The 72089-nt window shown below is 40.3% G+C and overlaps 1 protein-coding gene across 1 annotated transcript; it reads left to right on the top strand.

Moving 5' to 3' along the window:
- The first annotated feature begins 38673 nt into the window (after positions 1 to 38673).
- Positions 38674 to 41860, top strand: LOC138644787 (homeobox protein six1). Its single transcript, XM_069733600.1, has 2 exons — positions 38674 to 39358; positions 40994 to 41860. Exons 1-2 carry the CDS (start codon positions 38799 to 38801, stop codon positions 41286 to 41288), a joined length of 855 nt encoding a protein of 284 aa, XP_069589701.1. The 5' UTR covers positions 38674 to 38798; the 3' UTR covers positions 41289 to 41860.
- The last annotated feature ends 30229 nt before the right edge of the window (positions 41861 to 72089 follow it).

Here is a 72089-nt window from a genome sequence, read left to right as displayed (position 1 = left end):
CAAAGCCAGGTTAAATAGGAAACTCCCATATGCTGATGGAACAGGTGGAACCCAGAAACCCAGGAAAGACAAGTCACCCAGTACCATCAGTAACCACCAGAGGGAGCCCAAAAACAGAACTCACAACAAACGTCCATCTATCTTTCTATCCATCCATCTATTTTCAATCTATCCATTCATGCAATTATCCATCGGTCTATTTTATATAAATCCAACAATCCATTCAGGGCCAGCTCCAGGTTTTCGTGGCCCCATTGAGCCTCTTTATCACATACCACAAGCAGAGTGACTTCAGACTTTTCATTTTAGATTGGACAGTATAGTCCTACATACAGTGTTATGGACACCACATGTTCCTCCATACAGTATTAATGGCCCCATATATTGCTCCATACAGAATTATGGGTACCACATAGTCCTCCATCTATATATATAATTGCCTAAGGGGTACATCCGTCTGTCTGTCTGTCTGTAACTTCCGTAATGGAAATCCTGGGTCGCTGATTGGGGCGGGAGTTAAACACCGCTTCACTTTTTACTATTGATGCTGCCTATGCAGCATCAATAGTAAAAACATAGAATATTAAAAATAATTTAAAAAAACAACATTATATTCTCATCTTCCGAAGTCCGCCGCAGCCTTTCCCGCTCCTCGCGCTCCAGTTCCAAGAATGCATTGCGGCAATGACTCAAGATCACGTAGCGGTCTCGCGAGATGATAATGTGGCGGTCTCGCGAGACCGCTACATGATCACGGGTTATTGCCGAAAGGCATTACGGGGAACGGAGCGTTGGAAGGAGCATCGGTAAAGGCCTCGGTTGGATCCGAGGGCCGACGGAAGGTAAATATATAAGTATTTTTTTATTTTAATTGTTTTTTTAACACGGATATGGTGCCCACATTGCTATATACTATGTGGGCTGTGTTATGTACTACGTGGCCTGTGATATATACTACATGGGCTGTGTTATATACTACGTGGCTGTGCTCTATTGTTGTGAATTCTGTGGCCAAGCTCCCTCCTGTGGTCGAGAGTGGTACTTCGGCTGGTTTTGTCTATGAGCTTCCTTTGGTGGATGAGAGTGGTACTGCGGCTTCTGAGGTTCCTTCCTCAGGTGATGAGGTTAAGTCGTTAGGTGCTGCTCTATTTAACTCCACCTGGTGCTTTTCTGGCCTCCAGTCAATGTTCTAGTATTGGTCTTGCTTCCTCCTGGATCGTTCCTGTGGCCTGTCTATCCTGCATAAGCTAAGTTTTGCTTGTGTTATTTTTGCTTGCTATTTTTTCTGTCCAGCTTGCTTTATTGGTTTTTCTTGCTTGCTGGAAGCTCTGAGATGCAGAGGGAGCACCTCCATACCGTTAGTCGGTGCGGAGGGTCTTTTTGCCCCTCTGCGTGGTTGTTTGTAGGTTTTTGTGTTGACCGCAAAGCTATCTTTCCTATCCTCGGTCTATTCAGTAAGTCGGGCCTCACTTTGCTAAATCTATTTCATCTCTGTGTTTGTATTTTCATCTTACTCACAGTCATTATATGTGGGGGGCTGCCTTTTCCTTTGGGGAATTTCTCTGAGGCAAGGTAGGCTTATTTTTCTATCTTCAGGGCTAGTTAGTTTCTCAGGCTGTGCCGAGTTGCATAGGGAGCGTTAGGCGCAATCCACGGCTACCTCTAGTGTGGTGTGATAGGATTAGGGATTGCGGTCAGCAGAGTTTCCACGTCTCAGAGCTCGTCCTTTGTTTTTGGTAATTGTCAGGTCACTTTGTGTGCTCTGAACTTCAATGTCCATTGTGGTTCTGAATTACCTGTTCATAACACTCTATACTACGTGGCTGTGCTATATAGTACGTTGCTGTGTTATATACTGTGTGGGTTGTGCAATATACTACGTGGGCTGTGCTATATACTGCGTGGGCTGTGTTATATACTGCATGGGCTGTGCAATATACTACGTGGCTATGCTATATACTACATGGGCTGTGTTATATACTACATGGCTGTGCATTCTAGAATACCCGATGCGTTAGAATCGGGCCACCATCTAGTACAGTATAATGGCCAAATATATTGTTATAGTACAGTTGTGGCCAAAAGTATTGACACCCCTGCCATTCTGTCAGATAATACTCAGTTTCTTCCTGAAAATGGTTCTTTGGTATTATTATCTTCATTTAATTTGTCTTAAATGAAAAAAAAAACACAAAAAGAATTGTCCTAAAGCCAAATTGGATATAATTCCACACCAAACATAAAAAGGGGGTGGACAAAAGTATTGGCACTGTTGGAAATATCATGTGATGCTTCTCTAATTTGTGTAATTAACAGGACCTGTAACTTACCTGTGGCACCTAACATGTGTTGGCAATAACTAAATCACACTTGCAGCCAGTTGACATAGATTAAAGTTGACTCAACCTCTGTCCTGTGTCCTTGTGTGTACCACATTGAGCATGGAGAAAAGAAAGAATACCAAAGAACTGTCTGAGGACTTGAGAAACCAAATTGTGAGGAAGCATGAGTAATCTCAAGGCTTCAAGTCCATCTCCAAAGACCTCAATGTTCCTGTGTCTACCATGCGCAGTGTCGTCAATATGTTTAAAGCCCATGGCACTGTGGCTAACCTCCCTAGATGCGGACGGAAAAGAAAAATTGACAAGAGATTTCAACGCAAGATTGTGCGGATGTTGGATAAAGAACCTCGACTAACATCTAAACAAGTTCAAGCTGCCCTGCACTCCGAGGGTACAACAGTGTCAACCCCAGGGCCGGCTCCAGGTTTCTGAGGGCCCCGGGCGAAAGAGTCTCAGTGGGCCCCCCCCCCACCCTTCTAACACATACCATGATTCATAATGCACAGATACAGGAGAGAAATATAGCACAGCCACGTAGCATATTATAGCACAGCCCACGTAGTATATAGCACAGCCCACGTGGTATATAGCACAGCCACGTAGTGTATAACAGCCCACATAGTATATAGCACAGCCTTGTAGTGTATAACCGACCACATAGCATATAACACAACCCACGTAGTGTATAGCACAGCCCACGTAGTGTATAGCACAGCCCACGTAGTGTATAGCACAGCCCACGTAGTGTATAGCACAGCCCACGTAGTGTATAGCACAGCCCACGTAGTGTATAGCACAGCCCACGTAGTGTATAGCACAGCCCACGTAGTGTATAGCACAGCCACGTAGTGTATAGCACAGCCCACGGAGTATATAACACATCCATATAGTATATAGCACAGCCCAGGGCCGGCTCCAGGTTTCTGAGGGCCCCGGGCGAAAGAGTCTCAGTGGGCCCCCCCCCCACCCCTCTAACACATACCATGATTCATAATGCACAGATACAGGAGAGAAATATAGCACAGCCACGTAGCATATTATAGCACAGCCCACGTAGTATATAGCACAGCCCACGTGGTATATAGCACAGCCACGTAGTGTATAACAGCCCACATAGTATATAGCACAGCCTTGTAGTGTATAACCGACCACATAGCATATAACACAACCCACGTAGTGTATAGCACAGCCCACGTAGTGTATAGCACAGCCCACGTAGTGTATAGCACAGCCCACGTAGTGTATAGCACAGCCCACGTAGTGTATAGCACAGCCCACGTAGTGTATAGCACAGCCCACGTAGTGTATAGCACAGCCCACGTAGTGTATAGCACAGCCCACGTAGTGTATAGCACAGCCACGTAGTGTATAGCACAGCCCACGGAGTATATAACACATCCATATAGTATATAGCACAGCCAGTCATGTAGTATATAGTCTATAAGTCCCACCCACACCTAGCATCACTCAGATGCCATACTGTAGGTCTGTGGTGGCCCCGTACAGTCGCACCTTGTCCTCCCAGGCTGCATCCCCCGCAATGCTTTGGGACCAGCCTGGAACTTGGAAGGATTGCTTTCACCGTCACTCACGTTGTACAGGGTGCACCGTTCACTGACTGCTGGCTGCTCGTGCTTGTCATCGTCTTCCTGCTTGGCGCTGGACCTGGCTGGACAGTGGATGATCGCTGAGCGCCTGAGCTCACCTGGAAGTGACGACACAGACAGCCCGGAAGTGACTCTTCATATCCATGGTGACGGGTGAGTATTCCAGCACCTGCGCAGCGAAACTCAGTCACAGAGAGAGCTCTGTGCCGCGCCTGCTGCCAGGGATGGCTCCGCCTCCGAGTCCTGGCTGGGAGACGGAGATCACGGAGCTCAGCTGATCTTTTAATACACACACAGCACAGCCGGATGTAGTCTGGCTGCGGGGGCCCCCCGGCTCCAGGTCATCAGTGTAGTATCGTCCGTGTCTGTACTGCTACTACCTTAAATGGGCCCCACGTCTCGCCAGGGCCCCGGCATTTGCCCGGGTACGCCGGGTGCTGACGCCGGCCCTGGTCAACCCGTACTATCCGTCTGCGTCTGAATGAAAAGGGACTGTATGGTCGGAGACCCAGGAAGACCCCACTCATTGATGGTTACCGGAAGCGGTCGGTCGCAGTTATTTTGGCTACAGGTTGTGCAACCAAGTATTAGGCTGAGGGTGCCAATACTTTTGTCTGGCCCATTTTTGGAGTTGTGTGTGAAATGATCAATGTTTTGCTTTTTGCTTCATTCTCTTTTGTGTTTTTTCATTTAAGACAAATTAAATGAAGATAATAATACCAAAGAAGTTGTGTTTGCAATCATTTTCAGGAAGAAACTGAGTATTATCTGACAGAATTGTAGGGGTGTCAATACTTTTGGTCACAACTGTATATAAGGCCTCATTTATTGCTCCATACACTATATAATGGCCCCATATATTGCTCCATACACTATATAATGGCCCCATGTATTGCGCCATATAGTATAATGACCCAATATATTGCCCCATACAGTATACTGGCCCCATATATTGCTCCATACAGTATATGGACCCCATATAATGCTCCATACAGTACATAATGGCCCCATATAGTACTCCATACAGTATATAATGGCCGCATATAATGCTCCATACAGTATAGTGGGCCCCATATGTTTCATACAGTATATTGGACCCCATATAATGCTCCATACAGTATAATGGTCCCCATATAATGCTCCATACAGTATAATGGTCCCCATATAATGCTCCATACAGTATAATGGACCCCATATAATGCTCCATACAGTATAATGGTCCCCATATAATGTTCCATACAGTATAATGGTCCCCATATAATGCTCCATACAGTATAATGGACCCCATATAATGCTCCATACAGTATAGTGAGCCCCATATAATTCTCCATTCATAAAATAAATAAACAAATAATCAAATACCTCTCCCGCTTCCCGCTGCTGCGGTCCCTTCAGCATCTTCTGACTCTCTGCACTGCCCGGTAGAGTGTGCTCTGTACGACGTCATTGCACCCTCTGGCCTGAGACATCACAGAGAGTCGGAAGACACTGAAGAGACCAGAGCAGCGGGGGATAGGGAGAGGTGCGTATTTGAGGGGGAGGCTGGTGCCAGTGCTGGCATCGGGCTTCCCCAAGTCACAGGCGCCATCTTTTGAGTGTATATTCCTTTATAGATTCAGAACATGGAGTATTATGATATAACTACACTTGAAATCTTCCCATTGTCCTAGTAAAGTGTAAAACTGGAGGAATGTAAATATGTTGATCCCTAGAATTAGAATAGGGGTCTCTTTAAACAGATATGCTGAGTGAAGCGTCAAAGGAAAGTGTTCCCATGATATGTTGTTCTAACCCCACCGGATCAGATTTCCAGCAGGTAAGGATCCCCTCACAGGTTATACACAGTGACTGTGTGGCCTCACCGGGTTGCACACAGTTGGTGATGGCCGGTGAGATAAGACTACAATTATAGGATATGCAGGAACTCTGCTGCAGCATTTAGGACTTCACAGCTGGATATACTAAGGTACAATTTATTAGCATTCTGTAAGTAATGTGGAAATTCACACAATGCAACATTACTAGTAAGATCCTTCAACTAACATCTGCAGAAAATGTTACACTAAATGTTGGCACTAAAAATTATGTAATAACGGTGAAAAAATAAAGTAGCGGGTCTGAAGGGGTGGAACATGACAGATGGATACCTTTCCCATGTACTTTCAATCCCTGTGTCATAAAGGTCTCAGTAAGGCTACGTTCACATTAGCGTTGCGCCGCCGTGCGTCGGCGACGCAACGCGCGATGCACGCTAAAACGCGCGCAAACGCGCGCAAAAACGCGCGCAAACGCGCGCAAAAACGCGCGCGTTTTGCGACGCGTGCGTCGTTTTCCGACGAAAATCGGACGCACAGAAAATGCTACAAGTAGCGTTTTCTTGCGTCCGACGCTAGCGTCGGAAACGACGCACGTGGCGAAAAACGCCACCAAAACGACGCACGCGTCCCCTATGTTAAACATAGGGGCGCGTCGCCGCTGCGTCGCCGCTGCGTCGCCGGCGCAACAGCGACGCACATTGGCGGAACGCCAATGTGAACGTAGCCTTAAGCTCCTCTTTGTATGTATCAGTTTTGCTTCTGCAGTGTTCGGATGTAAACACATAAAAGTGTAAAGCACAGCTCCATTCATTGAGTAGTGGCCCCTGCTGGTTACTGCAGAACAGCTCTTAAAGGGAATCTGTCACCTACTTTTTCATATATAAGCTGCGGCCACTGCCATCAAGGGCTTATCTACAGCATTCTGTAATGCTGTAGATAAGCCCCCGAGGTAACCTGAAAGGTAAGAAAACAAGTTAGATTATACTCACCCAGGGGCGGTCCCGGTCCGATGGGCATCGCGATCCGAGTCCGGCACCTCCCATCTTCATGCGATGTCGTCCTCTTCCTTGCTTCTGTCTCGGAACCTGCGCAGGTGTACTTTATCTGCCCTGTTGAGGGCAGAGCAAAGTGCTGCAGTGCGCAGGTGCCTGGAAAGGTCCGAGAAGCCCAGCATCTGCGCACTGCAGTACTTTATGCTGCCCTCAACAGGGCAGACAAAGTACACCTGCACAGGAGCCGTCATGCCGTAATACATGTAATATTTGGAAGCCAAAAGGCACTGCATGTAACCCTCAAAACATCATACCAACATTGAAACTGGGAGGTGGGAACATCATGGTGTGGGGCTGTTTTTCACCATACGGCACTACTAAACTTGATATAATTGAAGGAAGGGTGTTATGATCCGGTGACCTTGGAGCAGCATGAAAACTTTCACTGGAGTAGGTGGTAACTATACTGACCGCAAATCCTGATCTTAACACCGCAACTAGAAGTAGCCGTGGAGTGTACCTAACAAGCCCTAGACACCTCGTCACAGCCGGAGGACTAAATACCCCTAAAGATGGAAATAGGAATACTATCTTGCCTCAGAGCAGAACCCCAAAGGATAGGCAGCCCCCCACAAATATTGGTTGTGAGTAGGAGAGGAAAGACACACACAGTCAGAAAACAGGATTTAGCACAAGAGGCCGCTCTAGCTAAAATAGGAAAGGATAGGACAGAGTTCTGTGCGGTCAGTATTAAAACCCTTCCAAAAATATCCACAGCAGATTATACAAAAATTCCTCCATCTAACTAAAGACGTGGAACGTATATCTGCAACTCCAGAGACTACTAAACTCAGAGCAGGAATACAATCAAAAACAAGCACACAGCTTGTGTGCCATAGAAAAAGAAACAGACACTTATCTTTGCTGAATTGGCAGCTAAGCAGGAGAAGCCAGACAGAGATCAAATACTTCCCAAGAAACATTGACAACTGGAAAGGACTAATGAGTCCTGCAAACCTAAATACTCCAGTCAGAACTGCAATCAGTAGATACACCTGTCCAGGACTGCAGCCCAGAGACAACTGCATTACCAACTACAACCACCGGAGGGAGCCCAAAAGCAGAATTCACAACAGAAGGGTGAATGTACTGAGACAGTCTTGAAAGAAATCTGCTGCCATCTGCCAGGATGATGAAGATGAAACGTTAGTAGACATTTCAGCAAGACAATGATCCCAAACACACAGCCAAAAAAACTCTCTATTGGATTCAGAGAAAGAAAATACAGCTGCTAGAATGGCCGAGCCAATCAACTGGCCTGAATCCAACAGAAATTGTATGGAAGGAACTAAAGCTAAGAGTTAATGGAAGGAGCCCACGAGACCTTCAGGATTGAAAGAGCGTTTGTGTGGAACAATGGGCCAAAATCACACCTGAGCAATGCATGAAGCTAGTTTCTCAATAAAGGAGGCGTCTTGAAGCTGTCCTCACAACAAAGGTTTTTGTACAAAGTATTAATTAAAATTCAGTAAGCCTGTTCAATAATTTTTCCCTGTGTTATTCCTCATTATTACACATAACTTACTTTATGGACATCTATGATTTCATTTGTTGCAAAACAGATTTTTGTAAAACAGGAAATATGACAATATTTTACCACAACTACATTAGTATGTTGTATGTTTTGCAGAAAAATGCAAAAAAGTGTGATTTCAATCCAGCAGAAAAGTGTCCTAAATGGAATGAAGCATTGTGTATTTTGTTTTATACGCAGCTTAAAGAGGATCGGTCAGCTCTCCTGACCTCTCTGTTTTAGTAAATTCTTGTTTTCTTCATGAAATATTAGCTCTGGAGTTATTATTATTTATTGTTATAGCGCCATTTATTCCATGGCGCTTTACATGTGAGGAGGGGTATAAATAATAAAAACAAGTACAATAATCTTAAACAATACAAGTCATAACTGGTACAGGAGGAGTGAGGACCCTGCCTGCGAAGGCTCACAATCTACAAGGGATGGGTGAGGATACAGTAGGCGAGGATAGAGCTGGTCATGCAGCAGTTTGGTCGGTCGGTGGTTACTGCAGGTTGTAGGCTTGTCGGAAGAGGTAGATCTTCAGGTTCTTTTTGAAGGTTTCGATGGTAGGCGAGAGTCTGATGTGTTGTGGTAGAGGGTTCCAGAGTAGGGGTGATACGCGAGAGAAATCTTGTATACGATTGTGAGAAGAGGAGATAAGAGGGGAGTAGAGTAGGAGATCTTGTGAGGATCGGAGGTTGCGTGTAGGTGAGTACCGGGAGACGAGGTCACAGATGTATGGAGGAGACAGGTTGTGGATGGCTTTGTACGTCATGGTTAGGGTTTTGTAGTGGAGTCTCTGGGCAATGGGGAGCCAGTGAAGGGATTGACAGAGGGGAGAGGCCGGGGAATAGCGGGGGACAGGTGGATTAGTCGGGCAGCAGCGTTTAGAATAGATTGGAGGGGTGCGAGAGTGTTAAAGGGGAGGCCACAGAGCAGGAGGTTGCAGTAGTCAAGGCGTGAGATGATGAGGGCATGGACTAGAGTTGTGCAGTTCCTCGTGTTATTCATCCTTGAAATTTATTAATAAAATCGCAATGGAGTGTGACCATGGCCACTGTCAAAGTGGTGCGTCTCTACACAGTTTTACACTTTCACGACTGATTGGACAGTGTCACAGTGTGTACACACACCCCAACAGGTAAAACACAGTTGTCAATTTATTAAAAAAATTCTAGGAGAAAAAACAAAGGAATGGAATAACACAAAGTTCTAAGACAGGTTTTTTATTTAAAGGGAACCTGTCACCCCGTTTTTTCAGATTGAGATATAAATACTGTTAAATAGGGCCTGCAAACTCGGCTTTGGGAAAATGGCCGCCGCGATCTCTTGTGCGCACGCGCGGGATCCCGCGGCCATTTTCCTGAAGCCCCGTGCAGCAGAGCACTACATCTGCGCACGCGCGGCCCCAGGAAGATGGCCGCCCCCACCGATGACAGGGGGTGATAGCGCAGATTGCGCGCTCCTTGTTCACGTGCCTACAGTGGATTAGTCACCTCAACGTGCGGACACCACTACGCCACCAACGTAAAGCTGAGGAAGAAACAGCGCTGTGAACACGCCCACCCGACCTGACCAGCCTGATTGACAGGCGAAAACGGCGACTTTGGTAATGTATTGCGCAGCGTAGGTGGGGAATCGGGGTACACTACATACACTATAGTAACGCACAGCGCAGGCCCTATTTAACAGTATTTATATCTCAATCTGAAAAAACGGGGTGACAGGTTCCCTTTAAACTGAGCACCTCCTCTAATTGCTGCTGTTCCGTTGATTCTGGAACAGTTTTTTTTTTTTTTTCTCAATCCTTCCATAGTAAGAAAAATCACTGATGTGTGAGTGATGCATTATATAACATTAAGTAGGACAATAAGGAGCTGGAATACGCAAGGAAAAGAGAGAAGAAGATACAAAGGCCTGATGCTTCAGAGTCACGTGAGTGATGACAATTGTGATACAGCTATGTTTGTGCTATTTACATGAGTTAAATAAATTATAATGATGTTAAATTGCACAAAATTACGGTCCTAGAGATGACAAGTTGGCCTCAATTAAATGTTCATATAGGACACAATAAATTCTGGCTTACCTCTGGCTTACTGCTGTAAATGCATATAACAGTTAACAAATAACACATACTGAAAAACGTTTTAATGTTTTGCAAAATGCACTTTTTAAAGAGAACCTGTCATTTGCTTTTAATATTTCTTTTTATCTGTTCTAAATTCCACTTATCTCCAGAATCTGGCTTAGTGCTTCTTTGGTTTCAGATATATGGCTCCATTCTTCCTTTGCATAAAACTCTCTTTTTTTTAAATCTAACTGGCTGTGGGTCTTAAAAAGACTTCCACAGAGAACAAACGAGGACCATGCCCACTTGGCTAACAAAACTACGTCTCCATATGTGGAAGATATCTGGAGTACTCCTCTGACATCATCACCCTGGACCTTTAAAAGCCGACTCTGGCAGTGCTCAGGTACTTGGGTATTAAAGGGAACCTGTCACCTGAATTTGGCGGGACCAGTTTTCGGTCATATGGGCGGAGTTTTTGGGTGTTTGATTCACCCTTTCCTTACCCGCTGGCTGCATGCTGGCCGCAATATTGGATTGAAGTTCATTCTATGTCCTCCGTAGTACATGCCTGCGCAAGGCAATTGCCGGTAGAGTTGAATGCGGCGGCGCTGGCGGGGGGCAAGTCGGCGCTGGCGCCGCTGACAACGGCACAGTGTGCATCAGCCCACTACTGGCACCGGCCCTTCTGGCATTTGCCAGAACTGCCCGATGGCCAGTCCGACCCTGCTTCTCACCCAGACCTATGGCTTACAGAATCACCTAACAGATGAGCCCATTTTTAGGGAATGGACAAAGTCAAACATAGGAACAAAAAACAAATGAAACAAAAATACCAGACTCAAGAGAACAACTGTATTTACACCATTTTTTTTAAATGCATATTTATGGGAATTGAAAAGTCCTCTTTAACCCCTTTTTCCTCCCAAGATGGTTTGCATGTTAATGACCGGGCCAATTTTTACAATTCTGACTAGTGTCACTTTATGAGGTAAAAACTCTGGAACGCTTCAATGAATCCCAGTAATTCTGAGATTGTTTTTTGGAACATATTGTACTTCATGATGATGGTAAAATTTCTTCTGTATAATTTGCATTTATTTGTGAAATAAAAATAGAAATTTGTTGAACATTTGGAAAATTTTGCAATTTTCAAACTTTGAATTCTTATGCCCTTGAGGCCGGGATCACACATGCGAGAAGTACATTCGAGTCTCGCATGGTAAGGCTGCCGTCACACTAGCAGTATTTGGTCAGTATGTTACATCAGTATTTGTACGCCAAAACCAGGAGTGGAACAAATAGAGGAAAAGTATAATAGAAACATATGCACCACTTCTGCATTTATTACCCACTCCTGGTTTTGGCTTACAAATACTGATGGAATATACTGACCAAATACTGCTAGTGTGGCCGCAGCCTAATACCCGACATTGCCGCCGTCTCTCTGGAGCGGAGCGTGCGGCCGCATAGCAATACATGCGGCCGCACGCTCCGCTCCAGAGAGACGGTGGCAATGCCGGATATTACCATGCGAGACTCGGACGTATTTCTCACATGTGTGATCCCGGCCTAAATCAGAGAGCGGTGTGACACAAAATAGTTAACATTTCCCACATGTCTACTTTACATCAGCACAATTTTTGAAACACCATTGTTTTTGTTAGGAAGTTATAAGGGTTAAAAGTTAACCAGCGAGTTCTCCTTTTTCAAACCAATTTTTTTTAGGGACCACCTCACGTGAAGTGACTTTGAGGGGTCTATATCATAGAAAATACCCAAAAGTTACACCATTCTACAAACTATACCTCTCATGATGCTCAAAACCACATTCAAGAAATTTATTAACCCTTCAGGTGCTTCACAGAACTTTCTGGAATGTGGAAAAAAAAAAAACAACTTTTGTTTTTTTCACAACAAATTTACTTTAGACCCAATTTTCTTTTTTTTTTCACTAGGGTAGCATGAGAAAACGGACCACAAAATTTATTGTGCAATTTCTCTTGAGCAGGCTGATATCCCATGAGTGGAGGAAAACCACTGCTTGGAAGGGAAGGAGCACCATTTGACTTTTTGAATGCAAAATTTGCTGGAACAATTAGCGGATGCCGTTTGCCTAAACAGTGAAAATCAGGGAACTGATCTACATGTGTGGTGAGCACATTGAGCCCTCAGGTGCTTAACAGAAGTTTAGAATGTTGAACTGTAAAAATAAAAAATCAAATTTTCTCTGCAAAAATGTTTTTTTAGCCTCAAATTTTGCTTTTTCGTAAGGGTAACAGGAGAAAATGCACCATACAATTTGTTGTGCAATTTCTCCTGAGTACGCCGATACCTCATAAGTGGGAGAAAACTGCTGTTTTCATTTGACTTTTTTAATGTAAAATTTGCTAGAATCATTAGGTGATACCATGTCCCGTTTGAAGAGCCCCTGATGTTCCTAAACAATGGAAACCCCCCACAAGGGGTTCCATTTTGGAAACTATACCCCTCAAGGAATGTAGTTAGATGTGTGGTGAGCACCTTGAACCCTCAGGAGCTTTACATAAATGTATAACATTAATCCGTGAAAATAACAAAAATCTAATTTTCCCACAAAAATGTTATTTCAGCCCCAATTTTTTTTAATTTTCACAAGATAAAAGGAGATATTGCACCATACAATTTGTTGTGCAATTTCTCTTGAGTATGCTGATACCCCATATGTGGGGGAATACTACTTTTGAGGCACAGTGCAAGCTCAGAAGGGAAGAGGCACCATGTTGGAGTTCAGATTTTGCTGGAATGGTTTGATGGTGCCATGTCACATTGGCAGTGCCCCTGAGGTGCAAGAACAACAGAAACCACCTATATGTGAACTCATTATACAAACTACATTCCCCAATGAATTCTTCTAGGGGTGCAGTGATCATATTGACACCACATGTGCCTCAGAATTTTATACCGTTTGAACGGTGAAGAAAGAATGAATTACGTTTTTACCACTAAAATGTTGTTTTAGCCCTAAGTTTTTAATTTTTCTAGGGGCTAAAAGGGATTTTTTTTCCCAACAAACAGAGGTCCATTTTTTCCTGACTGCGCCAATACCTTACATGTAATTGGTAAATATTTTTTCAGGCACAGTGCAAAGCTCAGATTTTACTGTTAAGGTTTGCGGGTGCCATGACACTCTGGGAGAGCCCCTGAGTTACCAGAACAGTAGAACTCCCCAATAAGTGACCCCATTTTACAAACTACACTTCTCAATTAATTCATCTAGGGGTGCACAGAATTTTATACCATAGGGCAGTGAAGAAAAAAATCACTACATTTTTACCACCAAAATTTTGTTTTAGCCCCAGATTTTTCATTTTCACACAAGTGGGTAAAAATGGCACCAAAATTTGTCTCTCAATTTCTACTGAAAGTGGCAATACCCCATATGTGACTGTACAGTACTACTTAGCCATACGGAGAGACTCAGGAACGGCGGAGCGCTATCTGCCTACGGAAGTGCAGATTTTCCTAGAATAGTTTGCTGACTCCATATACAGAGACCCTAATTGCTAGAAGAGCAAAATCCCCCAACAAGTGACCCCATTTTGGAAACTATACCCCTTGGGGAATTTATGTACAGGTGTAGTGACAATTTTGACGCCATGGGTGTTTTCCAGAAACGAGCAACAGTGGATGTTGCCGAGTGAAAATTGCAAACTGCCATTGTAGTGACCAGTACGCTGTAGTCACCAGTACGTTATGCCCAGCCCGTGCTTCTGAAGGCATGCACCCGTAAGTTAGGCAGGCTCGCATCGCTTCAGAAATGCCAAACATGTGGATGCTATATGTGGATTAGGTACACCGTGAGGCTCACAAGGGAAGGGGCATTTGGATTTGGGAATACAGAATTTCCCATTTTGCTTTTCCAGAGCCATTGTACTACCAGTAATGTGGAAGCCTCCTATATTTCCATTTACAAATGACAGACCAGAGTGAGTGTTTGCTATTTTTGTGGATTGAGTTGAAGATTTTATTGGAAACATTTTACATAACATTTGGGATCACATTTATCACTCTACACTGAGCACTTACTTTTGGGTTTCCATCCAAATCTCCGACTGACTCGATTCAGATGAAACCTCTCAGGGATCCATCTATATATATAATTGTCTAAGGGGCACTTCCGTCTGTTTGTCTGTCTGTCTGTCTGTCACAGAAATCCCAAGTTGCTGATTGGTCGCGGCCGGTAGTTACGAGCACAGTCTGGCCGCGAAATGGCCGCTCCCTACTCCCCTGCAGTCAGTGCCCCCTCCATACTCCCCCCCCCCAGTCAGCGCACGCCGTCCACATAGCGTTTTAGCAGTCCGTTAAACCAACTGCATTACACCGCAGCATAACGCGGTGTAACGCAGTCTGTTAACGCTGCTATTAACACTGTGCGACAAACTTTTTACTATTGATGCTGCCTATGCAGCATCAATAGTAAAAGGATATAATGTTAAAAATAATTTAAAAAAATAAAAAATGGTGCTATTCTCACCTTCCGCCGTCCACCGATGCGCGCGAGCGGCGATGCTGTCGCCAGCTTCCGTTCCCAGAGATGCATTGCAAAATTACCCAGATGACTTAGCGGTCTCGTGAGACCACTAAGTCATCTGGGTAATTGCACAATGCATCACTGGGAAAGGAAGCTGGCGGCAGCCTCGCATGCTTCGGGACAACTTCGGTGGACAGCGGAGGGTGAGTATATAACTATTTGTTATTTTAATTCTTTTTTTAACAGAGATATGGTGCCCATACTGCTGTATACTCTGTGGGCTGTGTTATATACTGCGTGACTGATATATACTACGTGGGCAGTGTTATATACTACATGGGCTGTGTTATTTACTGCGTGGGCTGTGTTATATACTACGTGGCTGCTATATAATATGTGGCTGCTATATACTACGTGGCTGCTATATACCACGTGGCTGGGCTATATACTATGTGGCTGGGCTATATACTATGTGGCTGCTACATACTATATGGCTGTGCTATATACTACGTGGCTGTGCTATATACTACATGGCTGTGCTATATACTATGAGGCTGTGCTATATACTACATGGCTGTCTGTGTTATGTAGTTCGTGGGCTGTGTTATATACTATGTGGCTGTGCTATATACTCCGTGGCTGTGCTATATACTACGTGGCTGTGCTACATACTACGGGCTATGCTATATACTACGTGGCTGCTATATACTATGTGGCTGTGCTATATACTACATACTACGTGGCTGTGCTATATACAGTTAGGTCCATATATATTTGGACAGAGACAACATTTTTCTAATTTTGGTTATAGACATTACCACAATGAATTTTAAACAAAACAATTCAGGTGCAGTTGAAGTTCAGACTTTCAGCTTTCATTTGAGGGTATCCACATTAAAATTGGATGAAGGGTTTAGGAGTTTCGGCTCCTTAACATGTGCCATCCTGTTTTTAAAGGGACCAAAAGTAATTGGACAATTGACTCCAAGGCTATTTCATAGACAGGTGTGGGCAATCCATTCGTTTTGTCATTCTCAATAAAGCAGATAAAAGGCCTGGAGTTGATTTGAGGTGTGGTGCTTGCATTTGGAAGGTTTTGCTGTGAAGTAAACATGCGGTCAAAGAAGCTCTCCATGCAGGTGAAACAAGCCATCCTTAAGCTGCGAAAACAGAAAAAACCCATCCGAGAAACTGCTAAAATATTAGGAGTGGCAAAATCTACAGTTTGGTACATCCTGAGAAAGAAAGAAAGCACTGGTGAACTCATCAATGCAAAAAGCCCTGGGCGCCCACGGAAGACAACAGTGGTGGATGATCGCAGAATAATCTCCATGGTGAAAAGAAACCCCTTCACAACAGCCAACCAAGTGAACAACACTCTCCAGGAGGTCGGCGTATCAATATCCAAATCTACCATAAAGAGAAGACTGCATGAAAGTAAATACAGAGGGTTCACTGCACGGTGAAAGCCACTCATAAGCATCAAGAATAGAAAGGCTAGACTGGACTTTGCTAAAAACAACTAAAAAAGCCGGCACAGTTCTGGAATAACATTCTTTGGACAGATGAAACCAAGATCAACCTCTACCAGAATGATGGAAAGAGAAAAGTATGGCGAAGGCGTGGTCCAGCTCATGATCCAAAGCATACCACATCATCTGTAAAACACGGCGGAGGCAGTGTGATGGCTTTGGCATGCATGGCTGCCAGTGGCACTGGGTCACTAGTGTTTACTGATGATGTGACACAGGACCGAAACAGCCGAATTTATTCTGAGGTATTCAGAGCCATAATGTGTGCTCAGATCCAGCCAAATGCAGCCAAACTGATTGGTCGTCATTTCATACTACAGATGGACAATGACCCAAAACATAAAGTCAAAGCAACCCAGGAGTTTATTAAAGCAAAGAAGTGGAATATTCTTGACTGGCCAAGTCAGTCACCTGATCTCAACCCAATTGAGCATGCATTTCACTTGTTAAAGACTAAACTTCAGACAGAAAGGCCCACAAACAAACAGCAACTGAAAACCACCGCAGTGAAGGCCTGGCAGAGCATCAAAAAGGAGGAAACACAGCGTCTGGTGATGTCTATGAGTTCAAGACTTCGGGCAGTCATTGCCAACAAAGGGTTTTCAACCAAGTACTAAAAATGAACATTTTATTTAAAATTATTGAATCTGTCCAATTACTTTTGGTCCCTTTAAAAACAGGGTGGCACATGTTAAGGAGCTACAACTCCTAAACCCTTCATCCAATTTTAATGTGGATACCCTCAAATGAAAGCTGAAAGTCTGAACTTCAACTGCACCTGAATTGTTTTGTTTAAAATTCATTGTGGTAATGTCTATAACCAAAATTAGAAAATTGTTGTCTATGTCCAAATATATATGGACCTAACTGTACTACATACTACATGGCTGTACTATATACTACATACTACGTGGATGTGCTATATACTACATACTACGTGGCTGTGTTATATACTACGTAGCTGTGTTATAAACTACGTGGCTGTGCTATATACTATGTGGCTGTGCTATATACTACATACTACATGGCTGTGCTATATACTGCATGGCTGTGTTATATACTACGTGGCTGTGTTATATACTACGTGACTGTACTATATCCTGCACCCGGAACCACTGACATCCAGCACCCCGAACCCTCGACATCCTGCGCCCAATCAGTGACAGATGCAGTCCAGCCGCAAATTGATGCGGGATTTAAACCACGCTTCGCTGATTAGTCGCGCCCAATCAGCGATATTGGCATGGGATTTAAACACCACTTCAGTGATTGGTCGCGCACGGCCGGCCACGACCAATCAGCGATATTGGCGTGGTATTTAAACACCGCTTCGGTCATTGGTCGTGCCCGGCTGGCCACAACCAATCAGCGACAGGCGCAGTCCGACCGCAAATTGGCGCCAGATTTGAGCCACGCTTCACTGATCAGCCAGCCAGGCGCAACCAATCAGCGATATTGGCGCGGAATTTAACCCCCCACTCACAGCGCGTCGTACATACATACATAAGCTAGAATACCCGATGCGTTAGAATCGGGCCACCATCTAGTTCACTATAATGAGGCAGCAGAGTTACTCTGGACTCCATCTGGCCTCTGTTCAGCAGTGTCTTTCTTTTTAGAAGAGCCTAAAAGTGTGGCCAACCTCACTTTTATGCAATCCTAAAAAGACGGACAACACCGGATCACAGGTCCTATGACGTCCATAGTGCCTCCATCTGCCTTATTATAGGGAATTTTCCACCAAAGGTTCCGTCTGAATCATGCATTTCAGAGATTTACACAGAAACCCCAGTGTAAGCACTCAGTGTAGAGCGCTGGATAGATGTGCCCCGAACCTTACTGCGATCTTTGGGAGGCAGAATGAACAAAATAGCAGGCGAAGAATTGTTTGGTTTTTTTTGCGCTGTTCCTTGTGCAGTGTAAGTGATCAGGAATTTATAGCTGTTGTGCTCAACCTGTAAAGACTTTGCAATGAGGGCAAAGCAAGGTGTCATTACATCTCACGCAGGATTAGTCCAGAGCAAGCAAGTTACTCTTTTGTGTGATGTAATGACAGCCTGATCTCACTACAGAGTGATTACAAGTTGCTTAAGAACAACAGACACAAGTGTGAATATGGCATACTCAGTAATCGGGATCAGGAGAGCTGATAGAAGGGTTTTTTAGGAGACAGTTAAACTCAGCTGCACCTTCCCCCCACACTGACTCATGTAGGAGGTTAGACCAGGAGATCAGGCTGTCTGTCATACATTTCACACACTAAAAATCTGCTCTAGGCTATGATGGGGGTGTGGTCTTCTTTCCTTTAGATGTTACAGCCTGCTTATGATTGGTCAACATCACACAGGAAGAAGAACACGCCCCAAGTGAAAACTGTCTGATAACACCCACTTGGATCCATCTATCTATCTATCTATCTATCTATCTATCTATCTATCTATCTATCGGGCTCTCTAAGGCTATTAAAGTTCCTTTTGTATTTTTGAAAATACTGGAGTGCTGCCTCTTTTTTCTGAATTTTTTTCTGAATTTAAATAAATAGATATTATCCAGAGAAAGGTCCACATCCTGGACTGAAACGTCGCACATGGGCCAATAAACCACATTTATTTTTTTCTACTAGAGTGCTGCCTTCATTTTTCTGGATAATAGCATGAGGTTTGGTATATACCTGGAACGATTTTTTGCACCCTTTGTTTTCTTTTGGTGCTGCTTTTTGTTTTCTTTTTCCAGACAGATAGCTACCTAGATAGATACATATTAGATAGACAGCTAGATATGGGATAGATAGATAGATAGATAGATAGATAGATAGATAGATAGATAGATAGATAGATAGATAGATATGGGATAGATAGATAGATAGATAGATGTGGGATAGATAGATAGATAGATAGATAGATAGATAGATAGATAGATGTGGGATAGATAGATAGATAGATAGATAGATAGATAGATAGATAGATAGAAGGAATTGGATAGATAGATAGATAGATAGATAGATAGATAGATAGATAGATAGATAGATAGATAGATAGATAGATGTGGGATAGATAGATAGATAGATAGATGTGGGATAGATAGATAGATAGATAGATAGATAGATAGATAGATAGATAGATAGATAGATAGATAGATAGATAGAAGGAATTGGATAGATAGATAGATAGATAGATAGATAGATAGATAGATAGATAGATAGATAGATAGATGTGGGATAGATAGATAGATAGATAGATGTGGGATAGATAGATAGATAGATAGATAGATAGATAGATAGATAGATAGATAGATAGATAGAAGGAATTGGATAGATAGATAGATAGATAGATAGATAGATAGATAGATAGATGTGGGATAGATAGATAGATAGATAGATAGATGTGGGATAGATAGATAGATAGATAGATAGATAGATAGATAGATAGATAGATAGATAGATAGATAGATGTGGGATAGAGATAGATAGATAGATAGATAGATAGATAGATAGATAGATAGATAGATAGATAGATAGATAGATAGATATGGGATAGATAGATAGATAGATATGGGATAGATAGATAGATAGATAGATAGATAGATAGATAGATAGATATGGGATAGATAGATAGATAGATAGATAGATAGATAGATAGATAGATAGATAGATAGAAGGAATTGGATAGATAGATAGATAGATAGATAGATAGATAGATAGATAGATAGATAGATAGATAGATAGATGTGGGATAGATAGATAGATAGATAGATGTGGGATAGATAGATAGATAGATAGATAGATAGATAGATAGATAGATAGATAGATAGATAGATAGATATGGGATAGATAGATAGATATGGGATAGATAGATAGATAGATAGATAGATAGATAGATAGATAGAAGGAATGGGATAGATAGATAGATAGATAGATAGATAGATAGATAGATAGATAGATAGATAGATAGATAGAAGGAATGGGATAGATAGATAGATAGATAGATAGATAGATAGATAGATAGATAGATAGATAGATAGATAGATAGAAGGAATGGGATAGATAGATAGATAGATAGATAGATAGATAGATAGATAGATAGATATGGGATAGATAGATAGATAGATAGATAGATAGATATGGGATAGATAGATATGGGATAGATAGATAGATAGATAGATAGATAGAAGGAATTGGATAGATAGATAGATAGATAGATAGATAGATAGATAGATAGATAGATAGATAGATAGATAGATAGATAGATAGATAGATGTGGGATAGATAGATAGATAGATAGATAGATAGATAGATGTGGGATAGATAGATAGATAGATAGAAGGAATGAGATAGATAGATAGATAGATAGATAGATAGATAGATAGATAGATAGATAGATATGGGATAGATAGATATATATGGGATAGATAGATAGATAGATAGATAGATAGATAGATAGATAGATAGAAGGAATGGGATAGATAGATAGATAGATAGATAGATAGATAGATAGATAGATAGATAGATAGATAGATAGAAGGAATGGGATAGATAGATAGATAGATAGATAGATAGATAGATAGATAGATAGATAGAAGGAATGGGATAGATAGATAGATAGATAGATAGATAGATAGATAGATAGATAGATAGATGTGGGATAGATAGATAGATAGATAGATAGATAGATAGATAGATAGATAGATAGATAGATAGATGTGGGATAGATAGATAGATAAATAGATAGATAGATGGATAGATAGATATATAGATGTAGCGCAAGCGTCCCAGTAGCGCAAGTGTCCCGGACTCTTTCTTTGTGCTGCTCTAATTTTCTTTTAGATAGATAGATAGATAGATATGGGATAGATAGATAGATAGATAGATAGATAGATAGATAGATAGATAGATAGATAGATAGATACATATGGGATAAATAGATATGGGATAGATAGATATAGATAGATAGACAGACAGACAGACAGATAGATAGATAGATAGATAGATAGATAGATAGATAGATAGATAGATAGATAGATAGATATGGGATAGATAGATAGATAGATAGATAGATAGATAGATAGATAGATATGGGATAGAGATAGATAGATAGATAGATAGATAGATAGATAGATAGATAGATAGATAGATAGATATGGGATAGATAGATAGATAGATAGATAGATAGATAGATATGGAATAGATAGATATGGGATAGATAGATAGATAGATAGATAGATAGATAGATAGATAGATAGATAGATAGATAGATAGATGTGGGATAGATAGATAGATAGATAGATAGATAGATAGATAGATAGATAGATAGATGTGGGATAGATAGATAGATAAATAGATAGATAGATGGATAGATAGATATATAGATGTAGCGCAAGCGTCCCAGTAGCGCAAGTGTCCCGGACTCTTTCTTTGTGCTGCTCTAATTTTCTTTTAGATAGATAGATAGATAGATATGGGATAGATAGATAGATAGATAGATAGATAGATAGATAGATAGATAGATAGATAGATAGATAGATAGATAGATAGATAGATAGAGATAGATAGATAGATAGATAGATAGATAGATAGATACATATGGGATAAATAGATATGGGATAGATAGATATAGATAGATAGATAGATAGATAGATAGATAGATAGATAGATAGATAGATAGATAGATAGATAGATATGGGATAGATAGATAGATAGATAGATATGGAATAGATAGATATGGGATAGATAGATAGATAGATAGATAGATAGATAGATAGAGATAGATAGATAGATAGATAGATAGATAGATAGATAGATAGATAGATAGATAGATAGATAGATAGATAGATAGATACATATGGGATAAATAGATATGGGATAGATAGATAGATAGATAGATAGATAGATAGATAGATAGATAGATATGGGATAGATAGATAGATAGATAGATAGATAGATATGGAATAGATAGATATGGGATAGATAGATAGATAGATAGATAGATAGATAGATAGATAGATAGATAGATAGATAGATAGATAGATAGATAGATAGATATGCACTCCAAGATGCCCTTGAAGACAACAAATTTTGGGAACTGTGGAATCACCTTGGATCCAACCAGAAAAGCAACAGCCTCCACATCCAGAGCGGCAACATCTGGCTCCAGTACTTCAAGGACCTCTACAATGACATCCCAAGTGAAGACCTGAACCTGGCACAAAAAGAGCTTGTGAAAAAACTGAAAGATATGGAGGAAAAGTTCAAAGATTTCCAAAATCCTCTGGATACACCAATCACACTGACAGAAATAACAGAAAGGATCACACAGATAAAAGGTAAAAAAGCCAGTGGTCCAGATGGGATCCTCCCAGAAATGCTGAAATACAGCCCTCCAGACATCCAGGCTGCGATAACAAAACTATTTAATATTGTACTGCAGGCCGGCTGCTTCCCCAAAAACTGGAACCAAGGCCTCATAACCCCTATACACAAAAATGGGGACAAGTACGACCCAGCAAACTACCGAGGGATATGTGTCAGCAGCAACCTGGGTAAACTCTTCAACTGCATCCTGAACAAGAGGATCCTCACCTTCCTCACCGAGCACAACGTCCTCAGCAAGAGCCAAGCAGGGTTCATGCCAAACCACCGCACCACTGACCACATCTACACTCTGCACAGCCTCATCAAGAGCCACGTCCACAATACAAAGAACGGGAAGATATACGCTTGTTTTGTGGACTTCAAGAAGGCCTTCGACTCAGTGTGGCACCCAGGACTATTCCTAAAATTGCTGGGGAGCGGAATAGGAGGCAAAACATATGATGTCATCCGAAGCTCCTACACAGAGAACAGTTGCAGTGTGAAGGTCAACGGAAGGAGGACAGCCTATTTCCAACAAAGTCGAGGAGTGAGACAGGGCTGCAGCCTCAGTCCAACGCTCTTTAACATCTACATCAACGAGCTGGCAGTGGCCCTAGAGTCCTCCTCAGCACCAGGACTCACCCTCCATGACACCCAGGTGAAATTTCTGCTGTATGCAGATGACCTCGTGCTGTTATCACCAACTGAGAAAGGCCTCCAAGATCATCTGAAAATCCTAGAGACCTTCAGCAGCACATGGGCACTGCCAATCAACGAGAAAAAAACTAATATCATGGTGTTCCAGAAAAGAAAGCAGAAACCCACTGGCAATCCTACCTTTATGATAGACAACCGTCCACTTACTGAAACCAACAGGTACACCTACCTGGGCCTAGAACTCAGCCAGTCAGGGAGCTTCAAGCAAGCCATAGAGTCACTAAAAGACAAGGCATCCAAAGCCTTCTATGCCATCAGAAGGCGTCTGTACCACCTCAAGGCACCAGTAACCGTATGGCTAAAAATTTTTGACTCCATCATTGCCCCAATTCTTCTATACGGTAGTGAGGTCTGGGGCCCAGTCTCATACCCAAACTGGTCAAAGTGGGACGCTGGGCCGACAGAAATATTCCACCTAGAGTTCTGCAAGCATCTTCTCCAAGTCCATCGGAGCACATCAAATAGCGCCTGCCGAGCAGAGCTGGGCAGATTCCCACTACACATCGCAATAAAGAAGAAGGCGCTGTCATTCAAGGCTCATCTACAAAGTAGCAGTCCCAGCTCCTACCATCACAAAGCCTTCCTACACCAGGAAGCCTCAGGAAGCCTCCCAAGGAAAAGTACCCAAAGCCAGTCTGACCAAGCCATCAACCTCCATGGCCTGACAAAAGGTGAAATCCAGAAAATGGTACACAAAGTCAAAGAGGAATATCTCAGCATCTGGAGGAACGACATAAACAAATCCCAGAAACTGACAATATACCGGAATCTACAGAGGGAGTACAAACTGGCCCCATATCTAGAGAAACTAGAAAACCCCAAAGATCGACAGATCCTGAGCCGGTACAGACTGAGCGCCCACAGCCTACTCATCGAATCCGGGCGGCACCGACAGAACTACAAGCCTCGAGAGAACAGACTCTGCCAGCAGTGCCCCCAGGAGGCCGTGGAGGATGAGGCCCACTTCCTGCTGAGGTGCCCCAAATACTCCGCAGTGAGGGACACTCACTTCAAGAGGCTGTCTGATCTCCTCCCAGATTTCACCTCCAAGGAGGAGGAAGAGAAACTGCCGATAATACTGGGGGAAGAGGAAAGTGCAGTGGCCGTAGCAGCGGAATATGTCAGTGCCTGCCACAGACTAAGAGGAGCCTGATATGTCATGGACTCCCGTACCCCAACACTGGACATATCCCTATCCCCCGACTAAAGAGCCCGATATGTCATGGACTCCTATACCCCACCCTGGAAACATCCCCTATCCTCTAAAAGGAATTTGATATTCCCTGGACCTCTATATGCCCCCCCTCCCCCACCCCCGTATTTTTACCATATGCTTTGGCAATGCTAACATGTACTTAGTCCTGCCAATAAAGCTCATTTGAATTGAATTTGAATTTGAATTTGATATGGGATAGATGGATAGATAGATAGATATGGGATAGATAGATAGATAGATAGATATGGGATAGATAGATATAGATAGATAGATAGATAGATAGATAGATAGATAGATAGATAGATAGATAGATAGATATGGGATAGATAGATAGATAGATAGATATGGGATAGATAGATAGATAGATAGATAGATAGATAGATAGATAGATAGATAGATAGATAGATAGATAGATAGATAGATAGGGGATAGATATAGATAGATAGATAGATAGATAGATAGATAGATAGATAGATAGATAGATAGATAGATATGGGATAGATAGATAGATAGATAGATAGATAGATAGATATGGGATAGATAGATATGGGATAGATAGATAGATAGATAGATAGATAGATAGATAGATAGATAGATAGATAGATAGATAGATAGATAGATAGATATGGGATAGATGGATAGATAGATATGGGATAGATAGATAGATAGATAGATAGATAGATAGATAGATAGATAGATAGATATGGGATAGATAGATATAGATAGATAGATAGATAGATAGATAGATAGATAGATAGATAGATAGATATGGGATAGATAGATAGATAGATAGATAGATAGATAGATAGATAGATAGATATGGGATAGATAGATAGATAGATAGATAGATATGGGATAGATAGATAGATAGATAGATAGATAGATAGATAGATAGATAGATAGATGTGGGATAGATAGATAGATAGATAGATAGATAGATAGATGTGGGATAGATAGATAGATAGATAGATAGATAGATAGATATGGGATAGATAGATAGATAGATAGATATGGGATAGATATAGATAGATAGATAGATAGATAGATAGATAGATAGATATGGGATAGATAGATAGATAGATAGATAGATAGATAGATAGATAGATAGATAGATATGGGATAGATAGATATGGGATAGATAGATAGATAGATAGATATGGGATAGATAGATAGATATGGGATAGATAGATATGGGATAGATATAGATAGATAGATAGATAGATATGGGATAGATAGATAGATAGATAGATAGATAGATAGATAGATAGATAGATAGATAGATAGATAGATATGGGATAGATAGATATGGGATAGATAGATAGATAGATAGATAGATAGATAGATAGATAGATAGATAGATAGATAGATAGATATGGGATAGATGGATAGATAGATAGATAGATATGGGATAGATAGATAGATAGATAGATAGATAGATAGATAGATAGATAGATATGGGATAGATAGATATAGATAGATAGATAGATAGATAGATAGATAGATAGATAGATAGATAGATATGGGATAGATAGATAGATATAGATAGATAGATAGATAGATAGATAGATAGATAGATAGATAGATAGATAGATAGATAGATATGGGATAGATAGATAGATAGATAGATAGATAGATAGATAGATGTGGGATAGATAGATAGATAGATAGATAGATAGATAGATAGATAGATGTGGGATAGATAGATAGATAGATAGATAGATAGATAGATAGATAGATAGATAGATAGATAGATGTAGGATAGATAGATAGATAGATAGATAGATAGATAGATAGATAGATAGATAGATAGATAGATATGGGATAGATAGATAGATAGATAGAAGGAATGGGATAGATAGATAGATAGATAGATAGATAGATAGATAGATAGATAGATAGATAGATAGATAGATAGATATGGGATAGATAGATAGATAATAGATAGATTATTATATCTGCATTTAAGTGAAGTGAATAAATTCTCAGTACAACACTATAAAATAGAATTGTGTCATACAAATTACATTATATTGTAAAAAAAAAAGCTTTAATACTATGTATGAATCTAAAATAACGTTGGGATATACGTTATATATTCACCAATGTTTTCTATGCATCAGTCTGGAAAATAAAGATGCTAATAATAATCACTTTTGTAAATGTCAGGCCGTAGACGCTCCAGGTAATGGCACATATGGCCAGACATGAATAAACAAAAGAACAGTATTATGCGGTGACCTTCTTTGTCTGTAGTACAGCGCCCTCTGTCAACAGCAGAAGGTAATGACATAAAAAAGCAGAATCATTGATTGAGATTTTCACTGCTGTCTACAACATTTCTGAGTGCAATTTGGCTCAATTAAATGTGCTGAGCGCAGCAGATGTCCTGAAACTGCAATGAGAGCCTTAGTTACATTTTTAGAAAGAATTTAAAGGACATTTCTGAGGCTGCAAACAGAAACATGCATCATACTAAGGGTGTGTTTCCACGTTCAGGAAACGCTGCGTTTTTGACAATGCATAGAGCCGCAGCGTCAAACACGCAGCGTCCAGATGTTACAGCATAGTGGAGGGGATTTCATGAAATCCCATCTCCACTATTCAGTAACAGACGCAGGCGGCAGACCCGTGAAAACGCACATGCGGCGCGTCTTTTCAGAACGCATCATGTCCTTACATTGCAGAAACAACGCAAGGACAGCGCAGGTGACCTGCCAGTGACCTCAGGTGCAGATTTGGTCAGGATTTTACCTGCATAAAATCCTGACCAAATCCTGATGCAATCCTGAACGTGGACACATACCCTTAGGCTAAAAACAGCAAAAAAAAATTAAAATACAAACAACACTGTGGATTGGATTTGGAGTTTCAAATCTTTTACTATTATTAATTGGTAAGTGCGCTTCCAACGTTAGGACTCCTAGTTCTCATGTAGTTGGTCTCCATGATATATTCTGGGAAAATCCTCAAGAAATATCCATGTCTACAGAGAAAATGCATTGCGGTATTGAATGTAAAACCACAATCACAGTTTTAACATGTGTTTTTTTCTATGCTGCAGCACTACTGAGAAAAACTAAAGTAAACCCGCTGCAAAAAATGTAACCCAGAAAGTCCAATTTATTACAGAATAACATTTGGCCACTGCGGGAATAAAAACAAATTGAAGAAAATATACTGTGTGAACAAGGGTTAATTAAAGGAAACATAGCTAAATTATCAGCATCTACTGTAAATATGGTAATGTTGCTTTCTGTGCATTGCAGCATACATTCTCATTACAGTGCATTCATGTTTTTTCTTCCTATCCCTATAAATCATTATTACTTAGTAATCACATGTATCAATGAGTCCCAACAAAATTAATTGTCCAAAAACCCGAGCTCCACATATACTTCCCCTCTCACAGCTATGTGCTATTCTTACTGCCTGCATTTTATATCAGGATGAGCTGAGCATAACCAATTAAATACAGAATTTAATGTCTACGTCTGTATTCAATAAACTCCTAAGCTCCCCCTAGTGGTGGATGCAGGCCTCCGATATTTTATCATGTATCTATATTGCGCGAGACAAAATAAAATATGTGCAGCTTTGGGTTTTAAACACTGAGCCATATATCGTGGACATGTTAAGAAATCAATCACAGAATAATTTTTCACCAATGTAGATAAAAAATAATGTTATTATTGATAATTCTAACAATAATAAAATGTTTTCAAGCGTGAAAATTCTTTTCAATTATACATTTATATTTCAGAACAAAAAATCCTAACAACAAAAAATACATTAAAGCTCAAGAGTTGGCCAACGGTGCCTACTTCTTGCTCTTTTTAAGTCTTTGGACAGGATGGATTGGGCTAAGAAATAACTCAAGGTTTAGGTTTCAAGCCCACATTTGTAGATACTGCGGCGCCAATTCATCAAGATCGGTAAATTTTCTCACCAGTCTCGATTAAGGGTCCATGGTGGAGTCAGATGCTCCTGATTCGTGAAGAGGTGTACGCCTCTTCGTGAATCTGGATCGTCTATTAAGTGGCCTCTATGCACCACTCAAGAAATCTTACTTTTTGGCCTAGGGATCGCCACAGCTCGTCACTAATTAGATGATCTTTGGCGCCATGCCCCGTCCTTCCCCTGCTCGGAAAAATTTGGCAAAGCTGATAAAAACTGGTATAAAAACGCTAAAAGTTGCAAAACTTTGGACCAAATTTCTACAACTTTTCAAAGCTTTTATGCTACTTTTTGGGCAAAAGGAGCTTTGATAAATCGTGCCCAATATGTTTCTTTTAAAACATTGCTTCCCTAAACGATACACCATTCAATGGAGTAGCTCCATATGAAATGTAGAATGGGCACAGAGCACCACTCCATGGGCAGCATGATGGCTCAGTGGTTAGCACTGTTGCTTTGCAGACGAAGAGTCTTGGATTCAAATGCCACCGAAGACAACATCTGCAAGGAGTTTGTATGTTTGGGCTTGAGTGGGTTTCTTCTCATGCTCCAAAGATATACTGACAGGCAGGCTTGGACTGGCACACGGGAGAACAGGAGAATCCTCTGGTGGGCCCCTATGCAGGAGTGGGCCACCACCCTCTTATATGAGCAGTACTTGGCACAGCATACTTGATTCTCCATCTACCCAGCTCATTGTTATATACATTTGTGATGGAGAATAATGTCACATATGTATGTAGCTGAAAAGTGGGGTCCTGGAGTTGGTTACTGGTGGGCCTTTGGCATCCGAGTCCGACACTGCTGATAGGGAACATAGATAGTGGGCCCCAATGGGGACAGTGCCGATAATGCCTGTAAAGTGCTGCGGAATATGATGGTGTGATGAAGTAAGCATAAATAAAATAATATATCTGGTAGATCGTACCTTACAGTCCAAAAACACTGAAATTTCATTGATTTGTACCAAGCTGCGGTTGTCCCTTATTCACACCCATGTATTTTATTTCTTCATTTTATTTTTTGAATATCCTTTTGGTGAAGGGGGGGTTCCATTTCCAAATTATTAGTGGATGTAAAATGTGTACGTGTTCCAAAAACGTTTACAAAATTTGTATACAATTTCTCAAAACACTTAACCATAGCGTAACACTAAGTGAATGAACACTATTTTTTTTCCCCCCCAGCAGACAGAAAGAGCTTCAAATACCCTCGCCAGGAATCCATTGTCCAGTCCTCAGGACTTGGGGGATCCAATTTGTCTACAGCGCTTTCTAAACGTAATTCGCATGCATTATCTTATTTAAAGAATACTGCGGCTTGGACGTTGCGTATCGGGTTACAAATCACTTTATCCTGAGAAACCAAAAGAATCCCAGCAGAACATTTACTCGACTTGCAACAATAAAGTGCATAATGCATAAATTTAAAAAAAAAAATACACAACAGAAATGTGTAAACTAATCATGATCTTAAAACAATCTTTTTTTTTATTTTTAGAACTGATTAATTCTATTATTATTCATCACAAAGAACAGATTCAACATGAGCGTGTGCATTTACTAGAATTCATATGTAGAAATTAAATTAAAAATAAATAAATTAAACGATGTACATAAATATATATTTTTTAATTTTGTATATTCTTTTAATCTTTATATTGCTTTGTTTTTTTTTGTTTACCTACTATTATTTCATCTTGTCTTTTTGCGCATTATTTTGTCAGTGTTTTATTCCAAATGAGAGGGACATCTTGAAGTAATCAGAAGCTGAAAAGGACTCGTCCCCCTGGCATCTCAGGTTAAATAAGGCGCTCTAGGAAAATATGGTAGGCCCATTACAAGAAACCTGATCTGTCTTCATCAAGACTCCAATTGCCATTGCATTAGGATTGATTAGAGACCAGCAGTACCGTAATGACCCAGGGAAAGGGGCAGCATGGGACCTCTAATGGCGAGGGTGGGGGGGCCTGATAGTTTTAGGTTACCATGAAAATTTATATTTGTTTGCATATTTAGCTAAGCAAATCAGATATCATGAGAATAAAAGAAAATTCCAAAATTGGGAGTGAGGAGGAGGAAAGGGATAAACGAATTGCTGATATCTCCCAACGGATTTACTGTCTAATTAGTTACATATAATAAGCCATAACAGTACGAAACAAACAAACATAGGAGCAAAAGCAATTCTTATTAGTTTCCAGGGACGCAGATAACAGAGCCTTCCAACATTTGGGTCAGAGACAGAATAGTTGTGGGTTTTTAGACCTGTAATTTAGTTTTTTTTTACAACCACTGCAAAAAAAAAAAAGTGCAGAATTCTACTTTCTTTCTTAGGCTCGCTGCTCTGAGACAGGGTGTGACCACAGAAAATGATTTGAGGGGTCTACTGGAGGGCAAGCCAGAGCTGAATTTTTCTCCCAGAGAGTCAACAAAAAATGAGTTTTTATTATACTGTGACTGAGCATAGATTATGGGGGTCACCCCCCTACCCCGCCTATCAGGCAGGAGAAAAAAAATCAGCCCCCACACCCCCACAAAGCAGATTGCCCCTATGCTGGGAGTCACAACATATACACCTCATAGAGGGGCATTCAGTGAAGTTCACTGCATAATTAACTCCATCTTTCCTAGCCAACTTAACTGTTTATTTAGTGTCACATACTATTACCATCAGCAGCCCTTCTCTCCGAGGAAAATTAGCTCGCAGACTTCACCCTGCAAGGGCAAATTCTTCCTTCCTTTACTGCTGGAGGGGGGTTTTCTTTGGCCAGTAATTAAACAGTTAAAATGACCATGGAGCGTGTCTCTTGAATGCATTGTGCCTGCAGATATTTATGAAAAGATCTCAATGGCTGCAAAATAGACTTTGCTTATATATATATATATATATATATATATATATATATATATATATAAGATCAAGAATTGATCAAGGGCCACGTTCACACCAGATCAGTATTTTACATCAGTATTTCTCAGCCAAAACCAGGAGTGGGTGATAAATACAGAAGTGGTGCATATGTTTCTATTATACTTTTCCTCTATTTGTTCCACTCCTGGTTTTGGCTTACAAATACTGATGTAAAACACTGACCAAATACTGAATGTGTGGAGCAAAGTGATCCCAAACATAGGCCATGTTCTCACAGAGCGTAAACACTGAGTTTTTTTCCACTGAGGTTTTTTATTGCTTTTTTGCAGAAAATCTGTTGCTTTTAACATTTCAAGCAAAGTACATGGGATCATATAAAAACTCCTGCCCTTGTGCATTATTTTTTTTTCTTTCCTACAAAAAAAATGTATATAAAAAATTGCAGAATGTAAGTGCAGCATTCAGTCTGCACTAAAATAACCAATAGAAAATGTGCCTTCAAATCTATACAAAAAAAGGCATAAAAACAGGGAAAGTATATTAAAAAGGATTCAATAAAAACACAATGATCAGAGCACATTGTTAATGTGTAAATGGTGTAGACACCTGCAGAAAAAAAAAACGAAGCAGTAAAAAAGCAGCGTTTTTGTATATGGGAACGTAGCCATACAATAAAATGTGGTTGAATGGCAACTAAATTAATTATATGTGCAGAATATTTTATTTTTTCACTTATGCCCTAATTATTAAGGCCAACTATATTTATGATTGCATTTACAAAGACATAAAATAAAACTTGTTCTTTGCAAGTTGTAAATGCATCTCCTTTACATGCTACGGTACGGTATTATGGTTATTGGGCGTAAACTGAACATAATAATAGGACTGTTCAATGATAGTGATGGTTAACAGGCCTTAGTGGGCTGTGCCTCTTATGGCAACTCAGCCTGAGCTGCAATACTGGATGCTGCCTGTGTTAAAAAGTGGCGCTGTTTGTTTTTTGTAATCTTGAACAGGGCTTTGTAACATAGATGTACTATCCTGTTTTCTATAAATCACCACTATATCAGGATGATATTTGTTAGGCTGCCGTCACACTAGCAGTATTTGGTCAGTATTTTACCTCAGTATTTGTAAGCCAAAACCAGGAGTGGAACAATTAGAGGAAAAGTGTAATAGAAACATATGCACAACTTCTGTATTTATCACCCACTCCTGGTTTTGGCTACAAATACTGATGGAAAATACTGACCAAATACTGCTAGTGTGACGGCAGCCTTACAGTTATGTATTCATGAGTACTGAACAATTAATTAGGTCTAAAATACAACAATAGTCATGCTTGTGGGGAGGGATTGGTTTAGTTACTGTGGAAGAGAACCCATCCTGATATCTCATCATGTAAAGTGTTCTTCTAGGTGCAGAGGTTACTTTTCTACAATTATACACAAAAAGGAGAACACCCACTGGAGAGAGGGACTAGAAGCATCTGCAGACAGCTCCACTGGGCCTTTCCCAGCTCTGCAAACTCTGGCAGGAGTGAAGCCTACTGGTAAAATTTCATTTGGTTCTTACTTCTAGTATTTGGGCACCATTTTATTAAATTGTAGGCCCTTATTAATGTTAAATTCTCTTCAAATCGAATCCTTGAGCTAGTAATAATAATAATAATAATAATAATTTTATTTATATAGCGCCAACATATTCCGCAGCGCTTTACAAATTATAGAGGGGACTTGTACAGACAATAGACATTACAGCATAACAGAAATACAGTTCAAAACAGATACCAGGAGGAGTGAGGGCCCTGCTCGCAAGCTTACAAACTATGGGGAAAAGGGGAGACACGAGAGGTGGATGGTAACAATTGCTTTAGTTATTCGGACCAGCTATAGTGTAAGGCTCAGGTGTTCATGTAAAGCTGCATGAACCAGTTATCTGCCTAAGTATGTAGCAGTACAGACACAGAGGGCTAATACTGCATAAAGTGTATGAGAACATGATGCGAGGAACCTTTTTTTTTTTTTTTTTTTTTTTTTATTATAAATAGGCCACACAGGGATCGTTAGGTTAATGCATTGAGGCGGTAGGCCAGTCTGAACAAATGAGTTTTTAGGGCACGCTTAAAACTGTGGGGATTGGGGATTAATCGTATTAACCTAGGTAGTGCATTCCAAAGAATCGGCGCAGCACGTGTAAAGTCTTGGAGACGGGAGTGGGAGGTTCTGATTATTGAGGATGCTAACCTGAGGTCATTAGCGGAGCGGAGGGCACGGGTAGGGTGGTAGACTGATACCAGGGAGGAGATGTAGGGTGGTGCTGAGCCATGGAGTGCTTTGTGGATGAGGGTAGTAGAGAAAAATGTTCCAATTAAATCTATGAGGCCAGAGGCTGAGAAGGTGACATAAAGTTTACTCTCTCCTGACTGCTAATACACCTTTGCACTAATCTCTTGAGCAGCATCCCAGTTGCCTTCAGGCTGTGAGGAGCATCTAGAACAATGGCACCAGCATCTCCAAGTCACCCAGGACAAATTGAGGAGGCTTCTGGCCACAGCTTTCCTTCAATCACCTCCTCAGTTCTGTTTGTACAGGTGCCTACCTAGTAATTACCTCCAGCTCATTAAAGCGGCCACTCTAGTATATAGATTTGCTGTATTATTTTTATTCCAGGACACCGGCAACCTACAGATATATGTTAAAGGACCGAGGAGGTTATTTAGAGAGAAAATACAAGTGCTTATTGTTTTGGTGTGGGGCTGCCTATGTCACAGGCCTGGCTGGTGGGCAATGCACCCCTGCTGGAGAGCGGATCGGGTGTCACCCTGCAGATTCCCACTACAGATAAGGAAATGTGATCTAGTTTTCAGAACAGCAAGTGGTTGGGAAGAAGGAGGAAAAAAAACCTTTCAAACACAAAGCTCATTTACTAATGGACTGGTTTTGTGTTACCCAACCCAATGTACGGGAATGGCCAAGAGATAAATAATCTGCTGCAGGAGCTCCACATCTAATTAGGCTGCTCCAGTGTCCTCTGTGCTGGGCTGTGTGCACAGGGTCGGACGTATTTATAGCATAGTCTGCAGGTACACCATATCATCTGCATCTATATATACTCAGAAGGGTTGTACTGGGCTATGTGCCGCAGGAATAAACAAAAATACAATATATATATATATGTATGTGTAATTATTATTATTCCTGATATATATATATATATATATATATATATATATGTCAACATTAATGAAATATGAATATTTGTTGAATCTCTGTCCATACCCATTATGCATTGGACCGCTATCCCTACCCCTGACACTGTCATTATGGTGCTACAATAGCATTTTGGATCTGGACATGCGTATGTTTTTATTGCATTGTTACATATATATCTGAATGTACATTATTATTATTGTATGGTCACTTCTATAAATTGTTAGTGCATTATTGTTGCATTTTGACATAAGCGTGACATGTCGTGTCGATATTTCACTGCCTTGTATGATTTATTTGCATTGTGAGACTTTGGAACTTTACATTTCCAGAATGCATGTGCACTTGTATCTCCTTTTCTATCATGCAGCATCTTTCAGCCAATATTGCACAAACAGCAAGATTTCCCAGCCTGCCAAATACTTTACAAATGTTTTCTATTGATTGCGAATTTTGGATGTGGCAAAATCTAAAAAAAAAAATTTCTATGAAACTGGCAGGAAGGTAAGAAACTAGCAGTTCAGCTTGTGAAACATTTTTGCAAGCATATAATTTAAAAGTCAGTGCATGTACTATTTTACCATTGCAATGCACACACACACACCATTAAATAAATATAACATTATATATATATATATATATATATATATATATATATATATATATATATATATATATATACACATGTTACTTGTAATGTATTGGAAGCCTCCAGCATATATATATCAATCTGCATAGAGTGCCTGCATCCCTGCAGTGTGTCGGATGGGTGGGATCTGGGCTCGGCGGTGCCCTCCCGGAGGGGGCAGGAATGTGCCCTCTTGGAGCAGTTGATCGTTATTGACAGGGCAGCTGTGGCACCGGAACGATTGTGAAACCTGCTCCCCGATTCAGCTCAGCTCATACCCAAAAGTCCGGAACAAGTGCGCAGAGGAGACCCCCAGCCCCTGCCTCCCAAAATAGGGATTCTTCCCTGGAATCCTAGAAACTATTCTGCGACTTTATAGGGGGCAGGATATATGCTAATTCCTGGAAGACTTCAGGACAACCTCAGCCGCCATCCGTGCTGTACATAGATGAATATATAGGTGATTTCTGGCATGAAGATATCGAAACGTTGGCTACATTCTATATATCCTCCAGAATGACCAGTCCTACACCGTAATAAGTATTGCACATTTGTCAGTGTTTGTAAATATTGATTTATTAATAACATGAATAAATATTGATTTCTCAACCTGTTAAGTGTCAACAATCTGCCCTAAGAAAAGTAGTTAAATGGCCATTTAGTACTTTCCGACAATGACAGATAAATATCCACTTCTCCCAGCACCTCTGTGTTCTCTTATCAGAGGCCATTGTTCTCCTCTTATTGCCTGCCTTGCTACCAACAATACATTATTACCTTTGTTTACAAAAGCCTAATTGTTTTTAGGGAACTTTTTTTTTTTAATAATTGCTTTCAAGTAAGGTGTGCAAATGAGGATTAACATAATGAGACTGGGAACTCCTTGTGCTTAATGCCTTGGTATCCCAGACCAAAGAGAGAAGAGGAAATACATGGAATTGTGCCGGAATTGTGGTGTTGTTTATTTAGTAGGAGATATTAGATAGGGCACTTATTAGTATAGCTCTAGAGCAAAACATAGCATGAAGCTCTCATAAGCACACTGACAATGGAAACATAAATACAAGATCCATAAATTCTAAAATATACAAGCATTATATATATATATATATATATATATATATATATATATATATATACATACAGCATATGCATACATTAAACAGATATGTTATGTTTATATACTTTAGAGTGTATGGTCATTGTATATCTACAATTCTTACACACACTATGTAGATATGCAAACTCTAGATATAGATATATACACACACATTTTGTACACATATATACTGTTTGCACACACCATATATATACATATATACACACACATATTATGCATTACTGGTAGAGCTATAGACGAATCTATATCTATCTATCTATCTCTATCCCATATCTATCCCATATCTATCTATCTATCTATCTATCTATCTATCTATCTATCTATCTATCTATCTATCTATCTATCTATCTATCTATCTCTATCCCATATCTATCTATCTATCTATCTATCTATCTATCTATCTATCTATCTATCTATCTATCTATCTATCTATCTATCTATCTCTATCCCATATCTATCTATCTATCTATCTATCTATCTATCTATCTATCTATCTATCTATCTATCTATCTATCTCTATCCCATATCTATCTATCTATCTATCTATCTATCTATCTATCTATCTATCTATCTCCTATCTATATCTATCCCATATCTATCTATCTATCTATCTATCTATCTATCTATCTATCTATCTATCTATCTGTTATCTATCTATATCATATCTATCTATCTATCTATCTATCTATCTATCTATCTATCTATCTATCTATCTATCTATCTATCCCATATCTATTATCTATTTATCCCATATATATCTATTTATCTATCCCATATCTATCTATCTATGAAAAAAAGCACAAAAAAATTAAAAAAAAACTGGACTTTATTGCCCAAATGGTGTGGCAACATTTCGGATGTAATATCCTTTCTCAAGCCTCAAGGCAATAAAGTCCACTTTCTTTTCAGTTTTTTGTGCTGTTTTCCTCTTTTACTCTTATTATTGGAAACCATTTGACTACTGGTTGGGAAAGCTTTGCATGACACTTGAGGTAATATCAGATATTGTTCCAACTTTTTTCTATCTATCTATCTATCTATCTATTTCCAAAAGAGCAGGCAGCACTCCATTTTCTTAAAGATAGTATGCAGGATTTTATTTACACCCACATGTCTCTGCAGAGACATGTGGGTGTAAATAAAATCCTGCATACTATCTTTAAGAAAATGGAGTGCTGCCTGCTCTTTTGGAAATAGATGGACTAGAGACAACCGGTGGACGGGTGGTCTAGGGGCTTTGTACCCGAAGATAAGTAAAGGATTTGTGCTGTTCCAATTTTTGTTATCTATCTATCTATCTATCTATCTATCCCATATCTATCTATCTATCTATCTATCTATCTATCTATCTATCTATCTATCTTTTATCTATCTATCTAACTATCTATCCCATATCTATCTATCTATCTATCTATCTATCTATCTATCCCATATCTATCTATCTATCTATCTATCTATCTATCTATCTATCTTTTATCTATCTTTTATCTATCTATCTATCTTTTATCTATCTATCTATCTATCTATCTATCTATCTTTTATCTATCTATCTATCTATCTTTTATCTATCTATCTATCTATCTATCTATCTATCTATCTATCTATCTATCTATCTATCTATCTATCTATCCATATACATTTAGCCCCTATGTTCCCCATGCTGGCTCTGTCCTGTTTAATAATTCATCCCTATTCATCAGCACATGTTTTATTCATAGCAAGCATTAAGGTAATTAAATACCAACTCACCTGAACTGGACAATGACATTTTTTGATTTTTTTGTTTCCCACAGAGCTCTGCTGTTATAATTGATTTGTGCAGAGATGAGTCTTGGGTCCCCTTAGGTGATACTTGAGAAGGGTCTCATGTTGCAAGTCCCTGGCGTGTCTACTCCCCCCCCTTTCTCTCGTCCCACCCAAGGGCAGCAGCATCACCCCTGCCCTCCCCACCCCGTGCTCCATGCTCTGCAGCCTGCCCTCCCCACCCCGTGCTCCCTGCTCTGCAGCCTGCCCTCCCCACCCCGTGCTCCCTGCTCTCCAGCCTGCCCTCCCCACCCTCCAGCCTGTGCTCCCTGCTCTGCAGCCTGCCCCCATATGTGCAGCCAATCAGTGTGTCCAGCAGTGTGGAGCTTTAAGGAGGCTTCTACCAGAAGAGTGACAAAGTAGTGGCAGCTGCACGCAGCATCCCCCGTGTCCTCTGGTGGGCTCCCACTCTTGGATGTACCCTCTGTGTGGAGCTCCTGTCCCCCGGCTTCTGGCGGGGTCTCCAGCACACTGAGCCATGTCTATGCTGCCTTCCTTCGGCTTCACACAGGAGCAAGTAGCCTGCGTGTGCGAGGTTCTGCAGCAGGGGGGGAACCTGGAGAGGTTGGGCAGGTTCCTCTGGTCGCTGCCAGCCTGCGACCACCTCCACAAGAATGAGAGCGTGCTGAAGGCTAAGGCTGTGGTCGCCTTCCACAGGGGCAACTTCCGAGAACTCTACAAGATCCTGGAGAGCCACCAGTTCTCCCCACACAACCACCCCAAGCTGCAGCAGCTGTGGCTGAAGGCGCACTATGTGGAGGCGGAGAAGCTCCGGGGGAGACCTCTGGGGGCCGTGGGCAAATACCGGGTGAGGAGGAAATTCCCTCTGCCCAGAACCATATGGGACGGTGAAGAGACAAGTTATTGCTTTAAGGAGAAGTCTCGAGGGGTCCTCAGGGAATGGTATGCTCATAACCCCTACCCCTCTCCCAGGGAGAAGAGGGAGCTGGCCGAGGCCACCGGACTCACCACCACCCAGGTCAGCAACTGGTTCAAGAACCGGCGGCAGCGGGACCGAGCGGCAGAGGCCAAGGAGAGGTAAGAGCCACCACTCTGGGTAGGAGAGCCCCCACATGCCAACCCCGCATCTGTCCGCTACAGTCCCAGACAAAGAGTCCCCAGCATCTCCTACTGCCACACGTGGTTTGCAGAGGGACACTGACCACTAGTCGGTCCGGCACACAGGAGGTTAATGCAGGTCTGCTGGATGAGGAGAGCAGGGTCCTCCATGTCCCCCCAGCTGTAGTAGGGCGAGGTGGCTGTGGAGGCTGGGGTGTCCTAACTTACCGCTAGTCACACACAGACGATTATTATTATTATTATTATTATTATTACACCTTATCTGTGGATAGAAGGTTCCACATCTGAGTGCAGAAAATACATAGAAGACGGAAAATACAGAGAATACGCAGAATACTGAGAATATACAGAACATAGAGAATATGCAGAATATGGAGAATATAGAGAATACAGAGAATATACAGAATATAGAGAATACAGAGAATATACAGAACATAGAGAATATGCAGAATACAGAGAATATACAGAACATAGAGAATATGCAGAATATGGAGAATATAGAGAATACAGAGAATATACAGAATATAGAGAATATGCAGAATACAGAGAATATAGAGAATACAGAGAATATGCAGAATATAGAGAATATGCAGAATACAGAGAATATAGAGAATACAGAGAATATGCAGAATACAGAGAATCTACAGAGTACAGAGAATGTGCAGAGAATACAAAATACAGAGAATTTAAAGAGTACAGAGAATGTAGAGTACATAGAATATACAGACTACTTAGAATATAGAGTACAGAGAATATAAAAATTACAGAGAATATACAGAAAACAAAGTATACAGAATACAGAGAATATGCAGAATACTATCTATCTCTATCTATCTATCTATCTATCTATGTATTATCTATCTATTATCTATCAATCCATCTATCATTTATCTATATATCTATCTATCTTACTGTCAATCACATGTTTATTAATGTATCTTAATTGATTTGGTCTAAAATATATTCCCATTTAAAATATAACACTTTTTAAGCACAAAATATTTCTAGTAACAGATGGCTGATACATATGAGCGATAGACAGAGAGACAGATAGTAAGTGGCATGTATGTTTTTTCCCGATAGATACATAGATAGATAACAAAATGGAGGCAGCACACCAATACAGCAAGTTATAAAAAAGACTTACTGACCTATAATAACCATACACACATATTAGAGGACTGATCTTGCCTGGGAGGCTTTGCACCCTATCATTATTATTTTTTCGCTGGTGCTGCACCTACATTTTCTAGATAGATAATTGATAGATAGATAGATATGGAATAGATAGATAAAAAAAATAGTAGAAGAGCACAGTTAGGATAGGGTGCAAAGCCTCACAGGTGCATACCAGTCCTTATGAATAAAGATCAAAAAAAGATTGAGGCAGCACACCACATTACAGCTGGAAAAATGCTCTTTAATGGCCCATATGGCAACGTTTCGGTCCTAGATGTGAACCTTTCTCAAGATAGATGTATAGCAGTGGGCAGGCAGATAAGGCTAGTTAATATATAATAATTCGATTTACAGACACATTAATAGTTATTCTTCTACAACTTCTTATATATATTTCTTATTTTCCTTCTCCAGAGAAAACACAGAAAACAACAGCACATCCAGCAACAAACAGAACCAGTTGTCTCCGTTGGACGGAGGCAAATCTCTTATGTCCAGTTCTGAAGAAGAGTTTTCACCCCCCCAGAGTCCGGACCAGAACTCAGTCCTCCTCCTGCAGGGCAGCCTCAGCCACCCGGGGGGCTCTTCCTACACTTTGAGCGCTTTGGGGGCTTCTCAGGGCGGCCACGGCCTGGCCAGTCACCAGCATCAGCTGCAGGACTCGCTTCTCGGACCTCTTACCTCCAGCTTGGTGGACCTAGGATCCTAAACTAGTGATCATCTAGGGACTGTGGTGGAGACACGCGTGGACTGCACAATGACTGTATATAGCGAGACACTTGGTGGTTTCAAAGCTCATCTCATGGTACTTAATGATATGTAAAGAGACTTTTTATATTCCTGTTGATGACAAGACCCCCATGTCCCCCACCTTCACCGAATGCTCTTATAACCCCCTATAGCTCTTCTGCAATTAGCCAAAGCTGAGGACAGAGGCACTAGGACCCCTCCTCCTGCTGCAGAGCTCCCTGCACCTCCTCTCCATAGGATATAACACTACAGGATATTATCATTATAATTAATATTATTATTGTGCTTTATTTATGAAGATCCGTATTTTTTTTTTGTTTTCCTCCAAAACCCAAGAAAATCCTAAATAATGGGAAAAAAAAAAACCCACAGAAAACATCTGTGGGGGCTGAATGCTCTTCACATTGTGCGAGTTCACCAGTTTGGAGGAGGTTACGTTTACAATTTTCTTTTTTTTTTTCACACTTTAGTGGTATAAATCGATTGCAAAGTAGTTTATAATAAAATACAGTATTAGAAAACAAAATTGAATAGCGCCTGATGTCTTTTGTCCAAAATCAGGAGTCACTGCGACATTTGAAAAATGCTGCGCATATTAGGTAAAAAAAAAGTTGTTTTTTTTTTCAGCAAACGTCCTTGTAGACATGACAGCATGCAGATCATGTCTATAAAACAGATATGGAGCACTAACCTCAAATATCCAGGGCCTGATTTATATATATATATATATATATATATATATATATATATATATACATATATATATATATACATATATATATATATATATATATATATATATATATATATATATATATATATATATATATATATATATATATATATATATATATAGTGAATGGTAGTGTAGCAAAGTCTCCTAAATATTCGCACATGTATTTATTTGTTTGTATATTTATTACATTGGAAAAAAATCGAACCCAATAATGCATTTCCTTATAGAGTGATCTGTAACTGACCAAATGAAGAGTAGTGTCCTTATTAGTGGCACAATTTGCGAATATAATTTACAGAAAGGCGCAAACACTAAAACTGTCAATTTACCTGACACATCACCATATATTTCTTGTTGATTGGTATTGGAAAAACGATTGAGTGCAGTAACCATAATGTGGTGGTCGTCTGCTGGGCACAGTAAATGCAATAATTGGGAGACCATGTCAGACATTGCTCCAAATCCAAAATGCTAATTAGCTTAATCAAAATAATTAGGTATATATTTGAGCAGGGTATGACACAGTTATTGCCTTTCTTAAAACTACAAATTTTGCATTTGCATTTATTTTTGTATATAATAATATTAATAAATTATTATTATTATTATTAATAATATTTTACCCTAACTATCTCCAGGTGGCATACATATTTTAGGTTAATGCTGACCCTATTTATTTTTCCTGACTCTTTAGTTATCATCCCACATCCACAGAAAATGAAGCCCGACATTTATATTTAGAATAAATATCGGTGTTAAACCCATTTTCTATTATATCAGTTCAGATGGAGATGGTCGGTATAGAATAATATAATATTAGATAATATTCAAAGATACCTTTCAATAAACAAACCATGATCATAAATACTACAAAGGTGAAATACATGTAGACCAGGTGTATAAATCTGATCGATCGGTGTGTTATATAGTATAGTATATGTCTGAGTATAAATACTGGATATTGTTATGAAAGTTTGTTCCTTTCATGTTTTTCCACATTTTATTTTTCACAAAGTCAGATCATGGTTTACAGTCCAGGTCTCTACCTGCCACATCATATACAGCAGCTCCTCTGCTACACAACTAGGCAGCTCAGTCTCTGCTGCCCGACCCCGGGGTGCAGCTAATGATCCTTTTGTTGGTGTTTTGGGGCCATTAATAGATGTTTATATAAGTGACAGCAGTGTTTGCTCTCCAGCTTGGGGACGTGGAGCGATGCTGCCCGGGAGTGGGGACCATCCTCACACTTACCAAAAAAACAAACACCCCTAAGTGCAAGAACAGGAGGCATGTCAGAGGATGTCTGTTAGTTACCTTAGCCACATTTCAGGGTAGACAGATAGATAGATAGATAGATAGATAGATAGATAGATAGATAGATAGATAGATAGATAGATATGGGATAGATAGATAGATATTAAATAGATAGATAGATGGATAGATAGATAGATCGATAGATAGATATTAGATAGATATGTGATATATAGATAGATATGGGATTGATGAATAGATAGATAGTTATGGGATAGATAATAGATAGATAGATAGATATTAGATAGATGATAGATTGATAGATATGAGATAGATAGATAGAAAGAAAGAAAGATGAATAGATAGATATATATGAGATAGATAGATAGAAAGAAAGATGAATAGATAGATAGATATGGGATAGATAGATAAATAGATACATAGATAGATAATAAATTCGATAAAGGGGAGTTAAACAAAAATTAAATCCCATGATTAAAAGGAATGGGAAAGGATAACATATAAAGTAGATATATAAACAGCAGTATGTTGTAAAATAAATTAGATAGATACATTTATTAACTGTAGAGGGATCGAAACAAAAATGTAATAACATTATTGAAATGAATAGTATAGAATTACATTTAAATATATAAAATAGGTATATAGATAGCAATTCTTACAATTAAATTAGATAGAATGTGTAGATGGATAGATAGATAGATAAATATGGAATAGATAGATATGGGATAGATAGATAGATAGATATGGGATAGATAGATAGATAGATAGATAGATAGATAGATATTAGATAGATAGATAAATATGGAATAGATAGATATGGGATAGATAGATAGATAGATGGATAGATAGATAGATATGGGATAGATAGATAATAGATAGATAGATGTAGAAAATTATGTCAGTATGAAAAAATAAAGGACATGTTATTAGCCCATATGGTAACGTTTCCAGGCTTCAGAATGGTTTAGTTGTGGAACCGAAACGTTGCCATATGGGCTAATAAAAAGTCCTTTATATTTTCATACTGGCTTGAAGTGCTGCTATATCATTTTTGACCAGAGGTTATGTGTCCAAAAACTGCACACCACTAAAGTAATATTTTTGCGAAGTTTCATTTTACCATTTTCTTTAGATAGATAGATAATCGATAGATAAATAGGTGATTAGAAGGCTAGATAGATCGAAGTGGATAATAAGTAGATACAATTTTAATCATTTGAATAGAATAAAACTGAAAGGAGGGAATGGTAACATATTTCGATATATAAAGAGTAGTTTATAAATAATAAAGTATATAGAGATAGCTAGATAGGCAATGCAGCTATAATAGATTACATCGTAAACGTACATACACGTCAGATTAGTCCCATGTGCTCAGTAATAGCAATGTCCCCGCATTTACCAGTGTGCTGCCCCTATATGCCGGCACTGAGCTGTCAGCCATTTGGTGTTACTGCTGTTAAATCTCATTATTTCCAGCAGGTTCTTCTACTGTGCTCTAATTGCCCCGGAGCAGATAAGTGAGGTCCTCCTCCATGATGCCGGTGTACACAGACTGCCGGTGTATCAGAGCTGGGGGTGGATAATTGTTATAGAATTCTTCACATAGTATTAACAACTTAATGATGATTATCGGAGATTTATCGCTTGCTATTTATTATCAAATTACTGTAATTGTTGGGTTTTGCACAAGTTAATCCGATTTTAAACGAAATTTTAGTTAAATTCGCCAGAGGGGAGAGGTGGAGGAGCAAAGGGGGTCACAGATCATCGCACCCGACGAATTATGGCCGACACGACTTCTTCCTCCCCTGATAGTCGCATCTATCCGAGGGATTGCACTGTATATAGGAAGGTAAGGAATCAATATCGTGTATATAATTATAACATGAAATCATGGGAAATCAGCAAAGCATGGTTTTATTTCTATTACATTATACGCACAATTACAGGAAAAGGGCATGTGAATGGTGAAAATGGAAGCTATAGTGTATCATGTGTATTGTCGGGACTTGATTTAGGAAAGGACACAATTATTATTGTGCATTAGGACAGCTGTAATAATCTATCTATCTATCTATCTATCTATCTATCTATCAAATATATGTCTATCTATCTATCTATCCATCCATCCATCCATCCATCCATCTATCTATCTATCTATCTATCTATCTATCTATCCCATATCTATCCATCTATCTATCTATCTATCTATCTATCTATCAAATATATGTCTATCTATCTATCTATCTATCTATCTATCCCATATCTATCTATCTATCCCATATCTATCTATCTATCTATCTATCTATCTATCCCATATCTATCTATCTATCTATCTATCTATCTATCTATCTATCTATCTATCTATCCCATATCTATCTATCTATCCCATATCTATCTATCTATCTATCTATCTATCTATCTATCCCATATCTATCTATCTATCTATCTATCTATCTATCTATCTATCTATCTATCTATCTATCCCATATCTATCTATCTATCCCATATCTATCTATCTATCTATCTATCTATCTATCTATCTATCTATCTATCTATCTATCTATCTATCTATCTATCTACCTATATCTTTCTAAGAATGCAGGCTTACTATCTGTATGCCCTATATGTTATGTAGCTTAGTGTCATCCCATCTGCTATCGCTGTGTATATACTATATCTAGATGTGACTTATTATGTATTTTATAGATATTATGCGCCCTGTTCTGTTACTTTTTACCCTCCTGATAAAGGAAATGGTGACATTCGGCCATAGTGGCCCAGTACATAGACAGATGGCATTACACCGCCATTCCTCACACAACTATCCGTGTACCAAACACTGCGCTGCTCTAGTTTAGGCCAATTGCCTGCAGAATTGTAGACTATATGGCAGGTTTTTGTATAGGAGAGTGTGCATTAACCTCTTACATACCAGGCTACCTTGCTGTATACTAGGAGGGTGCCCCGTTTGCATGCCCAGTAGTTGTACCCTACATTAGGCATTAGTACTGTGCTGCTGTGTGTCACACTGTGGAGCCTTCACCATTCCCATCCTCCTTCCTGGCATTAGGGGGTAACCAGTGTTGCTCCCCTCTGTACAGCAGGGTGGAAGATCTGTAATTATGCTTTCCACAGTCCATTAGAAATGTGCAGTGCAGTGTATGTAATACCTAGCCAATTTTTATTTTTTATGGAGGGAAGGAAGTACTCCAATAATGCCCATGACGGAGTGGAGGGCATATTGGGTTACTGGGAAAAGTCAATTTTATGGGGGTAGAGAGAAATGGGAAAGGAGAGAGGGCTGCTCCTTCTCTTATGGCTACAGACTGCTCGGGCTGAAGATTTACTGTGAACATGTAGTATGGTATGAAAAGGGGATCTTGTCATAACAAAAAATGGGGTCAGTTAGAATAATACATACAACTGATCAGATCATGACAATTCAGATTTAATAGCCGTCTGTATACATCTATCTTGATATTGAGCCAGCAGAATCCCTTTATATGTATATTACGTGTAATTGATCCATCCTGCTCTGTGAGTCAGTTACACAATTGTTATGTTATTATATTTATATATGGAAGATAAACTGGTCCATGGGGAGCAGTAACTAATGTGTGGAGGAAGAGGAAGCTAGCACTCAATGTCCAGCCATGTATAACAGAGGACAGTCCTTGGCTCTTTACACAGCCACCTGAAGGAAATAGAACCAGACTGCAGGCAAGAGAGGACACGATAACACCCAGTGGTCCCTGGACTATTATATAGACTTTGCTGGCCACAGATATTAATCACATGGCAGGAATAATTACTAGTCACTTCGGTATGTGTAAAGAGGGCCTGTCACTGGGTCAGAAATGGCCAGTGTTTTGCATTGTTATTATTCTTGCTGCTCCCCAGAGTCATTTTTTGTAATGACCATACAGCTCCAGAGATATGTGCCTTATATATATATATATATATATATATATATATATATATATATATATATATATATATATATATATATATATATATATATATATATATATATACCAAGGGGACATGGCTCGCAGGATAATAATGCGGAACAGCATAAAGACACCCACCCAGAGAATCCTGTGAACTATGCCCACTTAATAAAAAAAACAAAAAAAATACCACTAGATAAAAAGGCCCAAATCTCTGGAACTGTATAGCAACTAAAAAAGTCAAAACAAAAGAGAACATTGAAGGGAGCAGCAGGAATAAAATAAGAGCAAAAACTGTCCACTTCTGCCCTGGAGACAGACCCGCTTTAATATCTTGTACATTGGGATGAAGCTATGTGTGAGTTCAGGTCTGAGCTCCAGGGAAGAACCGCACTTCACACTCCAAAATACAATCGAATTTAAAGGGGTTTTCCAGAAGTTTAGCATTGATGGCCTATCCCTAAAATAAGTCATCGATGTCCGATCGGTAGGAATATGACACCTGGCACCACGGGCAGATATTCGGTTATACGATGACCGATGTGGTCATAACTCACGACGAGCCAACGGTGTCCGACAAGTGTTTATAGCGGGAGAGAATCGTGAATCAAACATCGTGCATTGTGTTCCCCCAGACAGTAGTTGTGTTCATCATTCAGATCCCATAAGTGATACTATTTATTTTGAATGCATGAATTCATAAAGTATTGAACAAACATTTCAACTGACACGGTAAAAAGAAAATCGAATTGAATCAGGAAATCCATTTTTTCCCCCGATAATCACAAATATGAATTTGTTATTTATTTATTTTACTCACTTATATAGCGCCATTAATTACAGGCATCATGTGCACTGTCCCCATTGGGGCTCACAATCTAGATTCCCTATCAGTATGTCTTTGGAGATGGGCGGGATGCTTCCATACCATATCTCCTCCTCCAGAGTGTGGCTGGAAGGAGTTTTTTTTTGTCTGGCTGTGTTGTGTGGAGGAAAGAAGCCTCCATACCAAAGCTAAGCGAGCTGACCTTCCACACCATCTTTCAATTATAAATTTTTCTCAGTAAGTTTCATTCCTGGCTTTGGCATACAAACACTGATGCAAAATACTGACCATATTCTGACATGTGTATGAAGCCTCAGTGTACATAGGAAGATAACTGTAAATCACACAAATTGGACCAAACCCTAGACTGGACTTCTAACCACAGAATCACCAGGGATAGAAATCTACATATTAATTAGCTCACTTTCTCCTACTCTATGACATGCTGCCCAAACATTGCCAGCTTTTTTATAACCAGGTTCCTTTTGATAATTCATACACTGATTCAATGGCAGACACAGACAGAAAAGGGCCCTACGTGCAGGAACAATATATGGGCCAGTTTCAGTCCAATTGCTTATCATAATGCAAAGTTCCACCTACTTTGGATGTGGTAGTGGCTTGGTTGCACCATTAAAGGGGTTGTCCATTAAAGGGGATGTTCAATCCAAAATGATAAGTCTGCAGTCACTTTGTGTGACTGAAGACTTATGAATCCCACAAGCGCATGCAATGCAGGGATTTGCCGATTTCTGTGCCGGAAGCGGATGGTATTTATGCACTATACATACTTCCGGCCATGGCCTTGCTCCATATACTTGTACAGAGAGGCCGCACCCCAACTGTGCAGTAGGCATAGAAGTGTATGGAGAGAGAGGCCGTGCCCACTGGACAGGCTCTGGCTGACAGTATGCATAATGCATACACCCCCTCCGATCCTGCCTTCTGTGTGACTGCAGACTTATTGATTTGGACAGGACAACCCCTTTAATATGTCCACCCCCTGCACGGACTCTACAGTTCTGATACCCCGGAGGTCTCCGACAACTAGTAAGAGGTTTTCCACATGGAGTAGATGAGCAAGGGGTTGCCTGCCAAAGCCTAGATGTACAGGCCAGGATTTGCCGGTGGGAACAGAGGCGACTGAAAGCAATGACTGCCTGGGGACAGCAGACGCAGAGTAAATTGAAAGTCAGGACCACTTTCTGAGTAGCCTCTAAGCAAAGGCCAGTGAAGGTTGCACTAAGATTTTTTTCTAAAGGTCTGAGAAAAAAATGTATCTGTCATTCACACCTGTGTCTGCTTCCCAGCCCTGTCTGTAAGCAGAGCATTACATTTCATCCTTCCTCTCAGCCCTGCAGGCAGCTCAGTGCATGTCATTCCCACACTGCTGCCCTCACATACACACCTCACTTTCCCAGGCATCGGATATACCACTTACCTACATTTGCTTAACCCTCTCTTACCTGGGGGGAAAAATTTACTCTTGCTGGAGGGGGTCTTAAAATCCTAAATTCCGTAAGGTCTATGGGAGACTGCATATCGGCCCTTACTCTGTTCTGCCACATCATCTATTTCCAGGACGCTTGGTTTCTAGTAAGAACATGGATGACTAATGACTATTGCTACTGGAGGATATAAATAACGATTTTAATAAAGTAATGGAGGCGTTCTAGATTAGAAATAAATTTGATGGCGCTTGGTAAGACGAAAATTGATAGGAGTAGGGAAATACAAATAATTGAAAGAAGGGCGATTTTACGTATTTAAGGGGTTAGGATGTCTCACAAATTAACAGACTCTAAGGCTTTAATCTTTATTATATAAAAAAATAAGAGATAGGGTTAAAATCTGGAAAAGGCTACCCCTCTGTTGTATCACAAACAGTATTTGTAATATAAAACTTCCCTGTTTGGATACCTTAGAGGTATACTTAATATAGTTGATAAGACAGTGGGAAAGAGTGTAAGGGAATCCAAACATTTGCCAAAATTTATAAAAATTTGTTTGATAAATATTTACAACTAAGGGGCACAATAAATAAGGAAGCTGATTGGTTTGGGTTCCACAAAAGCATGCCTTAGGAATTAGAAGAGGAAGAATAATGTGAATTATCACTGAAACATGACGGGAAGTGATCAAGTGTAATGGCGAAAATGAGACATGTAGGTCTAGAGCAGTGTTCCCCAAGTTCGGTCCTCAAGAGCCACCAACGGGTCATGTTTTCAGGATTTCCTTAGTAATGCTCAGGTGAGAACTCCATAATCTAGACAGGCATCAATTCCATCACCTGGGCCATACTAAGGAAATCCTAAAAACAGGACCTGTTGGTGGCTCTTGAGGACCGGAGTTGGGGAACACTGGTCTAGAGAAACATGGAACCAGGAGATTGGAAACATCTCAGTATAAAGTTGATCAGAGACATGAAAGGAGCTGAATCTGTTATCCGAAAGGTCCTGGCGTATGACGTCTCAGTTTTTCCTTATACGTGGACCATAGCGTACACCTAAATTCCTACACAGAACAGTGATTGAAGACTCTGCAAAATGTTATAGATGCGAAGACAGAGATGGAGGAGTGATTCACGTAGAGGTGTCTAAAATTATACAGTGGATATGAGACCTAGCACTTAAAATATGATGAAAACAAAGGGATTCTTTATTTTATGAATGCAATCCAGAATGAGAAAGATGTTTTTGTCCAATAGTCGGACCTTCATCAATGCACAGATTGCCCGGGAGAAACTGCGTTACTGAAAGTTAGTTGCAATAAAATGAGGAATCTGGTGATTCAAAATCCGTGCTGCCAAGTATCTAAAATACAAACATAGACAGATGTAACATTATTGCGTCAATGCGTTTCGAGGTCCACAAACCCCTTCATCAGGATGAAACCATAGTAAGACTTAGGCCGGTGTCACACTTGCAAGTGCAATGAGAGAAACTCGCGCCTCAATACCCGGCACTGCCGCCGGCACTCGGGACTGGAGTGTGCGGATGCATGTATTCTATGCAGCTGAACGCTCCGGTCCAAACTGCCGGGTATTGAGGCGAGTTTCTCGCATTGCAGTTGCAAGTGTGACACCGGCCTTACTGTGGGTTTGTCCTGATGAAGAGACCGGTGGACCTTGAAACGCATTGATGCAACAAACCGCAGCTCTACAAAATCTGTCTATGTTCGTACTTTGGACACTTGGCAGCGAGGATTTTGAATCACCAGATTCCTCATTTTATTGTAACTAACCCTATTGGAGATCCTGCAGCAGCTTTCACATGCTTTATACAGGAGTTGGGACCGTCACGACCCCATCAGGTGAGCGGATTTCATACATTTCTATACCCTTTTGCCCCAAGATAAAACCCTATTTTTGCACTTTTTGACTCTCCAGTCTTTTCATCTTTGTAACTGAAAGCTAGTAGAGCTGTGGGATATCTGCGGCATGTACTATTCTACAGTCCAGGGTCCTACTCGTGCTCCGATCAAGCAGAAGGACCATGCTCTTTATTGATATCTAAAATTATAGAGGTACTGGACAGGAGTTATCCAGTAAATTAGTAAAATGTTGTCATTAAATATAGATATGGATCAGATGATTTGCATCTGGAAATCAGAAGTTCCCCTAACAGTAGGCAAATGGTTAAATGAGATAAAATATAACAGAAAAATAGAAGTTTGGTCCATCAGATCAAAAAATAAGGAGTCTCTAGAGGAAGTGTATAAAAGAAAATGGATAGAAGCTATGCTTCTCTTGCTGTCTCAAAAGAGGATGGCAAAAGGGGACTTTTGTATAATAATGGATTTTTAGGGTGTTATTACCAGGTGGATGGCACTAGATGGAAGCGAATTTGACAAATTAAAATACTACCAAAAATGAAATAAAATAAAATAATTTATTAGAAGAACAGTGTGTTTCATCTGTATCCAGCCTTCCTCAGGCAACACATCTGTCAGTAAGACACCTGAAGAAGGCCGGATACAGTCGAAACGTATTGTGTTTTTAATGCATTATTTAATTTAATTACTTGTGGTACTTTTTTCATTGCTCACATTCACTACCAAGGGAGTGCCATCTACCTAGTAATTCCATCCTAATCAGACACTGCCAGAACACCACTGGAGGATTTTCCAACAGGACACCAGGTCGGCTAGACCTACTGGTTCTAGCATATGTGCTTTTTGAGTCGTACCCTTATATACACAACTTCATCAGGTCAGAAAGTCCCCTATATTTAGTTTTAACAATTTTAATTATACACGCAGGACATATTATCATTAAGCTCATCATAAGAAATAGACTGGAGTGACAAGTGATTGGCATCAAAGTCAAAGCTGTTGCACTTTCAGAGCCCATTACAGTGTTAGAGCCTGAGGCCACCAGCGGATCTGCTGTTCTATGGTGGGCCAGTCTAACAATTCCTCTAAAGCTTTGCAGCCTATAGAATCCTGTAAAAACCTTTAGTAGATTTTTAATAAAGCTTCCAAGAACAATTCAGTCATAAATAGGATTATCTCAGCCACCAAGACATGCACTACTTTCTCAGCCAATTACAGTAATGGTGCCCATATACACAAAGATCTGCAATCCGGTCTTCTTTTAGAGAGTCACTGGAAAAACGTTAGTACCTTTACAAGGGGCTGCCATCTTTTCTACCAAGAAGTTACGGATTTGATCCGGAGACTTTCTTGTCTACTTACCAGAAATGTATTCTTCAACCTATGTTCCGCCTATGCAAAATGTATGATAACTATTATATTGCGGCCAATGTACACATTTTACAAAATTAAACAATTTTTAGTACAGTAATATAGCTCCATCTAGTGTAATGATATCATTGTGCAATAGATACAAAGCCATAATGCATTTTCATCACCCATACAGAGGATCTCTGATATTTTATATGCTGGGGTAAAGTGCCAAATTTCCCTAGTAAAAGCCTGATTTAATGGCAGCCCTGATTGTGATACCAGCATAGACATGGACACATAGTAGCGGGTTGGATATAATAAAATCTATTGCAGATGGACATTCTCCCTCCATATATGCATTTGTTGTTTAGTTATATAATATTGTGGTGAGAAAAAAATATATATTTTCATCAAAATGGCGCCTGCGCAGTAGCACCTACAGCATTCCAATAGATACTACCGTGCAGGCGCTGCTGCCATTTTGTAGAGGAAAAAAAAAATTGCTCCATTTTGATGGAGCCAATTTTTTTTCCTCTAGCCAAGTGGCATTGGCAGCAGCGCTTGCGCAGTAGCATCTATCACGTTGTGATAGATGCTGCTGTGTCGGCACCATTTTGATGGAGCCATATTTTTTTTCCTCTAGCAAAACGTTGCCGATGGCGGCGACTGCGCAGTAGCCTCTATTGGAACATGAATACTGTAGATGCTACTGCGCAGGCGCGGCTGCCGGCGCCATTTTGATGAAATTTTTTTTTCTTCTCCCCGCAATATTATATAACTCAATAATATATACATATATGGAGGGACAGCAGGCTTCTGACTGCTAAAGTAACTCGCGATCCTCTGAGTGTGCAGAGATTGACAACGGCATAAAAATGGTTAACAGCAATAATAAGCGATCAGCTCATGAGCGCCTTCCACACATGCTCACCTCAATGCTGACATGCATGAGGTTACAGGTCAGACAATTTTTTTTGCTTTTACTTTTCCACGTCTCAGTAAATATGTATTTTTTAATTGTTGAGGAAACACAATCAGATCTTCACTTTTTCATTTATCCATAAATAAATATGACAGTTAACCATGGTATACTATAAGTAAATTCACCAATTGTTACCATGTAATCAACAGGATTACTGCAGCCTATCATCAATTACTACATAGAACTCCACCAGAAAAGATGATCATAAGGCAATTTTGAATGTATCAAAACCATAATTTTATTAAAGCACTATATCATTTAAAATCATACTGCCAGAATTAGGGAAATGGAACATCGGACATATCTCACACAATCACCATTGTCGACGCGCAGCTCCAAGTGATAGGCATTCACCTCACACAGTACTGGTGGGAAGCTAATTAGAACCAGAATAGATAAATAAATAATTTTTCTGCAAGTTAACATACAGGTATACTAAGTTTAAAGTCATATGTATCCCATATTAATTAATGCTCTATGTCACCACCATTTATCAGCCTCATTCCACTACCCTTCAGTTCTATATCCACCAACCCAGACCATACTGGGATGAGGTAAGTGAAATGGTACAATTACCTTAAATAGCTGAAATGTGGATTACCGCTATCACCCGGATCCGCACGTCCGCCCCGACGCGCGTTTCGGACTCCTTTCTCAAGGGGCCTATTGTATGCATGTGTCTCAGTCATTTTATAGCTCTGGAATTCAGCGCGGTACGCCACAAAACCGGATGCAGCTTTCTCTCCCCCGGATGTGACGTGCTCTGTTGCCCGGTCAACGGCCACGCCAGCAAGCGTCGGCGTCACAGCGTGGGCGTAGCCGGGGCGGGCCCCAACCACGTCAACAGATGCCTAGAGCCAGCAGGCGCAGCAGCGAGCGGGCATCATGCGCGTCCAGGGGCAAGAGTACAGAGGCAATGCATACATTTTATACGGTGTACATATTACAATGGAACATCAAGATCGCGGTGACCCATATCGCTCAATAAATATTACCGAGCACATATGACATTAACATTACATAAACATATATGGCATAAATTTAAATTCGCATATAACCAGATATACTATCCTAGATCACTGTACATTACAGACATCATCATACAATTTCCATACAATTATACCACTATCTTTTCAGTGATCATTAAGGTTACATGCTGGTTTATAGCTGGAATTCATTTCGTAGTTTTTCAACCATATGTAAATTCATATACTGCCATGACCTATTTCCATCGAGATGATGATAAATACGAAGAGAATATTGTGGTGAGAAAACAATATATATTTTCATCAGAATGACACCTGCACAGTAGCACCTACAGCATTCCAATAGATGCTACCGTGCAGGCGCCGCTGCCATTTTGCTAGAGGAAAAAAAAAAATTTGCTCCATTTTGATGGAGCCAATTGTTTTTCCTCTAGCCAAGTGGCATTGGCAGCAGCGCTTGCGCAGTAGCATCTATCACATTCTGATAGATGCTGCAACGTCGGCGCCACTTTGATGGAGCCAATTTTTTTTCCTCTAGCAAAACATTGCCGATGGCGGCGACTGCGCAGTAGCCTCTATTGGAACATGAATACTGTAGATGCTACTGCGCAGGCGCGGCTGCCGGTGCCATTTTGATGAAAATATTTTTTTTCTTCTCCCCGCAATATTATATAACTAAATAATATATGCATATATGGAGGCTTCCGACTGCTAAAGTAACTCACGATCCTGTGAGTGTGCAGAGATTGACGACAGCATTAAAATGGTTAAAGGGACACTGTCACCTGAATTTGGAGGGAACAATCTTCAGCCATGGAGGCGGGGTTTTTGGGTGTTTGATTCACCCTTTCCTTACCCGCTGGCTGCATGCTGGCTGCAATATTGGATTGAAGTTAATTCTCTGTCCTCCATAGTACACGCCTGCGCACATGCAGAGCCGACAACACCTATGTGATTTCATTATCGTGGTCAGTCACATGACGGAAAGAGTAACATAGTCTTGGGTTTAACTCCTTAAGCCCCAAGGGTGGTTTGCACGTTAATGACCGGGCCAATTTTTCAATTCTGACCACTGTCCATTTATGAGGTTATAACTCTGGAACGCTTCAACGGATCCCGGTGATTCTGACAATGTTTTCTCAAGACATATTGTACTTCATGATAGTGGTAAAATTTCTTTGATATTACCTGCGTTTATTTGTGAAAAAAACAAATTTGGCGAAAATTTAAAAAATTTCGCAATTTTCCAACTTTGAAATTTTATGCCCTTAAATCACAGAGATATGTCACACAAAATACTTAATAAGTAACATTTCAAACATGTCTACTTTACATCAGCACAATTTTGGAAACAATTTTGTTTTGTTAGGGAGTTATAAGGGTTAAAAGTTGACCAGCAATTTCTCATTTTTACAACACCATTTTTTTTTTAGGGACCACATCACATTTGAAGTCATTTTGAGGGGTCTATATGATAGATATATACGATAGAAAATAACCAAGTGTGACACTTTTCTAAAAACTGCACCCCTCAAGGTGCTCCAAACCACATTCAAGAAGTTTATTAACCCTTCTGGTGCTTCACAGGAATTTTTGAAATGTTTAAAAAAAAAAAATGAACATTTAATTTTGTTTCACAAAAAATTTACTTCAGCTCCAATTTGTTTTATTTTACCAAGGGTAACAGGAGAAATTGGACCCCAAAAGCTGTTGTAAAATTTGTCCTAAGTACGCTGATACCCCATATGTGGAAGCAAACCACTGTTTGGGTGCATGGCAGAGCTCGGAAGGGAAGGAGCGCCGTTTGACTTTTCCATGCAAAATTGGCTGGAATTAAGATGGGATGCCATGTTGCATTTGGAGAGCCCCTGATGTGCCTAAACATTGAAACCCCCACAAATGACACCATTTTGGAAAGTAGACCCCTAAGGATATTATCTAGATGTGTTGTGAGAGCTTTGAACCCCAAAGTGTTTCACTACAGCTTATGACGCAGAGCCGTGAAAATAAAAATTATTTTTTCCCCACAAAAATTATTTTTTAGCCCCCAGTTTTGTATTTTCCCAAGGGTAACAGGAGAAATTGGACCCCAAAAGCTGTTGAGCAATTTATACTTAGTACGCTGATACCCCATATGTGGGGGGAACCACCGTTTGGCCGCATGGCAGAGCTTGGAAGGGAAGGAGCGCCATTTGGAATGCAGACTTAGATGGAATGGTCTGCAGGCATCACATTGCGTTTAAAAAGCAAAAAAAGAATATCCAGCTCAACGAGACAGTGAAAAGTAAAAACTTGGTACTTTATTCACTTCATATAGAAGCAGAGGATAAAAACATCAGCACAATAAGGATAAGAACACTATCTATCTACGCGTTTCAGGTGGCAAAGCACCCTTAATCATGATATCTAGATATCATGATTAAGGGTGCTTTGCCACCTGAAACGCGTAGATAGATAGTGTTCTTATCCTTATTGTGCTGATGTTTTTATCCTCTGCTTCTATATGAAGTGAATAAAGTACCAAGTTTTTACTTTTCACTGTCTCGTTGAGCTGGATATTCTTTTTTTGCTTTTTGGATTCCCCACGCCTTGACACAGCGTTTCCGTGCTCCGAGTGGAACTGTTACTATGGTGAGCTGGATTTTCTTTTTCGTTACTATCACATTGCGTTTGCAGAGCCCCTAATGTACATAAACAGTAGAACCCCCACACAAGTGACCCCATATTGGAAACTAGACCCCCCAAGGAACTTATCTAGATGTGTTGTGAGAACTTTGAACCCCCAAGTGTTTCACTACAGTTAATAACGCAGAGCCGTGAAAATAAAAAATCATTTTTTTTTCACAAAAATTATCTTTAACACCCAGTTTTGTATTTTCCCAAGGGTAATAGGAGAAAATGGTCCACAAAAGTTGTCGTCCAATTTGTCCTGAGTAGGCTGATACCCCATATGTTGGGGTAAACCCGTTTTTCCTAGAAAAATGTTTTTTTAGCCCCCCACATTTTTATTTTCCCAAGGGTAACAAGAGAAATTGGACCACAGAAGGTGTTGTCCAATTTGTCCTGAGTACGTTGATACCCCATATGTTGGGGTAAACCCCTGTTTGGGCGCACGGGAGAGCTCGGAAGGGAAGGAGCACTGTTTTACTTTTCAACGCAGAATTGACTGGAATTGAGATTAGATGCCATGTCGCGTTTGGAGAGCCCCTGATGTGCCTAAACAGTGGAAACCCCCAATTCTAACTGAAACCCTAACCCAAACACACCCCTAACCCTAATCCCAACCGTAAATGTAATCCAAACCCTAACCCAAGCCCCAACCATAGCTCTAACCCTAACCTTAGCTCTCCCCCTAACCCTAGCCCTAACCCTATTGGGAAAATGGAAATAAATACATTTTTTACATTTTTTTTTATTTTCCCCCTAACTAAGAAGGTGATGCAGGGGGTTTGATTTATTTTTATAGCGTGTTTTTTAGCAGATTTTTATGACTGGCAGCCGTCACACACTGAAAGATGCTTTTTATTGCAAAAATATTTTTTTGCGTTACCACATTTTGAGAGCTATTATTTTTCCATATTTTGGTCCACAGAGTCATGTGATGTCTTGGTTTTTGCGGGACGAGTTGACGTTTTTATTGGTAACATTTTCGGGCATGTGATTTTTTTTATCGCTTTTTATTCCGATTTTTGTGAGGCAGTATGACCAAAAAACAGCTATTCATGAATTTCTTTTGGGTAGCGTTTATACCATTCCGCGTTTGGTAAAATGGATATAGCACTTTTATTCTTCGGGTTAGTATGATTACAGCGATGCCTCATTTATATCTTTTTTTATGTTTTGGTATTTTTGTATGATAAAACTATTTTGTAGAAAAAATAATTATTTTTGCATCGCTTTATTCTGAGGACTATAACTTTTTTCTTTTTTTCGCTGATGATGCTGTATTGTGGCTCGTTTTTTGCGGGACAAGATGACGTTTTCAGTGGTACCATGGTTATTTATATCCGTCATTTTGATTGCGTGTTATTCCACCTTTTGTTTGGCGGTATGATAATAAAGCATTGTTTTTTGCCTCATTTTTTTTTTTATGGTGTTCACTGAAGGGGTTAACTAGTGGTACAATTTTAAAGGTCGGGTCATTACGGACGCGGCGATACTAAATATGTGTACTTTTATTGTTTTTTTTTATTTAAAGAAATGTATTTATGGGAATAATATTTTTTTTCTTTATTTAGGAATAAAGAATATATATTTTTTTAACTTTATAACATTGCCATCATGTTATAAGGTCAGATCGCTGATCTGACACGTTGCAGAGCACTGTGTCAGATCAGCGATCTGACGTGCACTGCTCCTGGCTTACCAGCGCTTGCTCTGAGCAGGCGCTTGGTAAGCTACCTCCCTGCAGGACCTGGATGCAGCCCCGTGGCCATTTTGGATCCGGGGCCTGCAGGTAGAAGAAGAAGGTAGTAGACCCTCAGAGCAAGGCGATCACATCGCGTTGCTCTGAGGGTCTCAGGGAAGCACGCAGGGAGCCCCCTCCCTGCGCGATGCTTCCCAATACCGCTGGAACACTGCGATCATGTTTGATCGCAGTGTGCCGGGGGTTAATGTGCCGGGGCGGTCCGTGACCGCTCCTGGCACATAGTGCCGGATGTCAGCTGCGATAGTCGTATATGTTATGTTATAAATACTGTCTGATCTATGAAAGTGTACAATACATTGCAGGGTGTGAAAAATATTTTTTTAATACCGAATTAAAATATTTTGAGTTAATAGAGGGGGGTCCTTAATTTACAACCTCTAGCAATTATCTACATAAAATGCCTTTCTTTTTGAAGGACCTGGCATACACGGGCATTGTATATACATCCCATTGTTATCAATGGGCACATTGTAATGCTTTATTTCTCCTGTGGTGACGCTGCACATAAATTAAACATTAAACACTTACTGATGATTTCCACATTTTTCACTTAATTATTGGGTGTCTCAGCAACAGGACTGGGATCATATTTTTAGGAGACATTTCTTAGAAAAGGGGATTGTGGGATAGCCATTTTTATAATCTACAGTCTAGTTTAACGTGTTGGTACAGTAACTGTTTTCAATATACAATTCAACACTTTCATTAAAAGTTTCCATTTTTTTAAAAATACGGTCTTTATATTTGTTTTTTTTTTTTGTAAGCTCCAATTTTCAAACCCAAAGCCAATTAGTAATGCTATTTGCAGTCAGGGGCTGATATTCTCATACAGCAAATGTGGGTTTATAAGATAATGGGTCAGTGGAACTTTTCCTGTATGTTCGGAGGCCTAAGGCTCAAATTCACGTTATAGTAACATTGGCCGAACCCGCCGATATCGGTAGGTTTGTCCGACAAGTCTAATGTGTATGTGAGCGCCTGCTGAGTGATGGTTGGGGGGATTTGTCAATTGTGTATGTCCAATTATGGAATGATGATATCATTCTTGTCCCAGAGATGAATGTCAGTAGGTCCAAAAAACACAGGACCAGAACTCTGGCCTAAAGCTTTAATGAATTGTGCTCTAGGAGAACATTTTAAGTTTTTTTTTTACCACTTTCAATTATAACACTCAAAACTTTTCTATAGTTTATCCATCTGTTTTTTTTTATTTATTACGTTTACTTTTACAGTAAGTTTTAAACTTTTACTTTTAAAGGCAGTATTTTGAGTCAAATAATTTGCATTCCGTGTATATTCTTAAAATTTACAATTTAAGTTGTAGACTGTAAACTAAAAATGTTATGCTATTTGGAGTCTTAGCCGGATGAGATGTGTACAACTTTCACCTTATATTTCTATTACATAGACAAACTATGGGTATGAAACACATAGACTATGCATTCTTTTTAAAATATATTTTTCCTATCTATTTTTTTACAATAGCTAAATACATGCTTGATGTTTTAAGATTTTATTTGTATTGAAATTGAAAGTGGAACTGGTTCTATTTGCCTTATGTAGTGCTAAAACATGTAAATATGAAATACCGTATATGAAATTCATTACTTCTCCAAATAATCGGACAAGATGGAGATACTTAACACATAATTTGGCCAATTCATGCATACCCAGCAGCCGCGACAAGGCGATCTCTGGTTTTGCTGGGAACCTACCTAGTGTGAACACCGCAAAAAGCAGAGATGTTTTACCTGCTGAAGCCTCCAACTGAATGCACCAGCAGGGCGCAGCGGACCTGATGAATGATGGCAAACACACAGGTGCAAAAAATACCGATGAAACAACCACTTTCAATCCAGTGTTGGCTGTTTGGCATTAGTGCTGGTGCATTCAGTTGGAGGCTTCAGCAGGTAAAACATCTCTGCTTTTTGCTGTGACTTTTTTGAATTTTTTGGAGGATTTGTAAGTCCTCTTTTTGTGTCGGTGAGCTTTTATTCAATGTTTAGCGTTAGGACTGGCAAATTGTAAGGACCCGTGACGTGGGTTGCCAGCTTACGTATTGAGGCCCCAATATAAACTAATACCTTACATACATTGATATGTGGTTTTCTTTTTGCACTTTATCTTGCAGGGCGCAGTCGGACCATGATGGCTCTGTAAACTATTGGCCTCTGTTCACACAGCATGCATTTTGTAGCACTGGGCAGCCCGCCTGTATGTGCGTTACTAATAGGTTGCAAACCAGATGCCTTGCATTGCGTGTGTGAATTATGCCATATACAGACTAGTATCTCTTATCTTTTTGTGCACTAATGCCAAACAGCCAACACTGGATTGAAAGTGGTTGTTTCATCGGTATTTTTTGCACCTGTGTGTTTGCCATCATTCATCAGGTCCGCTGCGCCCTGCTGGTGCATTCAGTTGGAGGCTTCAGCAGGTAAAACATCTCTGCTTTTTGCTGTGACTTTTTTGAATTTTTTGGAGGATTTGTAAGTCCTCTTTTTGTGTCGGTGAGCTTTTATTCAATGTTTAGCGTTAGGACTGGCAAATTGTAAGGACCCGTGACGTGGGTTGCCAGCTTACGTATTGAGGCCCCAATATAAACTAATACCTTACATACATTGATATGTGGTTTTCTTTTTGCACTTTATCTTGCAGGGCGCAGTCGGACCATGATGGCTCTGTAAACTATTGGCCTCTGTTCACACAGCATGCATTTTGTAGCACTGGGCAGCCCGCCTGTATGTGCGTTACTAATAGGTTGCAAACCAGATGCCTTGCATTGCGTGTGTGAATTATGCCATATACAGACTAGTATCTCTTATCTTTTTGTGCACTAATGCCAAACAGCCAACACTGGATTGAAAGTGGTTGTTTCATCGGTATTTTTTGCACCTGTGTGTTTGCCATCATTCATCAGGTCCGCTGCGCCCTGCTGGTGCATTCAGTTGGAGGCTTCAGCAGGTAAAACATCTCTGCTTTTTGCTGTGACTTTTTTGAATTTTTTGGAGGATTTGTAAGTCCTCTTTTTGTGTCGGTGAGCTTTTATTCAATGTTTAGCGTTAGGACTGGCAAATTGTAAGGACCCGTGACGTGGGTTGCCAGCTTACGTATTGAGGCCCCAATATAAACTAATACCTTACATACATTGATATGTGGTTTTCTTTTTGCACTTTATCTTGCAGGGCGCAGTCGGACCATGATGGCTCTGTAAACTATTGGCCTCTGTTCACACAGCATGCATTTTGTAGCACTGGGCAGCCCGCCTGTATGTGCGTTACTAATAGGTTGCAAACCAGATGCCTTGCATTGCGTGTGTGAATTATGCCATATACAGACTAGTATCTCTTATCTTTTTGTGCACTAATGCCAAACAGCCAACACTGGATTGAAAGTGGTTGTTTCATCGGTATTTTTTGCACCTGTGTGTTTGCCATCATTCATCAGGTCCGCTGCGCCCTGCTGGTGCATTCAGTTGGAGGCTTCAGCAGGTAAAACATCTCTGCTTTTTGCTGTGACTTTTTTGAATTTTTTGGAGGATTTGTAAGTCCTCTTTTTGTGTCGGTGAGCTTTTATTCAATGTTTAGCGTTAGGACTGGCAAATTGTAAGGACCCGTGACGTGGGTTGCCAGCTTACGTATTGAGGCCCCAATATAAACTAATACCTTACATACATTGATATGTGGTTTTCTTTTTGCACTTTATCTTGCAGGGCGCAGTCGGACCATGATGGCTCTGTAAACTATTGGCCTCTGTTCACACAGCATGCATTTTGTAGCACTGGGCAGCCCGCCTGTATGTGCGTTACTAATAGGTTGCAAACCAGATGCCTTGCATTGCGTGTGTGAATTATGCCATATACAGACTAGTATCTCTTATCTTTTTGTGCACTAATGCCAAACAGCCAACACTGGATTGAAAGTGGTTGTTTCATCGGTATTTTTTGCACCTGTGTGTTTGCCATCATTCATCAGGTCCGCTGCGCCCTGCTGGTGCATTCAGTTGGAGGCTTCAGCAGGTAAAACATCTCTGCTTTTTGCTGTGACTTTTTTGAATTTTTTGGAGGATTTGTAAGTCCTCTTTTTGTGTCGGTGAGCTTTTATTCAATGTTTAGCGTTAGGACTGGCAAATTGTAAGGACCCGTGACGTGGGTTGCCAGCTTACGTATTGAGGCCCCAATATAAACTAATACCTTACATACATTGATATGTGGTTTTCTTTTTGCACTTTATCTTGCAGGGCGCAGTCGGACCATGATGGCTCTGTAAACTATTGGCCTCTGTTCACACAGCATGCATTTTGTAGCACTGGGCAGCCCGCCTGTATGTGCGTTACTAATAGGTTGCAAACCAGATGCCTTGCATTGCGTGTGTGAATTATGCCATATACAGACTAGTATCTCTTATCTTTTTGTGCACTAATGCCAAACAGCCAACACTGGATTGAAAGTGGTTGTTTCATCGGTATTTTTTGCACCTGTGTGTTTGCCATCATTCATCAGGTCCGCTGCGCCCTGCTGGTGCATTCAGTTGGAGGCTTCAGCAGGTAAAACATCTCTGCTTTTTGCTGTGACTTTTTTGAATTTTTTGGAGGATTTGTAAGTCCTCTTTTTGTGTCGGTGAGCTTTTATTCAATGTTTAGCGTTAGGACTGGCAAATTGTAAGGACCCGTGACGTGGGTTGCCAGCTTACGTATTGAGGCCCCAATATAAACTAATACCTTACATACATTGATATGTGGTTTTCTTTTTGCACTTTATCTTGCAGGGCGCAGTCGGACCATGATGGCTCTGTAAACTATTGGCCTCTGTTCACACAGCATGCATTTTGTAGCACTGGGCAGCCCGCCTGTATGTGCGTTACTAATAGGTTGCAAACCAGATGCCTTGCATTGCGTGTGTGAATTATGCCATATACAGACTAGTATCTCTTATCTTTTTGTGCACTAATGCCAAACAGCCAACACTGGATTGAAAGTGGTTGTTTCATCGGTATTTTTTGCACCTGTGTGTTTGCCATCGTTCATCAGGTCCGCTGCGCCCTGCTGGTGCATTCAGTTGGAGGCTTCAGCAGGTAAAACATCTCTGCTTTTTGCTGTGACTTTTTTGAATTTTTTGGAGGATTTGTAAGTCCTCTTTTTGTGTCGGTGAGCTTTTATTCAATGTTTAGCGTTAGGACTGGCAAATTGTAAGGACCCGTGACGTGGGTTGCCAGCTTACGTATTGAGGCCCCAATATAAACTAATACCTTACATACATTGATATGTGGTTTTCTTTTTGCACTTTATCTTGCAGGGCGCAGTCGGACCATGATGGCTCTGTAAACTATTGGCCTCTGTTCACACAGCATGCATTTTGTAGCACTGGGCAGCCCGCCTGTATGTGCGTTACTAATAGGTTGCAAACCAGATGCCTTGCATTGCGTGTGTGAATTATGCCATATACAGACTAGTATCTCTTATCTTTTTGTGCACTAATGCCAAACAGCCAACACTGGATTGAAAGTGGTTGTTTCATCGGTATTTTTTGCACCTGTGTGTTTGCCATCATTCATCAGGTCCGCTGCGCCCTGCTGGTGCATTCAGTTGGAGGCTTCAGCAGGTAAAACATCTCTGCTTTTTGCTGTGACTTTTTTGAATTTTTTGGAGGATTTGTAAGTCCTCTTTTTGTGTCGGTGAGCTTTTATTCAATGTTTAGCGTTAGGACTGGCAAATTGTAAGGACCCGTGACGTGGGTTGCCAGCTTACGTATTGAGGCCCCAATATAAACTAATACCTTACATACATTGATATGTGGTTTTCTTTTTGCACTTTATCTTGCAGGGCGCAGTCGGACCATGATGGCTCTGTAAACTATTGGCCTCTGTTCACACAGCATGCATTTTGTAGCACTGGGCAGCCCGCCTGTATGTGCGTTACTAATAGGTTGCAAACCAGATGCCTTGCATTGCGTGTGTGAATTATGCCATATACAGACTAGTATCTCTTATCTTTTTGTGCACTAATGCCAAACAGCCAACACTGGATTGAAAGTGGTTGTTTCATCGGTATTTTTTGCACCTGTGTGTTTGCCATCATTCATCAGGTCCGCTGCGCCCTGCTGGTGCATTCAGTTGGAGGCTTCAGCAGGTAAAACATCTCTGCTTTTTGCTGTGACTTTTTTGAATTTTTTGGAGGATTTGTAAGTCCTCTTTTTGTGTCGGTGAGCTTTTATTCAATGTCTAGTGTGAACACCTCTCTAAGGCTAAAGGGCATGCATGAATTGGCCAAATTATGTGCTATGTATCTCCTTTTTTTCTCTTTTTATCTAGAGCAGTAATGCTATTCATATTTCATATACTTCATATTTACATGCTTTAGAACTACAGAGTGCAACTTTATTCATTTGTTATGTATAGAGATGGCTACTCTAAAGGTACCGTCACACTAAGCGACGCTGCAGCGATACCGACAACGATGTCGATCGCTGCAGCGTCGCTGTTTGGTCGCTGGAGAGCTGTCACACAGACAGCTCTCCAGCGACCAACGATCCCGAGGTCCCCGGTAACCAGGGTAAACATCGGGTAACTAAGCGCAGGGCCGCGCTTAGTAACCCGATGTTTACCCTGGTTACCAGCGTAAAAGTAAAAAAAAAAAACACTTCATACTTACCTACCGCTGTCTGTCCCCGGCGCTCTGCTTCTCTGCACTCCTCTGCACTGACTGTGAGCACAGCGGCCGGAAAGCAGAGCGGTGACGTCACCGCCCTGCTTTCCGGCCGCTGTGCTCACAGCCAGTGCAGGAGGAGTGCAGCGAAGCTGAGCGCTGGGGACAGACAGCGGTAGGTAAGTATGAAGTGTTTTTTTTTTTTTTACTTTTACGCTGGTAACCAGGGTAAACATCGGGTTACTAAGCGCGGCCCTGCGCTTAGTTACCCGATGTTTACCCTGGTTACCAGTGAAGACATCGCTGGATCGGTGTCACACACGCCGATCCAGCGATGTCAGCGGGAGATCCAGCGACGAAATAAAGTTCTGGACTTTCTTCAGCGACCAACGATCTCCCAGCAGGGGCCTGATCGTTGGTCGCTGTCACACATAACGATTTCCTTAACGATATCGTTGCTACGTCACAAAAAGCAACGATATCGTTAACGATATCGTTATGTGTGACGGTACCTTTAGTTTGCACCTGTGCACACCAGTTTTCTGATTCAGAAGTGCCAGTCAGTCTATTGTTATTTGTATATTAGCTCTCTGACCGTGCACTCCACCTTCCAGCTTATGGCGGTTTTACTTGCAGTAGGATCCTACCTACCAATAAAGTTAGGGTTTACCCTTAGAGAGGTGTTCACACTAGATAGGTTCCCAGTGAAACCAGAGATAGCCTTGTCGTGGCTGCTGGGCATGCATGAATTGGCCAAATTATGTGCTATCGACATTTTTTCTTATTATCTAGAGCAGTAATGCTCTTCATATTTCATATATTTCATATTTACATGCTTTAGCACTACAGAGTACAACTTTATTAATTTGCTCTATTGCCTATCCTTTGTGCATGTCTACTAGTGTGGGAACCAGCCCATGGATCCATGCACCTCCATTATTATCTACCTATATATTTTTTGATTGAAACAATGAGCTGATTTTTTAATTTTTTCTTTTTCACCAAATTGTATGGTGGCACAATATTTAAGGCATTTCCTTCACCCACCATCAAATGATCCAGGAATACCAGCACTGAAAAATCTCTACGACATTGAGCAGCATCAGGAAGCAAAATGAGTAAAGCAGCCAGGGGTTGCTTTGTGGTCTTGGTCAATGTCACCAGTATCTATGTAGAACACAGCAGTCAAGAGAAGTATAATGAAGCAATAATCGAAGTGGAGGTTATTTGGCACTAGTTCTTAGTGTACTAACATGTATATTTTCCTATGTATGGAACAAATCAGCCAGCAGCAGCATTTAATGGTGGTGCACAACTTAGCGATCAAATGGTAGCACACAAATATTAATTTGAAAATGGCACTCACCAAGTACTGCAAAATAGGTATTCTTTAATCCATTAGGAGTACAAGCAAGACAGCAGGCATGGAGAGGGCAAGGAGGTAGTGTAGGACAACCCCGTTGACAGCGTGAAACAGCCATCGTCTTGCACTACCTCCTTGCCCTCTCCCTGCCTGCCATCTTGTTTGTATAGTAACATAGTAACATAGTTAGTAAGGCCGAAAAAAGACATTTGTCCATCCAGTTCAGCCTATATTCCATCATAATAAATACCCAGATCTACGTCCTTCTACAGAACCTAATAATTGTATGATACAATATTGTTCTGCTCCAGGAAGACATCCAGGCCTCTCTTGAACCCCTCGACTGAGTTCGCCATCACCACCTCCTCAGGCAAGCAATTCCAAATTCTCACTGCCCTAACAGTAAAGAATCCTCTTCTATGTTGGTGGAAAAACCTTCTCTCCTCCAGACGCAAAGAATGCCCCCTTGTGCCCGTCACCTTCCTTGGTATAAACAGATCCTCAGCGAGATATTTGTATTGTCCCCTTATATACTTATACATGGTTATTAGATCGCCCCTCAGTCGTCTTTTTTCTAGACTAAATAATCCTAATTTCGCTAATCTATCTGGGTATTGTAGTTCTCCCATCCCCTTTATTAATTTTGTTGCCCTCCTTTGTACTCTCTCTAGTTCCATTATATCCTTCCTGAGCACCGGTGCCCAAAACTGGACACAGTACTCCATGTGCGGTCTAACTAGGGATTTGTACAGAGGCAGTATAATGCTCTCATCATGTGTATCCAGACCTCTTTTAATGCACCCCATGATCCTGTTTGCCTTGGCAGCTGCTGCCTGGCACTGGCTGCTCCAGGTAAGTTTATCATTAACTAGGATCCCCAAGTCCTTCTCCCTGTCAGATTTACCCAGTGGTTTCCCGTTCAGTGTGTAATGGTGATATTGATTCCCTCTTCCCATGTGTATAACCTTACATTTATCATTGTTAAACCTCATCTGCCACCTTTCAGCCCAAGTTTCCAACTTATCCAGATCCATCTGTAGCAGAATACTATCTTCTCTTGTATTAACTGCTTTACATAGTTTTGTATCATCTGCAAATATCGATATTTTACTGTGTAAACCTTCTACCAGATCATTAATGAATATGTTGAAGAGAACAGGTCCCAATACTGACCCCTGCGGTACCCCACTGGTCACAGCGACCCAGTTAGAGACTATACCATTTATAACCACCCTCTGCTTTCTATCACTAAGCCAGTTACTAACCCATTTACACACATTTTCCCCCAGACCAAGCATTCTCATTTTGTGTACCAACCTCTTGTGCGGCACGGTATCAAACGCTTTGGAAAAATCGAGATATACCACGTCCAATGACTCACCGTGGTCCAGTCTATAGCTTACCTCTTCATAAAAACTGATTAGATTGGTTTGACAGGAGCGATTTCTCATAAACCCATGCTGATATGGAGTTAAACAGTTATTCTCATTGAGATAATCCAGAATAACATCCCTCAGAAACCCTTCAAATATTTTACCAACAATAGAGGTTAGACTTACTGGCCTATAATTTCCAGGTTCACTTTTAGAGCCCTTTTTGAATATTGGCACCACATTTGCTATGCGCCAGTCCTGCGGAACAGACCCTGTCGCTATAGAGTCACTAAAAATAAGAAATAATGGTTTATCTATTACATTACTTAGTTCTCTTAGTACTCGTATCTCTAATGGATTATAGAATACTTATTTTGCAGTACTTGGTGAGTGCCATTTTCTATTTGGTAAATATAATGAAGTATAATGCAGTGAGATTTGTCATCTCAGTCATTGCCTAAGCAGAAACCTGCTGAGAGAGCTGTACTAATTTTAAAAATTGTTCCCTGTACCCAACCCCCACAAACATTTTAATACATTTTAATAGTTAAAATGAAGCACCTAATTAATGGTAGGGCTAGGGTTAGGAATAGGGCTTGGTTTAGGAATATGGCTTGGGATAGGAATGAGGCTAGGGTTAGAGCTAGGGCTAGGGTTAGGAATAGGACCATGATTAGGAATAGGGCTATTGTTAGAGCTAGAGCTAGGGTTAGGAATATGACCAGGGCTAGGAATAGGACTAGGGTAACAAAAGAGCTACATAAAATTTATACATTTAAAGAAAAAACTTTAGCACTAAACACATGAAATCTTTTATAGCAAATGATTACATACATAGTCAACAACATATAGAAACAAAACCTCAAGCATTAATGAGAATAGATTGGAAAAGCAATATATGTACTTTCTACACCTTGATATGGGTCACATACGTTGATCCCAATTCCTGCATTGACCATTGAAATAGGAGAATCTTTCTTCCATGACATTGGAGATTGTCAAAGATTCCCAAAGGAGAAAAAAAATATCAATTAAAAAAACCCCATCCAAACCCTAAGATGCAAAATAAGTGTCTCAAAAGGCTAGAATTGTATTTAAAGCTTTAACTTGAAATGTGTCTCTATTTTCAGGAGAACAGAGGGTTAATTCAACTTTTCTCTCCTTCCCTGGCAAGTTTCACACCATGGATGGGTCAGCCAAGAAGGAGAGGAAACACAAAAGCAGCAAAATGATTCATTCTACCTGCTTTTCCCATGAGTGATCACCTGCTGCAGGGGTCATGAATAGCAGGTAGCTCACTCAATCTCCATCTCTGAGAGGCTCATTTGTTTTGGTGACAGCTGAGTGACAAGAACTGAAACCTGAGCTGGCAACTTTGCCTGATGTGCGGATAAAACCCTGGATGTTCCCTCAAACATTTCAGGAAATGAAAGTTGTAATGCGATCCCTTTGCGCCAACAACTCCCCCAGTAAGCACAAAGGCTCAAAGGAACCAACTCAGATTAAATTCAGCCCAGAGATGATGGAGAGAAAATAGAGATCAGGCTGAAAAAGCTAGGGCTGGCAGACTTCTCCTCAACACTTATTGGAAATGTCTGTCTAAGCATGGATTTAAAAAGGTCAACATTTTCACAAGTGCGTAAGTGCCTGTGCCTAAAAATAACATCTTTCTGTACTAATTACAGTAGATGAAAATGGCTATGGCCGTTCCATCGGCTGGACCTTCACTGTTTACAGCTTGGTTAAAAAATTCAAAATATCCCAGAACATTTCAAAAATGTTCCCTCTACTATGAGCCAAAGGGCATTACTGTATGTTGTTAAGATTTGTATTATTTACAGGGAATCTGTTAGTAGGATCAACCCTCCTAAACCACCTTTATGGCCAGCTAAGTTATAGAAAGTTTAATAAAGTGATACCTCAATATCTGTGATCTTAGGTCTTATTCCAGAGAAATTAACATTTTTCTTCATATGTAAGTGAGCTATTAAGATCTATGGGCCAAACTTAGATCTTCCCGAGAATCTGCCTCCAGAGTACATTATAAATGATGGGTAGTGTTACCAGTGTCAGATATTGCTGCATAGTTTGGTTGCAGATGAAACTTGTGAGAGTAGATTATATGGGGCAATTCAACTTTTATCTACACAGAACATGAGGCACATGCATCAGCTTCTTAATACAGCATAACAGGAAGTCTGAAGGACCTTTACCAGAGAGAAAGTGAAATCCAAGCACAACAAGTATATGCATTACATTCAACTAAGCATATAACAGTAACAACATCGCCATCTACTGTCAGAAAAGTGTAACTCCTTCTCACAAATAAGTCTGTATCTGTTGCATATCTGCCAACACCCTTTCTCAACAGTAAGACTTATTCAATAAGCCTAATTTCTTCATCAGTCTCTGATGTCTCTCAGCATTATATGCCTTTGTGAAAATATCTGCTGTCATAACTTTAGCTGGCCAGTGCACTAAATTTAGGATTCCTTGTTCCTGTTGATCTCTCAAGAAATGAAACTTCACATCAATGTGTTTAGTTCTTGGATTAACTCTTTCCACCTGAGCAAGAACTAGACCTTAGACATCCTTGATTGTCCTCATGCATCTTTGTTGGCCCCAATTGTTGTTGTTCTAAATCTGTTAGCAGTTGTCTTAACCATAGAACTTCTTGACTGGCATGTGCTGCTCGACATAGTCTGCTTCTGTCAAAGACAGTGTTACTATAGAAACTTGTTATTTTACTTTATCACATAGTCTTCTAATTTTTCAAAAACTTCACTTTTGTTCTTTGTCAAGTACGTGACTGTGTATCTTGAGTAGTCATCTATGAAGGTCACCATATGTCTATTACCTCCTGATGTGGTCACTTTCATGGGTCCACATACATCAGTGTGTACCAAGTCAAGTGGTCTTGTGCTTTTTGTCTCACTATCTTTAGGTATAGATACTCTTGTAGTTTTAGATTTTATACAACATTCACATTTTACGGTAATTGAGCAATCAGATATCAGTAGGTCTTTTGTCAAATTCTTCTTTTGTAACGTGATTATCCTCTCAGGATGTCTGTCTCCTAGACGTCTATGCCACATGTGAATACAGTTCTTGTGATCATGTGTACAAAACTTCATCTGTTCCTTTAATGTGTCTAGATGATCTAATTGTTCACCTGCTTTGACATTATTATCCTTATCTCCCACTAGGATTGTACAATTATCATCTTTGAATTTTACAGTAAGCCTTTGGCTGTCAGACACTTTATGGATAACAATCCTCCTTCTAGTCCTGGAACATATAACACATCCTTTACTAGTAATTTTTAATTATGTGCAAATCTATCAGGACACATTAGCATTCCTTGTCCAATATCTTCTGCGATTATTTTACTCCCATCTGCAAGATAAATTGGTTCCATCTTCTTTTCAAATTCAGTAAAGAAGCTTTTATCACTAGTCATGTGACTTGTTGCTCCTGAGTCAATAAACCAGCCTGACGATGACTTT

The sequence above is a fragment of the Ranitomeya imitator genome, chromosome 1, assembly GCF_032444005.1.
Source record: "Ranitomeya imitator isolate aRanImi1 chromosome 1, aRanImi1.pri, whole genome shotgun sequence".
Lineage (NCBI taxonomy): Eukaryota > Metazoa > Chordata > Amphibia > Anura > Dendrobatidae > Ranitomeya > Ranitomeya imitator.
This window is presented reverse-complemented; position numbering and strand designations above follow the sequence as displayed.

Coding starts and splice junctions, on each gene's coding strand:
- LOC138644787 (XM_069733600.1), top strand. CDS start 38,799: ATGTCTATGCTGCCTTCCTTCGGCTTCACACAGGAGCAAGTAGCCTGC. Junction 39,359..40,993: donor GCGGCAGAGGCCAAGGAGAG/GTAAGAGCCACC, acceptor TTCCTTCTCCAG/AGAAAACACAGAAAACAACA.